General features: G+C 33.7%; 3 protein-coding genes across 4 annotated transcripts; 1 reads left to right on the forward strand and 2 right to left on the reverse strand.

Annotated features, from left to right (window-relative positions):
• Nucleotides 1-18,026: 18,026 nt before the first annotated feature.
• On the forward strand, nucleotides 18,027-22,527 carry LOC124938157 (RCC1 domain-containing protein RUG3, mitochondrial). Its single transcript, XM_047478538.1, has 6 exons — nucleotides 18,027-18,658; nucleotides 18,719-18,858; nucleotides 19,768-19,962; nucleotides 20,535-20,663; nucleotides 20,740-20,895; nucleotides 22,059-22,527. The coding sequence occupies exons 1-6, from the start codon at nucleotides 18,120-18,122 to the stop codon at nucleotides 22,247-22,249; spliced, it is 1,350 nt and encodes a 449-aa protein (XP_047334494.1). The 5' UTR covers nucleotides 18,027-18,119; the 3' UTR covers nucleotides 22,250-22,527.
• Nucleotides 22,528-30,327: 7,800 nt separating this feature from the next.
• On the reverse strand, nucleotides 30,328-36,453 carry LOC124938381 (DNA repair protein RAD51 homolog 3). Of its 2 annotated transcripts, none has more exons than XM_047478807.1 (9): nucleotides 36,278-36,453; nucleotides 35,449-35,547; nucleotides 32,582-32,704; nucleotides 32,411-32,444; nucleotides 32,271-32,341; nucleotides 31,937-32,163; nucleotides 31,015-31,146; nucleotides 30,806-30,872; nucleotides 30,328-30,707 (listed from the first exon to the last, which is right to left on the reverse strand). In XM_047478807.1, exons 1-9 carry the CDS (start codon nucleotides 36,387-36,389, stop codon nucleotides 30,532-30,534), a joined length of 1,041 nt encoding a protein of 346 aa, XP_047334763.1. In that variant the 5' UTR covers nucleotides 36,390-36,453; the 3' UTR covers nucleotides 30,328-30,531. The 2 variants fall into 2 exon arrangements, 1 of the variants encoding a protein (XP_047334763.1); XR_007099405.1 differs by having other exon boundaries at nucleotides 30,566-30,707; nucleotides 31,028-31,146.
• A 13,552-nt stretch (nucleotides 36,454-50,005) lies between these two features.
• LOC124940232 lies at nucleotides 50,006-50,813 on the reverse strand. Its single transcript, XM_047480723.1, has one exon. It carries the CDS (start codon nucleotides 50,758-50,760, stop codon nucleotides 50,170-50,172), a length of 591 nt encoding a protein of 196 aa, XP_047336679.1. The 5' UTR covers nucleotides 50,761-50,813; the 3' UTR covers nucleotides 50,006-50,169.
• Nucleotides 50,814-72,089: the final 21,276 nt, after the last annotated feature.

Consider the following 72,089-nt stretch of genomic DNA (forward strand, 5'->3'; position numbering starts at 1 on the left):
TTTCATGAACCTCCCAAACTTCTGTGCAAGCATCGCCATGGCATCCTCGGTGAACTGTTCGGCGGTTCTGATCGGTGCAGGTCCAAGAGCAACCGGTTCTGTGGATGTGATCAGTGCTCTAGTTGAGGTTGAAGCCGAAACTTCTTCTTCGGTTTTAGACCTCATTTCGAACTCATATGCCTTAAGATCTTCGAATACATCGTGTAGCTTCATCTTGTTTAGGCAGTTTGATTCTCTCATCACCATTGTCTTTATATCCCATGCACTTGGAAGAGATCTTAGTGCTTTCATGATAACCTCCTTGTTGTCATACCTCTTACCAAGAGTTGCTAGCTCATCTAGCACACTAGTGAACCGGTCACTGTATTCTTTCATTGTTTCTCCCGGTTTCATCTTGATGCTTTCAAACTTCTGAGTAGCTACCATTATCTTATTTTCCTTTGTTCTTTCATTTCCCTCAAAGATCTGAATAACCGTATCCCATGTCTCCTTTGCGGTTTTGCAGTCTCTGATCTTGCAGTACGTATTTCTTTCCACACTGATGGAGATCCGGTTTCTAGCATGGTTATCCAGGTTGTTTCTTCTTCTATCTTCAGTTGTCCATTCCTTTCTGTCCTTATCAATGATTATCGGTCCTTCGGCTATGATGAACTACATTTCGTCATCCATGGTGATTAAGTGTAGATGCATACGTGCCTTCCAGTTGGCAAAGTCATCACCTTTTAGCATAGGGGGCCTATCGAACGACATGCTTGCTTGAGTATTGAAACTAACTGCTCTGATACCAATTGTTAGGATCTAGGTCGCGGCTGGAGGACCGGGGTGGACCGGTTAGCGCGTCTCACTCAAAGGGTGGTGGTTAATCTAGTTAGAGATTAACATCGGGGTTTCAATATTACACAAACTGTCACAAACCCTTGAACTAGGTTCAAGTGCGGAAGAGGTTTGCTTTCAGGTTGAAGCAGCACACTTGTATGATAGGCAGAACCGGTTTCGGATAATGAAGGTTTGAAAATTGATGGGTCGGTTTCGGTAACCTGGTGATTCGGCTTGGATAGAGTTAAGTAGGTAGAGCGGTACGGGTCGGTTAGAAAATGGAACCGGCAGAAAGTAAATGACAAGACAGATTTTATGGATGTTCGGAGATAAAACTCCTACGTCACCCCTTCCTCTCGAAACCGCGAGAAGGATATTCACTAAGGAATACAAGTATAATCCGATCGAGACTTATTTCCTGCTCGATGATACCCTTACAATTTACACCAAAATTGTAAAATATACACTTTAACTTTAGCACTTAGGCTTTCTAGAGATAGAATAACACAGTCTTATCACTTGTAAATTAAAATGCTCACTTGTCTCTTGTATGTGCCGCATTTACTCTTCTTCAACTGCTCCTTTTATAGGTGAAATATGTCAACGGTCATATTTCACTTCCTTGAATCTGATTGGCTGAGCAAAGGTTCAGTGATTCAGTGATTCAGTGATTCAGTGTTTCAGACCCTGCGGTCATCTTTTTCAGACCTGGCGGTCAATTGTTCAGACCTGGCGGTCAATCTCACAGACTTGGCAGTCTGTTCTTCCGGTGTGTAAGACAAACCTGCTAGGTTTGTCTTTTACTCAATGTGGTGACTGTCTATTAAACAGTTTTCTGTACTTGGAAGATCTCCTTTCTGACTTATCCCGAAGTGGAAAGATCCTGTAGGACTGTCTTCTTCAGCCTGCAGACTTTCCTCAGACTTGTATGGATATGGAAGTGTTTAGTCTGTTCCTTTGGTATCATCTTCAACAGATACCCGAATTGTCTTCTTATACTGGTCGGTCATTTGACTTAACCGAATGGCTTCCGGTGTGATTGGTTTAACCGGACAGCTTCCGGTTATTCTTTTGCCTTGTGGATGATCGACTGTCTGGTGTTTCCGGTTTTAAGCTTTGGTCGATCCTTTCTTTCTGCGGTCATGTTCCGAATGTCCTGGTCGGTTTAATGACTTGACCGGTTAGTCTTCTTAGCCGGTTCATTTGTTTGACCGGTCCGGTTCCTTGTTCCTGCATGGAAGGTTTATTTATGTTAAGTTCTGTGAACCGGTCTAATTTTATCAAACAAAAGGGTATGAATGTATCGATTCTACCATATATATCTGCAAGACAACAAAAGAAAAAAAGAAAAATGGCATATGAAAACCCAAAGAAGAATGTCGAAAACCTCTCTCAAATGTTTTTACAATGAGTGGAACTTTCGAGAAACAAAAAATAAGTTTAACTCTTTTATCAAAATGTCAAAGTGTTGACAACCTTCCTCGAGGGTTATAATCATAGATAATCGTTTGTACTTATAGCCGATATTTCAAAGATTGGGGAAAAATAAATCTTATTCCTTGATAAAATAAAATAATCACAAAGGATGGAAAAGATGTTCAAAATCTATCCCCGAATACGTTTTGAATCCAAAAGGTCATGATTCATTCCAAAGAATCAAGATTCATTCCAATCTCGAAAATGAAAAGAGACAAGCAAGGATAGGAACTAGGGAAACAAAAAATATTTCTTTATTCAAAAATATGATTCATTTATCCATAAATAAAGCTCGAAACCATCGACTGGCGGATTTAAACTAGGTGTAAATGACACTTCGAAAAATAAAAGGAAAAAGGATTCTATTGAAATATTCCCTTAAAAGGCATTGAGCCGTGACCGATACTGCAAAAGCAAAATAAAAAATATCGAATATCCTAAAACCCTATATGTCGATAGGTGCGTGAGATTATTCGTACACAATCTCGTCTAAACCGTAATTGTAGTTAGGTCTCTAAATCATATTTGTTGATAGGTGTGATATATCATTTTTATACTATTCTGCTAAAAACCCTATTTGTAGTTAGGTATCATAAACCCTATTAGTCGATAGGTATGTGAGATTGTCCGTACACAATCCTGTCTAAACACTAATTGTAGTTAGGTCTTCAAAATCCAATATATTTCTAGGTGCAATAGATCGTTTTTATACGATTCTACTAAAAATTTTAATTGTAGATAAGTTTCATAAACCCTATTCGTCAATAGGTACGTGAGATTGTTTGTACACAATCCCGTCTAAACTCTAATTGTAGTTAGGTCTCCAAAAACCTATCTGTTGATAGGTGCGATATATTGTTTTTATACGATTCCTTTATAAAACTTAATTGTAGTTAGGTATCCTAAACCCTATCTGTCGAGAGGTACGTGAGATTGTTCGTACACAATCCTGTCTAAACCCTAATTTTAGTTAGGTCTCCAAAACCCTATCTATTGATATGTGTGATAGATCATTTTTATACAATTACGCTAAAAACCCTAATTATAGTTAAGTATCCTAAAACCTATTTGTTGATAGGTATATGAGATTGTTCGTACACAATCTCGTCTAAACCCTAATTGTATTTAGGTATCCAAAACCCTATTTGTTGATATGTACAATAGATCGTTTTATACGATTCCGCTAAAAACCCTAATTGTAGTTATGTATCATAAAATATATATGTCGATAGGTACGTGAGATTGTTCATATACAATCCCGTTTAAACCTTAATTGTAGTTAAGTCTCCAAAACTCTATCTATTGATAGGTGCGCTAATTGTTTGTACACGATTTCATCCGTAAACTCTGTTTGTCAATAGGGCAAGATGGCGTTCGTACACGACTCCGTAAAAAAATATTGTTTGTCAATACATAGAGACATTGTTCATAAACAACTTTGTGACTAAACCCTATCTGTTGATAGGTGCGTTAATCGTTCATATAAAAAATTTTCATGAACCTTATTTGTTAATAGGTCGAGACATTGTCTATATACAATTCCGTGAATACCCTGTCTCTCGATAGGTATCACCTCTTCCAACATCACTAAGTCCAAATATATTCAAAAAAGGAAACCCTATCTCTCGATAGGTACTCTATCACAAACCCTATCATCTGAATAGGTAACCAAACCATATCGCTTGATAGGTATTTAAGCATTGTTTGTCAACAAGCACAACGATCATTCATACATGATCCTGACCAAACTCTGTCATTCGAATAGGTCTCTCAAAACTATATCCTTCAATAGGTCCTCAACCAAAACTCTATCCCTCAATAGGTCTTCGGACAAAACCCTATTACATGATTGGTAATCAAAACCCTATCTCTTGATAAGGTACTCAAGCAAATCATATCTCTCAATAGGTACTCTATCTCAAACACTATCATCCGAATAAGTATCCAAACCTATCACTCAATAAGTATTTGAGCCTTGTTTGTTGATAAGCACAACGATTATTTGTATATAACCATGTTAAAATCCTATCTTTCGATAGGTAATCCAACAAAATCTTATTTGAAATCTTATATTCCGATAAGTACTCCAATGAAGTCTCGTTTTCTAATACATTCCTATTTCGATCACGTTCTCCAATAAAATGTTCTATTCCCAATTCGCGACACATGCTGCGAAGGAATTTCTCGGGGTTATAATTACACTATTGTCTAACAATCTAAAGAGCCAGAATTACTTGTGACAAGAAAATGTACGGTTTTTAGCCTGGTTTCATGAAGACTTTGACTACTGAAGGGCAGAGCGAGTCACACAACAGCAAAGCTAAAGTTGGAGAAGCTCTTCAGGCAAGGAATGTCGGTGAATCTACTTACTCAACTCAAGAAAACCAATGAAAATCTATCCATCTGGGAGCTACTAATTTATTTTATCGAGCACAGACAGGCTATACTAAATGAATTTTCTCAAGCTAGTATCATGGTGAATACCTCCCTAGAGCAACTCATGGGAATGGTTTGTGGTGTGGCAACTCAGCACAAGAATGCTTTTGACGACTCAGACTTACCTCTTTATGTTAAGGTTTTCAGAAAAAATCTCTTTATGCTCCTTTCCTCAATCCAAACAGGTTTGAATGGTTTTTTTGATAGGCTGAAGCAATGGATCAAGGTTTATTTTATTAAGCATATTTTTTTAAATATATTTTTTATTATATTAAGTTAATTAACTTTTTATAATTTGTATATTAAATTATAACAAAATTTTATTTAATTATAAATATTAAATTTTTATTATTTTATAATTATTATTTATTAATTAACTTTGATTAATCTATAAATTTTAATAATTATTATAAATATATTTATAAATAAAATATATTTACAAAAATTAATGTGATATCACAAAGTTAACAATGAAATACAGATAATTTAATATAATTAATTTAAATAAAGTAAGCACGAAAAAAATATATCAAACAACCTAACAAATTAATATTATTTAGACTTATTAACATTTTGTTAGGTTGTGTTTTGTTATAGTCATATATCTCAATAAAAATTAAACATTGTTTTTGTAAATCTTAAGATAAAAAAAATATGGTGTTAGTTATTCAATGAGAGATTGATAGGATCGGCGTAATCAATAGAGACGGGGTCTGGCTATTGATGACGGCTTTAGATAAATAGTTTGATAGAAATCATGTTAGGGATTTAAATCACTTTCTATTCTACACAAACCCTTGCAAACTCTTGAACAATTCAAGTGCAAAAACGTTTGCTCAGGTTTGAAGCTCAAAACCAAGGAATGAGAAGATGACGGAATATAAATAATTCAAGAGTTGTTTATGGATGTTTGGAGCAAACTCTCCTACGTCACCCCTTCTTCCAACCACCATAATGATTTACTATACGTTTCTTAGAATCAAATACAGTTGCACGAATAGCTCACTGTTGAATAGAACAAGCTTTGTTCACCTTATCGTATATTAAAGTATATCACTCATCTAAACAGTGCTTTGATTCTAACTCTCTCTCTTGATAAACACATAGTAAAGTAAGAAAGCATCTCTTTCGTATATCAGCTTGTATGTTCGCGTATGATTCTCTAAGTATCGATAGATCGATGATTCATCCATTGTCCTTGAAGATCTTTAAATAGAGAGCATGTACCAACGGTCAAATCTTTTATAATGACATGTGGCTAACTTCCATTAGAACGCCTCCATAGTACACAATAGACATTGAGCACTAGGATCGTGGCCGTAGCAATATGGTAGTTCGCCAAACATTCTTCTAGGATATCCTTGCAAGAAATAAGTAGTGGGAAGAATATTTGCTTACGTGGCATTAGATGATTGGTTGTAACTGGCTGTTGTACTGATCTTCACTAGAAAGTGGAGCAGGAGTAGTATACAACTAGTTGATCGTGGGTAGACGAATGTTAGCTTCAAGCAACTTCTTAAGCATGGCATTAGACGTTTTCACTTAGACAACCTCATTTAATGAAATTAGATGCCCCCGTCTAATAGTAGGATCCATTAGACCACCTAGTCTAATGGGATTAGACAACATGTCTAATTACGGTTCCCTTCAGACTTATCTGAAGGAGTTAGACTACACGTCTAACTCTCATCTATTAGACGGCACGTCTAACTACGTCTCTGTTAGACTGTACGTCTAACTACGTCTCTATTAGACTGCACGTCTAACTACGTATCTGTTAGACTGTACGTCTAACTACGTCTATTAGACTGCACATCTAATTACGTATCTGTTAGATTGCACGTCTAACTACGTATCGGTTATACTGCACGTCTAACTACGTCTGTTAGACTACACATCTAACTATGTCTCTATTAGACTGTACGTCTAACTACGTCTCTTTTAGACTACACGTCTTACTACGTCTCTGTTAGACTACACGTCTAACTACGTATCTGTTAGACTGCATGTCTAACTACGTATCTGTTAGATTACACGTCTAACTACGTATTTGTTAGATTGCACGTCTAACTACGTCTGTTAAACTGCACGTCTAACTCAATGCTTCTAATAGCCAATCAGTCTAATGAACCTCATTCAGACTTAGTCTAATATAACATGTTTTCAATACACCTGCACCAAAAACAATTAGACGGCTTAGTTTAAGTTTTATACACACTCATCATCAAAATTCCAATAGTCAGAATACTTTGACCCTTAGTCAAAATAATTTGACCCAACAATTTCTCGTTTTTGATGATAATGTTAAAACTTTGCATAGATAACAAGATAAGAATCCATCATATAAAAGAAAGAGTCAAACTTGTTCACCAATCTTACAGAAACACTTTCTCAAAAACCAATATTCAGAAACCAAATTTAAATAACCAAGTTCATAAACTAACATAAGATAGTTTAAGAGAAAAGAGATTACTGTTCTTCCCTTTTCACGAGTGGGTCGATTGGGTAGGTGAATCCTTGACCGCTGATTTTTTCACCAGTCAAAAGGTTGTGAAACGGAGGGAGAGAACGGCCACCACGACCACTTCCACTATTTCGCCCACCACGATCACCTCCAATACTATTTCCACCGCGATCGTCGTTGCGACCTCCGCCTCTCTTGATTGGAATGTTGCTTTCATCACCGGTTGGCTTTCGCTTTGACCTGGTGCCTGTTGAAACACCACCACCTCTTCTACCGCTATTGTCTTCGCCTTGAGTAGTGAGATACTTCTCTTACTCGGCAGCAGCCTTAACATCTTCTTCATCCTGAATCTTCCTTGCAAAGGAATCAGCATGTTCTAACCTTTCAGCATCAGCTCGGCTCATATTACCTTGAATCTCAACCATTTGATCTCGAATCAAGCTAATTCCATCCATAATTTCATTATGCATTTCAATGTTGTTTTCCCTTTCGCATTCGAGCAGCTCGATTTGCCGTTTGAAGAAGTTCTTTTCAAATTTAGAGTATGACTTATTAACGATATGAACCTCGTACATGTTCTTCTTCAGTGTCTGCTCCATCTTATTATGGGTCTGAAGAAGGTCATCAAATTCCTCCTTATTTGCTTTCTGAGTCTTCATAATCTTCACCATATTGGTTTCCATTACAGCCATATTCCTCTAAAGAGTTGCCATCAATGCTGTCATGGACTTCATAAATTTTGTACCGTCAGCAGATGATCCTTCATTAGATGAAATCTCTTGAGAATCTACTGGAGCAGTCTGAATGGGACTAATATGGGTGAAAACTTGCATGGACTGTTCGGGTCCATCCTTCTCTGACTTACTTTCAGACTTTTCATCTTCTTCATCTTCCAAAATTTCTTCACATATCTTGTGACTCTTATCGAACAAATCTCCTGAATAATGATAAGGGTTGAGAATTCAAATTTAGGGTTGAATTTGGATATTTCTGGGCTCAAAATGTTTAATAAAGACTTTGAACATTTAAGCTCAGAAGGATCTAAATTTAATAACCAACAACTGATGTTTGACCAAAAATAATCAAAGGAATCTTAAAATTGGCTAAAAAATAAAATAAAATACTTTCTGCCTTGTTTCACTCTGATCATTGTTTAAATGCGGTCAAGTATATGTTTTTATTGTATATTAGTGGTTAATAATGGGTTATTAATTAATATATATAATTGTATTTGAGTTTGTGGCCAATCTTGGCTACATGTGAGCTATAAAAATGGGAACTAGGTTAGAAATTATACAACAACAAAGTTTTTGCAATAGCGGGTCTTTTCCAGCATTTCTAATGCTTCTTCAAGCCCTCGTGACGCTTAGATATCGACGCTTGACCCGCTCCTACCGATGGAAGCTCATTCGATTGAGAAAATGGACCAAAATATGGGCCTGACTATGTATGGCGATGCTTCTGACCGAGGACGCTTGCTGATGGCTTGTTGTTGCTGTTGACTTCTACCCGATCGAGAAAGCTGACCCTTTAACTTGTTTTCTCGACGCATCCAACCATGAGCTTCTTGCTGGTCTACTGCTGTTATTCGTCCGACTGAGAGGTGACAGCTGTTTTCGAACATGTTTTCTCCACCCAACCGAGAGCCAACCCCTTTACTAATGTTGTGCGCTCGAACGAGGAATGGTATGGAATTTGACCGTGGCTACGACCGAAGAATTAAAGCCGCTGGTGATATTTTGTTGTTGACCGTGGGAGGACATCCGCTATGATCGAGGAACTGAAGCCCACTACTGAAGAAAAACGTTGCACTTGACCGAGGAATTGAAGATTCCCCTCGTTGTTACTTCTACATGTTGTCCGATAGTGGGGGATGAAGGCTACCATCGAGGATTCTGCATCCAATCGAGGAATGAAGACGTTACTGCCGACCAATGCAGTTGACCGATGGATGACATCTTCTATGATCGAGGACTTGCTACTGTTTCTGCACCCAACTGAGGAAGGATGCTAGCTTCGACCGTGGCTGCACTTGAACGAAAAATGAGCTGCAATCAAGGATCGTTGCACTTGGTTTTCGACCACGACTAAGGGGGAAATTTGACGAGATGACCCCAAAGATAGGGTTATTTGACCTGGTGGCAAATAATAACTTTATTTGCTCTCGTGGTCACTTTTATTTTATTGGACGAAATTACCCTCTTCGCGTAACGCGAAGGGACTTCGCGTTTCGCAAAGTGAATTAGGGTTTTATATAATACCCAAATTTTTTCATTTCATTCATTTCCTTTCTTTCTCTTCTCTCTTTGCTCTTGTTCGACGGCGGCGGCGAAGGCTACAACAACGGCGGAAACATTAAATATAAGAAAACTTTAATACCCTAACATTCAGATGTTCATCATACTGTTCTTATTTCTATTATCTTTATTTCAAACGATTTATGTTGTTCTTAATAAAACTCTAACCCTAAATCAATTTAATCTGTTCTTATTGTTCATATTTGTTGATATTTTTGTTCATCTTATTGTTCATATTTGTCAATGATGATATTTGTAGATCATATAGGTTCCGTTTCAGGGAAGATTCACTTCGCGTTTCGCGAAGCAGCACATCGCGTTACACGAAGCGGCGCGGTCGGCACGCGAATCGGCGCGGTCGGCACGCGAATCGGCACGGTCGGCACGCGAAGCGGCACGGTCAGCACACAAAGGCACATTGCGTTACGCGAAGCGGCACATCGCGTTACACGAAGCGGCACATCACGTTACGCGAAGCGGCACATCGCATTACGCGAACCGTCACAGAGTTGTACTTAGATTCTCTTCAATCATTTGCTTTCACTATTGATGTATTTATATAAGGCTGCTTTTTCTCCTTCTGTTGTGTAATGGAAAATTGGAATGAGTAATTGTTGTCATCACCATTTTTTATAAAAAAACAAGTTCTTTTTCAATATTTCTTTTTTCTTCTTTGGCCAATACCCCTTCTTCACTTTCTTTAGCTTTTTTGCACCTTAACATCCAAGCCAACTCTTGTCCATTTACCCAAAACATACACACTCACATATTATCTTATGGTCCCGAGAAGAGGAGATTTTATTTTTACGTAACTTATTTCAGATTTGTATATAAAATAATCGTTTAAGCAACATACCAAATGAGAATAAAGAACCACCCAATGAAATTACAAAACAACATGCAAAAACATTCACACTATACAAATCATACACACTTGCTACATAAATGAGATTGTAATGTTCGATTTGAAAAGGAATTAAGCAAAAAATAATTATTTGAAGAGTATGACATTATAAATTAAGCAAAACATGTTTATACAAATCTAAGTATAACTCTGTGCCGCTTCGTGTAACGCGATGTGCCTTTGCGTGCCGACCGTGCCCTTTCGCGTGTCGACCGTTCCGCTTCGTGAAACATGAAGCCCTTCACGAAACGTGAAGTCGCGAGAATCAAATGAATCTTCCCTGAAAATGAACCGAATTAGAGCAATATCAACTTCATCATCGATAAAATGAACAACCACTATGAACAATAAGATGAATAATAAGAAAACCTCATGGTTTAGGTTTGAAGATGAATATAATGAAAATAAAACATAAATCGATCCAATCACCTGATATTAGAACGTGTTTTCGTCATCGATTTGTATAATATGTTCGTTTAGGTTTAGGGTTTCGCTGTGATTCCGCTGCCAGCGTGCCGTCGCGAGAAGAGAAAAAAGAGAGAGAAGTGAGAGAAGAGAGTGAAGAAAGAGAAAGAAAATGACGAAATGAAAAAATTAAGTATTTATATAAAAAAAATTCCTTCACGTTACGCGAAAAGGGTAATTTCGTCAAAAAAAAATAAAAGTGACAACGAGAGCAAATAAAGTTATTATTTGCCACCAGGTCAAATAACCCTATCTTTAGGGTCATTTCGTCAAATTTCCCCAACGAAGGATTCTAGCATGCTTCAACCGCGGCCGAAAAAGACGTCAATCCAAACCCATGGCGAGCGATGGCTTAATTTTCGACCTGAGAGCCTCTCCAAGCGACCGATATTCATCGATCGCACACGGTTTGTCTTCACTTTTTTTCCCTTTTATTTAATGCACGGACATGGGTTTATTTTTCTGCTTTAGATTTTTGTTGGTTTTGACATGTTGTAATTTTACGATTTATTTGATCCTAGGTTAGCATAAATATTTTGATAAAGGACCAAGATTAATTAGTAGAGACACCCGGGGCGTTGTGATACATAATTGTTTAAAAATCAATTTCTCACACGTAATCAAATGCCAAACTCAAAAAGAATCTCTTAATCGACGTTCATATGTTAAAATTTTTTATTGATTTATAAAAATTAGGTGGCGACTCTCAAGTCGTGAGGTTTAATTGAACTAAAATCAATTTTTTTAAATAGGTCTATGATGGCTTACAATTAAAATTCAATCTCTCCCAGATTCGACAAGGGATAATAAGTTATGGAGTCATCAATACAGTCTCGTTTTCGCTTGAATTTTTGATCACGTTAAAATTAATTCCCCTCACAATTTAAAAAATCGAGCAGAATGTGAAGGTAGTATAGGTATACATCGTTTTCAAAATGTGAAGGTAGTGTTACGTATACATCATTGGATGAAGCTTATACACCTATATTTATATGCTAGGGGTAGTCAATGTGGATGACTCCCTCAATCCAACCATGAAGGATTTTACGTGATTTGTTAAATGGGAAAATCTCTAGGAAAAAATCTGGATTAACCTCTTCTTCCATTCCAAAGTCCCCCACTCTTGAAAATGAGGGACTTTAAGATGGCGCTAGAGGGTATGTCTAATTGAGAGCACCCCTTGCAATTCTACCCTTATTGGTGACACCACACTCTCTCTTAAGTCATTCCAACTTTAGAACAAAAATCCTAGAAGCCAATTCTACCAAGTCATTGTTTCGTCTCGTTCTGTCGAGCAACAAAACCACGTCACGAAGCCTTTTTCTACTATGTGACTACTATATATGTAAATACTTGTATGTATATAGATATTTCTAGGCGCTCATTTCGAAAATATTCTAGAAAAAGACTAAGTCAAGATTTAGTAAATTCTAAATAAGAAACTAAGTCAAAATTCAAGAAAAGAATAAGTATAGATTTAGAATGTTTTAGAAAAAGAAAAAAAGTCAAGAAAGACTAAGTCCAATTTTGAAAAATTCAAGAAAATCTTAAGAGAGAAAAATTAAGAAAATTTAAAAATCAAAAGAGAAAAATTAAGAAAAGACTAAGTATAGATTTAGAATGTTTTAGAAAAATAAAAAAGTCAACAAAGACTAAGTCCAACTTTTAAAAATTCAAGAAAATCTTAAAAGAGAAAAATTAAGAAAATTTAAAAATCAAAAGAGAAAAGTATAATTCAACTATATTTTATTTGTGTCTTTAATACTCAGATCACGATGTCAATGCTAGATGATAAGAGAGTTGGTCAATGGGCAAGGAAGTTCGAATATGGAAGATTGTGATGCAAAAATTATGGCCTAAACAACATCTTGTGACTTTGAAAGGCACGACCATATCACGACCTCATGACGGAAATGAGTAGAAGATGGAGTCCGATCACCAGAACATTCCACATATGTGACAAAAAATGTGCCCCATAGTTGAAGAGTTTAGAGAAATAATGCTCAAGCCCTATCCTATGCTACATCTACAACTAGTATCAAAGTCAATGTCTTTGAAAAATATGTTAAACAAGGAATTCAGTTATGTCAAGGTGGATGCATATATGATACTAAAACTTAACTTCATTGACTTCAACGAAGAGCACAATCTCGTGATCAAGAATAAAGATGAACATCCCTAATGTCTACTTGATGGTGATGACGATTCTTATTGCACGTTATTTGTTGGCTACTAGCGACGATCGACCTTCTTCGAAAGCTCTTGAAGTCACTTATACGCCAAGGGATGCACTATATGATATTTCGGGATTGGTTCTAGAAGAAACACTCATGGGTCTCATTGTCTTTTCAAGATCGGATGCCCAGACGAGGATTGCCCATGGTTCTATGCATATGGGCTCTTGAGAAGATCGAAGCGTTTTTCCCAGTTCCCACCACTACAATCTTCAACTCAGATGTTCAAAGAGAATGCCTTGAAGCGATCATAACTCATGTGGTGATCAAAGGCAACTAGCCTATCCAGAACTTGACGTCGTGGTATAGACCAAATGGTATACTATATAGAAAACAACTTGTCATCATATTGTGCAGATTGCTTCAAATAGTGTCGTACTTCACCACGTCCCTCTTTAAACAATTCGGACACAAGAGAAGTTCAGGAATTCAGAAATTCCACAACAGGAAAAAGTTGTTGTAGAGCTCATCGTTTTCCTCCTACCTGTCGATGCTCGCTCCTTCCCGACGCCGCGTAGGGAGATTCGTCCAAAGGCTAGACTATTGAAGACGCCTTAGAATCAACTCCAATATTGTCGCCTTGTTATTTGTCCGGAGTTTGCTGGAATCCGACATCGAAGAACATATGTGTTCTTTGTTCCTCCTAATTTGGACTTCCGATATCCGATAAAGGTTGGTTCTCATCTCGCCGCTACCTTGAAGGATTGGAGTTCGTCAGGACAGAAGCTCACTTACCTAATAAAGACCTTCGACAACAGTTTCGACTCACTGAAACACGGAATAGAGGAATCCAAAGATGATTCCTTTGCAGATTTGAAAATCGGAAATGGTTACCGCCTGTAACTCGTTCTCCATCAACGCTTTGGCTCTGCAATAATCACGGGAGCCTTCCTCATCATTTAGAGCTTCGGTTGCAACTTCTCTACGTCGAGGAGGTGGTCTAGAACGTCTTTGAAGAAGTGACCAGCAATTCTTCCTCCAGCGACCAATGTTTGAAGATTCCGGTGAGTTTTAGAAACTAAGAAACGAGGCTAGTCAAGACTTAGCATCTTCCTAACTAAGACTTGATCTAACCTAGACTCTAACAGCTATATTTAGGGGTGAGCAAATGGGTAAAACCAATCCATTTTGTCCGATCCGTATTAAATCCAAACTAAGTTTATCCAATCCGTAATCCAAACCATTTTACTAATTAATACGGATAGGATACGGATTGGATTGAAAATGGTTTGGATAATCCAAACTAAAAAATATTTATATATATCAGCTTGAAATTAGACAACAATTTTTTTTTTAATTTTTTTTTTAAAAAAAATCGAATTTTTTATTATTATTAAATTTGAATCTGAAAAAAACAATAAAAATAATAATATTAATAATAAAATAAAAATAAAAATAAATATCGTTGTCAAGTGATGATAAATAAAATATATATTATATTGAGATTAAATTTAATTTAAAGAAAATTAATTAAATTTTTTATTTTTATTTAGATAGTTTGGATAATTTGGATAATCCTAATCCAATCCGATTTAATTCAATCCGATCTCAATCCGATCCGATCTCAGTCCAATCCGAAATATCCAATCCAAATTAGTATTTAGAAATTTGGATTGGATTGGATTTCGGATTAAACCACCCAATGCTCACCCCTAGCTATATTAACCAAGCAACAATCAAACATTCACTCAACTTTCATCAATTAACTTTTAACATATAAATTAATTAATTAAGTGAACAAATACAAAGATCGTCGACGTCGGTGTATAGAACCGACGTCGTAAAGGAATTAGGATGACACTAGACTAAAAAAACCTACATAAAGAAGACAGAAGAACTGAAGAAACAGAGCTGGAATTGGCCTCATTGGAAAAGCCTTAAATCTTTTCAAAATCACCTTCAACTTGTTCTTGAGTTGGTTCTATCCTCTCCAAGGCTACTCTCTCTTGTCTAATTCTAAAACCTTGCAAATGGATTCTCCCTATTCAATTTAATGAGATATTCTCCATATATACCCTTAGGCAAGGGTAACATAGGAATTAGGATTTTAGGAAAACCGATAACTCAGTTAATGAGTTGAACCGACTTAATTTCCTACATAGTCGTGTCTAGGCTTAGTTTCTTCTTGTAAGTATTGGGCTACACCTTCAGCCTTTGTTTGAGCCAAATGGTCATGTGTATGTCGAGTTATCCGTTTTTGATGTCATGCATTTTCTAGTTTCGGTTTAGGACTTCTTCAACATAATAGAACACCAATTGCACACATTTGGGCGTTTTTCAAATAATCTCGCGCCTGTCGTCAACATGACATTAGAACGCGCGTTTTGAATTCTTTTTGGTGTGCTATCTGACCCGTTGACCTCCATTGACTCGTCCTTATCTCACCCAGTTCAACTCGCGGTTTTTGACATTTTACCCTTTTGAAGGCCTTCTACACAAAATTGAAAACATCAATATCATACTCAAAATTCATAGTTTTTCAAACTACTTAATCTGAATGTTTCAGGTTTCTCGAATTCCTATATTTTACGAAAAATGATGTTTGGACACACTAACAAGCCCAAACTGGTTGTTTGGTATATTTTGTCCAACATCAATATTATACTTAAAGTTCATGATTTTTTTACTGTAATTTTGAACGTATGAAAACATATGAAGCTCGAGTATTTTTGGAAATTGGCGTTTAGATACTTGAGGGTCGCTCTAAGCCAATTCCAAAAAATTACTTTTTATTTTTGCTTATCCGGCCTAAAAATCAAGTATGATTATTATGTTAGACCGGGTAGGTTTATTTTAATTTCTGGGTGTAAAAATTGAATGTATACAATATTACTACATACACAACAACATATTGCATTGAGCTTATGCTCCAATTTCCAGGTGTGTTGGCCACGAAGGTTGTATGCTTAACTGAAGTTGTTGCTCCAGACGAGCTCAATGATGATGAAGATTATCAAGATATAGTTGAAGATATGAGATTGGAGTGTGAAAAATATGGTACTTGGTGAACATTGTGATTCCCCAGCCTAATCCTAGCGGGGAAGCGAGTCTAGGAATTGGGAAGTTGTTTTTGAAATATGTTGATATTGAAAGTGCACAGAAGAAAGTTTTCACGTTACTAAGTTGTGGCAGTTTATTATCTAGAGAATAAGTTTTCTAAAGGGAAATGACACTGAGATGACGACTCCTCTAAATATGCAAGTTAGTACTATGGGAAATTCAACAATTATATGGTGAGTACTTTTGATGAGTTGCTTGGGGTCAGACTCTATTCACAAATTTGACGGTTATCGGAGGAAGAGTTCTATCTATTAAGTTGGATAGATTTTTCTATTTCAAGTTTGAAGGTTGTTAATCAAAAGGGTTACTTAACTTATCTAAAGAGTATGAAGATTACTATCGATGATTGTGGAGCTTGCTAATGAAGAATATGTTAGGTTGTTGCTTCATAGGGTTGTTGAATGTGCCACTTCATGTTAAATTATGACTTGTTCTATCGAGGCTGGAAACATATGATAATGCTAAGAATTATCTTAAATATAAATAATATAAGACAAAGTCATTCAAATATTATATACTTTAAATAAATGAAATATAATATTTTATTTAATAATGTATTATAACATGGTATAATTTTTTAATAATATTTTTTATTAAAATATTTCATATTTAATTTTTTAATATTTTTTATATAAAATTATTATTTTATTTTTAGTTTTATATTTTAATTAATTTATTATAATTTTATTATTAATATATAATATTTAAAATTAATTATATAAAATTAATTATATTATTATTAGTTATTGTAATTATTACTAAAATTTTATTTTAAATGATTCCTTAATATTATTTAAATAATTGAAATTATTTATTTATAAATAAATAAAATTTATTATTATGTTAATTATAAAATAACGTATAATATAATCATAAAATATATATATATATATATATATATATATGATATTATAATTATAAGAGAGAAAATAAGAGAGTAGAGATAATGGGAGAGAAAATATATCGCTCAGTAATGAGATTCATTCCTCCCAATTGAGAGGATTGGATGATTCCTGAGTATCCGGGAATCAAATCAATATCTTGGAATCAAAACCACCAACCAAACATCTCATTTCATTCACTTTCTCATTCCTGAGTACAAAAACCACGTACCAAGCATGCCCTTAAGGTTGAAGAAGAAGATCAAACGAGTGAAGTTTGATCGTGATCGAACAAGTAAAGTTCGAAAAAGAAGATCAAACGAGTGAAGTTGGAATGTGATCGAACGAGTAAAGTTCAAAGTGAAAGATCAAACGATTTGAAATTTGATCGTGATCGAACGAGTGAAATTCAAAATGGAAGATCAAACGAGTGAAGTTCGATATAAAAGTTCAAACGAAAGAAGTTTGATCGTGAGAAGAAAGGTGAAGACATAACCGTAATTCTATAACAAAAGAGGATCTATGACACAAGTTGATACATGTCTAGCCGTGAGTTCCTTTAATGAAAATGAAGAGGATGTAATCTTGAATTTTAAGGATAAAATGAGAAGTTATTGAAGAATTTAAACTAAATGTTCTTACATTTTAGTTTAAGAGAGAGTGTTAGAAATAATATATGTTTGGGCTTATTTATTTAGAGTTTATGTCTCTAGTGGACTTAATTGTTTTCAAGTATATAGAGATTATGTAACATAAAGGTTTCTTGGACATTGGACAACTACTCTAAGTAATATTTGTGAGCAGCTTCCCAAAGATGTAGGTAAGTATTGTTTGCCGAATGTTAAATCTTTTATTTTCTTTAGTTTCAAATATTTTTATAATTTTAAATTATATTATTACCGTGATTTCTAACCGGGATAACTTATTCCAAGAAGACCAATGCTCTGAAAATAAACCGACCGTCTGTTTGTTTCTGTAAACTAATACTAACGTTGTTGATCTCTTGAATATATGAAACCTTGTTATACTGTAGTGGCATAGCTTAGCAGATCAGAGCGGCTAGTTACTTCCTGTGATTTTGCATCAATGGTGATTCTGCATTGCTCCCGTCGTTTCTTCCGTTTTCCGAGGTGGCCCAATGTATTGTCATCCCGCTTCTGTACTTTTTCCACCAAAAGTAGCGACGGCAAATCATCATTTCTCTGGGAGACCGACTCCAGTGATGCTACACCGGTACAACTCTTCTCTTGGGGCCGGGGCGCCTCCGGTCAGCTCGGCGGCGGGATTGAAGAGGTCCGTCTATACCCTGCTCCTTCTGCTTCTCTCCTCCTCCCTCGCACCTTCCGCCTTTGCCCCTCAATTCCTGGCCGCCTTCCTCCTGCCGTATCTGACGCCACCCTTTGCGAGACAGAGATAGGAATATCTTGTGGACTTTTCCATTCTGCATTATTAATTGATGGAAAGTTCTGGATTTGGGGGAAAGGAGATGGTGGACGACTTGGCCTTGGTCACGAAAACCCCCAATTTGTTCCCGTTGTAAACCCCAATTTGGATTGCGTCAAAAGCCTCAATCTTGGTGGACTTCATTCTGTTGCTTTAAATTCCCTTGGTCAAGTCTTCACATGGTTAGTACATGAGTCTCCAAACCATGAATTAATTAGATCATAATTATGCTGTATTTGCAGGGGTTATGGAGGTTTTGGGGCTCTTGGCCATTCAGTTTACCACAGAGAGTTGTATCCTAGAATGGTGGAAGGCTCCTGGGATTCAGAAATATGTCATATCGCTACAAGTGGGACTCATACTGCAGCCATAACAAAATCAGGTTTCACCACTTAATTATTAGCTAATAATCCAATTTGAGCTCTGATGAGGCCTTTGTTTATAACAAATTTCCTTCTACATATTCTGTAAATAAATGATCATTTTGTGATTGTGAAAGCCAGTCCACGTCCTACCAATTAAAGACAATAAAGTACAACCAATAGACTTATTTTTTAGTTGCTATGATCTTTTGGGAACGTGCTGAATGAATCCGATTATGTGCATTTTTCTGGGCTTAGCCCCTCCTCCCTACCCCTTTCGACGCAGTAATGAGAGCTGCAGAGGTTGCTTTACCTTTACCTCGAAGTTAATAATAAAAGAAGAGGTTTCAGGTGTTAGCTTCAAGTTCCCTGGAATGGTAGTGTTATATCTAGTTTCTGTTTTCTTATTTATCCCTGAGGATCTGTAGCAATTGTGTACAATCATATCATTTTGGATTTGAAATAGATTTATAGATACTATTGGTTGAGGTTGAAGTATTCTATTTCTAGTTTTTCTTCTGCTAATTGCTCCGATATAGAATTTTGATTGTTGTAAAGTAATTGAGGGAGTATGCTCTTATTAAGTTAACTAGTTTTCATGTCTTATGTTGAAGTTGATTTGAAAGAAGTATTATCCTCTTGTATTGGCATAGCATTGAATGATGCACACAGTTCTGGTTCCTAATAACAAAATGTGGCAAAGCCACCATTTTGTGAGTCTATTTGTTATCACTTTTTATGATTCAGATTATCACGAGGAAAATCTACATTTGTAATGTTTGCCAAAAATTGTGACAAAAATGTCAGTTTCCAAATAAGTTCAATTGAAATGAAAGTAAATGGATTAATTATCATTTTATTCTAATATTCCCGTAATGTTGCTTTTCCTGGCTGATAATTGTGGTGTTTTTCATCTTGTTTTGAATAAGGTGAGCTTTACACATGGGGAAGAGAAGAAGGGGATGGGAGACTGGGTCTTGGTCCTGGTCGTGGCCCAGATCAAACTGGAGGCTTAAGTGTTCCTTCAAAAGTAAAAGCATTGCCTGTGCCCGTTGCTGCAGTTTCTTGTGGAGGGTTTTTTACAATGGCACTTACTAAGGAGGGACAACTTTGGAGTTGGGGTGGTGAGATTACTTAGCTTCTTGGTTTCATACCTTTTTCCTTCTTTACTAATGCTATACCAAAACAACGCACCAAATCAAATGATAGTGTGGTGCTGTCATATAATGTGAGACTCGACTTTCATTTCGATTTGACATGAAAGATCGATGATGGCAATTTTATGTCATTTCAATTTGAGATTAAAAGCTGTTTATGACAATTTCACGTCGTTTTAATTTGATTAGAAGATTTGGACGAAAAGTTCATGCCATTTCGATTGATAACATTTCAAATCGAAATGATGTGACCTCAAATGGTTCTCTACAAATTGCAATGACGTGTATTGCTATTTGCTGTTAACAATCTTTCATCCAAACTTAATATTGAGGTGTATTACAGTTTTCGATAACTTTCATTAGGTAGTTCAATGTTGCCTCTTCCTAAACTAGAAATATCAAGAAAATGATGATTAAACTCTCGTGTTCTTTTTTATGTCAAATTTTCTTTAGTGTTACATTACGCTTTTATTTATTTCCTTGATTGTTAACTAATGTACACAGCTTAACCTATTAATGTTTCCCCTTTTGTAATTCAGCCAACTCTAATTATGAGCTTGGAAGAGGCGATAAGACGTCCGGTTGGAAACCAAAACTAGTTTCGAGTGTTGAAGATGTTCGCATTACTCAGATAGCATGTGGTGGATATCACTCTCTTGCTTTGACCGGTAAAATTGATAGAAGAACCTTAAATTTTATTGAGAAGCATTGCTTAGTAATTTTACTAGGAATGTGTAATTTCAGATGAAGGTAAAGTACTTTCCTGGGGTTATTGTGGGCATGGACAATTGGGACATTCTACACTTGAGAATCAAAGAACTCCTGCAATTATTGAGGCTTTAGCCGACATGAAAGTTGTTTACATAGCTACTGGTGGTTCAACGTCAGCAGCGGTTACTGGTAAGACAAATTCTCACACTTGTTTTTTAAATGACTTAGGTGGTCACTTAAGATGAATTGTTCTATGATTACTTAATTAGTTCATTTGATTTGATAGTATATATATCAAGTATAATTTTAAACAAGTGTAGAGTTTTATGGAGCACACATTACTCAATGATGAACATTTAATATCCTAGATAGTAGGATGTCTAATTTTACTCTTAAAATCAAAATCATTTAAAATTTACAACACTTCAATTCAAAGTTTATATTCTGCACTAACAAAGTAAAAAATTACAAGTAATTTTTTGCTTGGTATAATATTTTATGATGATATGGATCATGTCCAAGTTATAGTGTAATTTTTGTTGTTTCATTATGTATAGATATTATTTTTTAATCATGATCCATTATAGTATAATTTTTTTTGGTATATAGTTCTTTTTTCTTCTGTAGATTGAATTATTTATTAATCATGAAAAATATTATTTTGTAAATCACTGTTATAAATAATAACCAGTATCCAGTTAGTGTTAATATTCTTGCAAACTGCTTTCATAAATTTACAATCTAATCCTATATTTATTAAAATATTTTTTCTTATTTAGTTTCACAAAGATATGTGGGTCTCAATAATTGGTACTGTTGTAATTTTTTCACTTAAAATTTCAAGAGGTGCCAAAGATCTCACTTAAAGAACCAAATGTCTCAAGTTCAATTCTCATTAAAAAGGGGCATAAATGTGGGGTCACATGCTAGCACCCCTGCAATAAATCCAGGTCACAAAAATTTCTAATAATTGAAATATGTAGTATATATTTGTTTTTATTTAGAACTTGTAATATCTCAATTTAAAGTGTTTAGTTTTTGAATTTATCAAACAATCTATTTGCATAGCTGTTTGGAGCATTATATGTTCAAGATGTGGGACTAACCTCTTCTGTAAATGAAATTTATTTATACTGTAATGCTTAGTTAAATTGTCAAAACATGGGGATTTTCTGGTTTTGAAATGGCTTAATTTCTTCTTATGCATAATGAATGACATTAGTTGATATCACTGCCAGTGCCAACTAGTTACTTTCTGAATTAATAATAGTCAAAAGATGATGGCTTTGATAATAGTAGTGTATATGTGCATTATTAATTGTGAAAATGGTATTATTTGATTGCTATTATAGATACTGGAAAACTATACATGTGGGGAAATACAAGGGATTCACAAATAGGCATTCCTGGGGTGCCTGAGTTACAACAACTTCCTATTGAAGTGAAATTTCCAGAAGAAGAAGATAATTTGGGAAGTTATAATGTGCTTTCAGTTTCCATTGGCGCATCACACACAATGTGTTTGGTTGCGAGGAACATGTAGACTAGTAGTGTTTGCTTCCTTCTCTTGTCATGCGTTAATTCCTCTGCACCACTTTTGTGGAAGTCTGGAGATCGATCCGAGAGTATATCTTTCCCTGCCCTGAATTTTCCATTTTTGCATTCCCTGGCTGGTTCAGAGGATGTTTGATTCAACACTTGAAACCGTTTTGCTCTCACAAAGTGGAGGTGTGACTGATAATTTATGTAATTTATTATCAAATATAGGGCATGAATTATGTCACATAATATTTCAGTCATAATTAGTGGAATCTTACACCATTTTTTAGTGGTTTTCTTTTTTTACTTCATAACTTTACATATTCATTAATGTCTCAAAGAATATGTTGTTTAGTTGTTATTTTTTTGAATTAAATGAAAACTAACATTACACTTTAGAATTATGTCTTCCACTTAAACTTAAAATGTTTTTCGATTAAATTAAACTCGTGACATTTTTTTGTCTCTTAAGCGAGTTTTACCACTAAAAGTTTACACAAAATTATAAGAGTTTACCTAATTAAAAATAAGTTTATTTATATAAACTAGGAAGATTTTCGTGCGATGTACACGGATAAAAATATATTTTTACATTCCGCGTTCATCAAATTTAGTGTTGAATTTAAAATATAAAGTGTTATTAATCTAGTTGGTTAAAAAGTTATACTTGTTTGGTTAGGTTGCGAGTTCAAAACATACCTATAGAATTTTTAATTTTATTTTTAACCGTTTTAAGTTTATGGGTGGGTCAACCTACAATTCGACCCAAATGTCTCTTTACTCTCATATATATATTCAAATTAAGCACGGCTCTCGACCCGACAATCCGGACACTTTCAAAATTAAACATCATTTTATATATATATAGAGAGAGAGAGAAATGATTAGGTGAGGGAATGACTTGGCATAATCTTATTCGCTGAAAAAATCAAATAATTTCTCTATTTTCTCTCTTTCCTCCCACTTTTACATTTTTCAACTAATGAAAGTGATGCTAAGTCATTCTCTCACCAAATTCCCTCTCTCTATCGCTCCTTATATATATATATATATATATATATATATAATAATATTATTTAACTCAAATATCACACAACTACTCAAAATCAATAGTTATATATATGTTACTTTATTTTATTTGTATTATCATAACTTTAGTGTTGATTTTTAAATTTAAACATTTTTCTTCTTATTACTTTTCTTTCACTTTCATAATATTTATTATTATTTTTCTTACTCGTGACAATCTCCTCTTTATATTACCGACTTAAAAATAACACTCACAATTATTGACAAAGATTATTACATGAATAATGATTTATTTATTTATTTATTTTTATAAAAAATAGCCATTCATCAACAAGAAAGGAGAAAATCCAAGAATGATAAAATTGACCAATGTTACCGGTCTAAGCGACTTTGTCAAGTTCACCGATTTGACTTGCAAATTGACTTCAATTTTTCTCTTGACTTATCTCTTAACTCGATTTGTCTGAGTTTACCCACGAGTTTGACAAATTTTGTTGGAACAATAAAATTGTTGGAATTTTAAACTAATTCATAAATTTCATTGATGAATGGAAATGAGAATTTTGATAAATAAAATCAAATGAAATTCAAATGAAATTCACATTAAATTCAAACGTGAATTAAAGTGAAATTTGATCCAAATAATTAAATTATTATAATTAATTTGTTAATTATGTAATTAACATTTAATGGCTTGAGGAACAATTATCAAAATAAATATATTTCATTTTGTTAATTGTCATTGTAACCTTCATGATATTATTGCTATCAATTTATTAGCAATTTAGAAAATCGTGTAACGTGTATTTTCTAATGAAGAGAAAATACAAAGGGCAATGAAGAGGCAATCAAGGTTTGCCGTTGGATAAAAAATTAATGGTTGATTTTATTTTTATGAAAGTTTAACTTTTCAACCATATAAAACCCCTCATCTCTAATCTAAAAAAATTTTAATCGTCTTATATTTTTCTCACTCTAGAATTCCAAAAGCCCTCTTCTTATTTTGTGAATGTTCTTCGAGTTTTTCGCTCGATATTTTCCGTTGAAACCCGGTGATAGTTCAGGTACACTGATCAAGTTCGACGAGTAGTGATTTCAGTGTAGAATCACTACTGGATTAGTTGTACCCTGGGAGACAGCCATCTACGATAAGCTCCAACACAAACGGGAAACGATGGAACTGTTTTAAGGGAAGTGTGTCTAACACATGCCTCGAATCAACATTTTATCTAGTGATTTTGTTCTTTGTAATATTGTATTTATTTAATTTGTTTATAACATCATTTATATATATATTTCTGTTATTTTTCAAGACAAGATTTCTAACAATCTTAAAACAGTTTCGTGTGCTAAGTTATTTTGTAGTTTTTGCCGTCGAAAATCTTTGTCTTTGATGTTTCAGAAATACGAGTCGCGATGTTGCAAAGGAGATGATGGCTTATTTCGATAAGATAAAGTTGTTCATCTAAAGGAATAAAAGAATCTACAAATAAAGATAAGTCTTTATTGTATATATATATATAATGTTAATTATTATTAATATTATTTATATGAAAGCTTACATTTATAAGCTAATATTCTAAAGAAAAATGATGTATATTTATTATACAAACGTTTTCTAGAAAATAAATTAGAAAACAATAATTTATTTTATTTTTAAATAAATATTTGTTGGTTATTAAAATTATTAATAATAAGGAATAAAAATAAGAAAGTAACTAATATGTTAGCTTTCAATTTTCAGAAAATTAATGGTGTTAAAATTAATTATAATTGAAACATATGGTTTCAGTTTTAAAATAATTAATTATTATATATATACATTCTTAAATTAATTAAGTTTGATAATTAAAAGAATGTGATATTAAGATTAATAACTAAGAAGAGATAATATATTTATTTATATAAGTATATATATTGTCTTATATATTTACCGTTTGATTATGATACTAAGTTATCAATTTTGTTTAACAGAGTTTAAGTCAAAAATAAGAGAAAAATAAGTTTCTCTAAAGAGAAGACAAAAGGTCGTAAACAGTAATACAACAATAAAAGGGCGCATTAGCACAGTGGTTCAAAGTTCAGACGCAAGGGTGTGAGGAGGCAAAAGGTCCCTAGTTCGAATCCCATTTAGTCAATGATTTCTTTGATGAAACCATTCAAATTTCTTTTATAGAAATTATTAGGGTTTAGGGTTTAAATCATTCCAATTTCGTGTAGAAATTATGAGATGAATGGATAGTTAATAATTTCTTGATACAAATCAAAATCAGACTAGTTAAAATGACTTTAGTCATTGATGTTGAAACCATTCCAATTTCTTGTGTAGAAATTATGAGATGAATGGATAGTCAATAATGATTTCTTATATAAAAAAAAATTATTTGTCTAAATGACATTAATTATGAATATTGAAATCATTATAATTTATTATGTAGAAATTACGAAATAAATTGAGTGTAGAAATTTTAATTTCTTAAGATTAAATAAGTTGTTTGTGTTAGAACTTATTCTAATCATGCATTGAAAGAGATAGTTATGTAAGTCGAAATATTTTCGCAAGAATTATCTCGGTGAGAATGATCCACCTAGATTTTTTTTGAGCATTGCCGCTTCACGTGGATTATTGTTCATAACACGATAATGTAATTACTTCGATTAAGACATGAGGTACATTTGTAGTTATGTTTTATTTGATTATATTGTTAAGTGGTTATTTATATATATCATGCATATTAGCTAATAATATGATGATTCATGTTCATTCATAATAAGTATGATTATCTAAAAATTTATATACATATATAAATAAAGATTTATTTTCTATCTATTTTATTTTAATAGATAATTTGAAATTTGTCACAAATTATGTGTTTTTTGATGGACAAAGATTTCTTATAAAAATGTTAAAGGTCATCTAATTAATTAAAAAACGAATAATTGATGACATGAATACTTATTTATATAATTAGTTAGTTTTGCATTTGATTAAAGATAAATAGTCAACATTCTAATTAAGTGTAATAATTAATATTCTAATTAATTATTATGTATTTTTTAAACGGTATTTTTAATGATAAATGAAGTTGTATATATATTTGTTTAATAATATATATGACATATTATTTATCTGATTACGTTTATATATGTTATTGACTATACATATATTATAGTTGTTTTGTCATCGTGGTGACTAAAATGAAAGAAGCAATAATATATAATATCATATATATGGATATATTAATTTTGGTTTAACATAATATATTTGATATACATTGTTCAATTGCATCATTAAGACTTACTTAATTTGATAATTTTGAAATCAAATAATTATAAGCAAAGTCTTGTTTGATTTGAGAATAATGTGGCAAATGTGCCGATATTACGGGATGCAAACGTGCAACCGAAAATAAATGTTTAAGCGACTTCGGTCAAAGATGCTTGAAACATTATGATTTCTTTTGTAGAAATCATGTGATATGGTGAATATTTATTTGATTAAATATTCTAATTTCTTTTATAGAAATTAAGTGTTGAAATAAATATTTTAATTGATTAAATATTTTTAATTTCTTATGTAGAGATTATGTGAAGAATGATTTATATATGAATAAATATTCTAATCTCTTGTATAAAAATTATATTTTATTCAATTAAATATTTATGATATAGTTATCTTATTCATTGTATGATAAGTATAACAAAAGAAATCTGTAAAAGAACTGTGTGACAATTTCTTGATTAGAAAATAATTAATTTAAGTAATACAAATGTGTGTGATTTAAAAAGGATACCAACACGAATGTGGGGGCAAATACTTTTATTGATTATAACACAAAAATAATTGTGTATATTATGATAAAAAAAAGATAATTTATTGTTAGAGAAATATGTTCTCTATAAAAGATAAAGTTGCGCAACTTTATAAAAAGAAAGAAAATAACAAGAAAATGTCTTGTTTATATTTGTTGAGTTGGTGCTCAAATCGATATTTAAAATTTGAGGATTTTGAAATCAAGAAACGTGTCATATTTTGACATTACTTTCATAAATTTTTTGAAGAATCAATGTCTTCAAAAGAATTTTATGAAATAAATGAAAAGGAAAGTTTATAAAGTCTTGATATTACTCATAACAAATTTTATAATAATGATATGAAAATTTGATCATACTTTTATTAAAAAGTAGATGTGACAATTATATATATCATGAAGACAATGAAAATTATTTCATTACGTATCTTTTGTACGATATTTTTATCGTTGAAAATTACGATAAAAATGATCAAATTCATTAAGGATTTGAATTGCACTACACGAAATATCATGTTGTTATCAAATGATATATTGATATTATTAAATGAAAGATTTTACGTCTAAAAGTGAATATGTTTACACTTAGAAGTGCAATCTACGTATGGAAATCTTCTAAGAAACTTATGATGGATATATTAAACGTTATAATCTATATTTTTGACTTATGTCGAAAAATAAAATATTTTTATGAAAAATATATAATCGTTTACACGAAGGCAGAATAGTTCAAAGACATTTTGTCTACTAGTTAGCCAAATAAACAATATTTTCATAAAAAATTAAATGATAAGCATGTACGAATGACTATGCTTCTTATTAGAAGATGTTCCAAGGTTAACTAAGAATGTACCAACAGAAATTTCTAATTATTGTGATAGTAATTTGAAATTGGACAAGCTTAGAGTCAATGACAAGTCTAGACAAACACGTCTTAGACATAATGTCATTAGACTATACTCTCTAATGAAGTTATCAAATTTGACTATGTAAGTCAAAGATAACATTGTGGATCCACTAATCAGATTATTGAATAGAGAGATAGTTTGAAGTCTTTTGAGACATCAGCCTACTATAAGTTGGTATGAAGGAAAACTCAACCTATGTAGACTGGAGATCCCAAGAACTAGGTTCAATGGGACAACATAATTGTACTAATTTGGAAAGTTATTGTTGAGGATTAATCCTATAATGAAACAATATATATTTTGACGAGGATAAGCATATCGCTTTTAATGATTCTTTGTCAGAAAAGAGATCACCTATGTGAGGGAGAAGTGGGGCCGCTTCGAAAGAATTGCACGGTTCAATTCTAGACCCTCTCACAGAACCAGGCACGTGTTCCATGGCCAAAATGGACACAACCGTGAGAGCTTGACATGTATCAGGGAGAATTCTATGTGAAAGTGTGTAATCGTTTACACAAATGGCAGAATAGTTCAAGGACATCGAGTCTACTAATCGGCTAGTAAAGTTATATACTTTCATAAGAGAAGGTTCAAAGGGTTACACCTACCTATCCTATGTAGAATTCAACTGTTGAACCTTTCACCGGGTTAATCTTTCAATTTCCATTAATGTGGGGGATTGTTGGAATTTTAAACTAATTCATAAATTCCATTGATGAATGGAAATGAGAATTTTGATAAATAAAATCAAATGAAATTCAAATGAAATTCACATTAAATTCAAACGTGAATTAAAGTGAAATTTGATCCAAATAATTAAATTATTATAATTAATTTGTTAATTATGTAATTAACATTTAATGGCTTGAAGAACAATTATCAAATTAAATATATTTAATTTTGTTAATTGTCATTGTAACCTTCATGATATTATTGCTATCAATTTATTAGCAATTTAGAAAATCATGTAACGTGTATTTTCTAATGAAGAGAAAATACAAAGGGCAATGAAGAGGCAATCAAGGTTTGCCGTTGGATCAAAAATTAATGGTTGATTTTATTTTTATGAAAGTTTAACTTTTCAACCATATAAAATCCCTCATCTCTAATCTCAAAAAATTTTAATCGTCTTATATTTTTCTCACTCTAAAATTCCAAAAGCCCTCTTCTTATTTTGTGAATGTTCTTCGAGTTTTTCGCTCGATATTTTCTGTTGAAACCCGGTGATAGTTCAGGTATACTGATCAAGTTCGACGAGTAGTGATTTCAGTGCAGAATCACTACTGGATTCGTTGTACCATGGGAGACAACCATCTACGATAAGATCCAGCACAAACGGGAGACGATAGAACTGTTTTAAGGGAAGTGTGTCTAACACATGCCTCGAATCAACATTTTATCTGGTGATTTCGTTCTTTGTAATATTGTATTTATTTAATTTGTTTATAACATCATTTATATATATATATATATATATATATATATATATATATATATATTTCTGTTATTATATATATATATATATATATATATATATATATATATATATATATATTTCTGTTATTTTTCATGACAAGATTTCTAACAAAAAAATCTTATGGCATCTTTAGTTATCTACACTTTATTCAAAATATTTTAATAAAAAATATTTCTTTTTGACAATTTAAGAAAGATGAGGATGGTTACCCTCAATCTAAGCTTTAAACTATTTTTTTTACGTGACATTGAAAGTCCAATGTAATTGTAACATATAATAATCGACATTTCGAAATTTATTTCGACACTCAATAGTTGTCTTATAATTCATCCTCCATTGAATCTGATGAGTAACCATATTGGGAGACGTGACTACAGTAAATTTTGATCGTCAAGTTTATTGAACCCTTTTACATAATTTTGATTGTAATTTATTATTTTTATTATTGAATTTTTTCTATTATTGAACTGTATACATTAAATATATTATTAATAAACAATAAAAAATTTTTTACCGATTGTTTCAATTTGTTTGTAACTTGGAGGTCAAATAACAATAAAGTGAGTAAGAAAAGCGTAATTTCTGTATACTAATTAAATAAGAAATAATTAAATTTATTTAATTCGAATAATTCTAACTCAACTCAAATTAAACCAAACTCAACTCAAATTATATTTTAATTTATTCAAATTAATATTTTGAGTTTAGGTTAAGGTTTGAATAGGTATCATTCCAGAATTATTGTACATGAATTTTTCACATTATTTTCTATTGAATATATCGGATCCTATCTAGTCAGAACATTGTGATAAATATGTGATATATATTAAAATGATAATATTTAAGAATTAAAAAATGCACAACAAATGAGGTAATCATTATAGAAAAACACTGTATTATTAATTACAGATGATTGCAAATCCAGATTCAAAAAGAAAAACTGAAACTGTATATTAACTACTAACCAAACGAAGATTATGCAAAATTATCTTTTTTTCACGAGCCAATAAGGTCAAATGACTAGAGCAAGATGTGAATATTTCCATGTAAATATGAAAACTTACATCATTTTCACTCTTTTAGTGGTTGATGTTGAATCCCGGATACCTTTCCCATTAACAGAATATGGGGCAGTAGCAGATGGAAGAGATGGGGACTTGTCAATACATGCATACCGTTGTTCGCCATTCCAATATAATATAACTCGGTTTGTGCAGGCGTGAGACCAACTATCTCCTGTTGTTTACCAAATGTAAAGAGCACGATGTGAAATCATTGGATTTTTCTTATATAAATTGAAGAATTCAGAGTATCTAATAGAAAATTGTTATTACCTAGTGCAAGAGTTAAACGGAATGAACCTTCTGTATGCTTAGTCGTGACCTGGTTTAGGAGAACAACCTGCATTTTACCGTTAGAATAGGACAAGAATAGAAAAGAAATTCAGATGTGAGAAATGAAATAACTAAATGGTGGCAATTGCATGCATTTTCTGGATATCTTGAGTAACTAAAGTTTCATCAAATAGTATGAAGATTCTTACTGCTAGACTGTACTTTTTTGCAAGTTGCATTAACTTCAAGGCCATTCCGCAGAGTAATCTTGTTCTAAGTGCCATATCTTCAAAATCTTGGCGGAAATGAAATGTCACGCTATCAATTATGATAACCTTGACCTGTCAATACAATATGAGAGTAAAAAATCAGTGATAACTGATAAGAACAAGAGAAAGAGGAGACATGTATTTGCAAAGACCCTGGGAAATCTATGGATAGCTAGGGTACCTAATAGACTATCATCACGATGCTTGCCTAAATCATGTACTTCGACAAGAAAAATCATGAAAGGAAAATGGGAGGAAGAAACTGACAGCAAATATGGTAACCTCTTATTCTTGCCACCATATCTCAAAAACTAACTCAAATCTACTTTCTTCCATAGTAGAAGTAGATATGATATTTTTTATAGATAGGCAATCTATTTACTTAGTTAAATTATTTAAACTTGTATTTATTATCTCTTGGCTTATTTATTCCCTGTAGATGGAGAACTTCCTATTTAGTAGGAAGTGATGGTTATCTAGCCTAATCCCTAACAATTATTCAAAAAATTGATAGGTGTAACCCAAATAAAAATATACTCCATTACTTTTATATAAACAATAACATGTTGGAATAGTTAGTCATGAGGAAAAAAGCATAACCCCGAGTCATATCTTGCTTGTTTAAAATGTAAGAAGACTCAAGTTCAAATATTTGCTACATATTGTTATTAGTGCAATTATTTACAATATAACAAGCCTAAACACATCAGCTTGTCAGCTTAATTTTCGAGTAACCCTAATCTTGATCTGCACTTATTTAAAAGAAAGTCTCGAGATGGACCCCTATATTAGCTGGACCTCAAACCACCTATAACTCGCCTAAATTTAAAGACTTATTTATGAAGCACTCTTTTTTACTCACATCATTATGCTCTGAGATGAACTTGTCCATATAATTTACCACAGCAATTTGCTCAGCATAGCTGCATGTGCGAAAGTAGAATATATTTTCGAGGAAATCCTTAGGTTGTAATCTAGTTTTCGAAGCTTGATTTTTTTTCCTGCTGAAGTCATTAGGTTGTAACATGTCCAAAAGACACCCATCAACAATTTGTAGAGCCCGTTCTACCATAAAGCTGCCTTCAGTGTCTAGTCAAAATTCCAAGTGAAAATATAAAATAAAAATCAGTTGTTCAAGCTTGAAGTCAATAAATGAAAGAAAATATGCAATGGGCACATAAAAAACTATATTGTACCTATATATACAGCTTTGCCTCCTAGGCCTCCATAACAAACTGGAATTTGTACATTCACTGCAAGTTGGATCCTATGAGATTCTTATAGGTTAGAGGTATAAGTTATAGAATCAAAAGAAAATAATGGAGACAATGCTTACCCTAACTGTGTTTTACCAATGCCTGGCACACCACCTAATAGGGTTAATGGAATTGTCAAAGATGTTTGTTAACCATTCAATTCATAAATTGAGAGATAAAGAGATTGTCAATGATCCAATATTGTTTCAATCATTCAATGGTAATAATCATTTGTAGAAATGTTAACATACCGATTTCCGTGACCTCTTTGCAAGTTATTCCTCCGCCTAATATGTTGTCTAACTCAGCACAGGAAGTAGTTATTTGTCTAGATAATTCCTCCTCATGGAGCATGTCCCAAGCAGTTTGTGCACCTACATGAATGGGAAGAGAAAACTATCTCAATTAAGACGAGATCTTGTAGGCGAGAGTGATCATTGTCCCATCATTCTTCGAGGAGAATATAAAAAGAAGCTCCTTTTAGATTTTTCAACTTCTGGATGAAAATCCCTAGATTTGATTCTATCCTTTATGATTGTAGAAAAGGTGAGGTTCAGGGTATGAAGATGTTCTCAAAGCTCAATCAACTCAAGAAGAAGACAGGAAATAATTCAGCAAAATCTCCATCAATGGAACAAATGAGGCTATAGAGAAATCGAAGAATATTTGAAAAGTGATGTTGAAGCCATGTATCTCAATCTCTCAAAATGAAAAGGAAGCACTTATCCTTTACAAAGAGTTGAGTACCATGGAAAAAAGCTTTATAAAAAAAATCAAGGCAGTTTTGAACTTACTCTAGATGAAGAGAATAAGAAATTTATTTTCAGCAAAGTCAAAGCTCGAAATATTAGGATTAACACATTTACACTGAAAAATGAAAGAGGAGATCTGATTGAAGGAAAGAGGCAATTCTCAAGAAAGCAATTGAATTCTATAAAAAAAATTGATTGGCAGTCCTTCTGAGGAAATTAAAAAGGTGGTTTTCTCAATTAAAGGAGATATTAGCCCTGGTCATCATGGATATAATGCTACGTTTTAAAAAACAATTGGAGCCATGTTGGGAAGAGTGTTGAGGGAGTTCAAGTGTTCTTTTGTAATGTCACTATCCACCCTCTCATTCTGATACGAGACGAGTTTGCGATTTGTTTTCCAAATTAATCCTCCAAATATCAGTTAATTCTGCTATGAAACGGCTACTGTAAATAAGGCATAATGGAGCCAAAGAGGGATAGCTTTTTGATTAGTGAAATTCTATTTTCTCTCCTCCATTATTCTTCTCTAGTCTCATTGAAGAATTTTTTTCTTCTATTCTCTAGGATCGTGTGTTAAGAGCTCTCTTCTTTTCTCATCTCAAACTCTATTCTCTTTCATTCACAACAGCCCTGGCTTAGTTTGTAATATGTTAATTCAAGGTTTTAGATCTAGGTCTAATATAATAGTTATCAGTGGTATCAGAGCTCAATTCCTCTCGCCTGTGGTATTGAATATGTGAGGAAGAAGAAAAGTAAGAAATTGTGCAATAATTGACACAGCTAAAGAAAATAGCGGACAGAAGTCAGATCGAGGCGATTGCGTATCAGATGACCTGCGAGAAGACAACGATCACTCCATCTCAACCTTCCTCAATAATGATGCCGACAACATCACGAATCTCCTTGTGAAATCGCGCTTCACCAATACAGGAAATCGCGGCTCCCAACTGACCTAGGCACTGTTGCATTCTAGACTTTAATCGAAGCTAGGTCAAGAAAGTAAATTATCGGAGTGTGGTTTCAGGCAGAATTGGTTTGTGGGTTTGTCCATAATTTCGATTGAAGTGCAAATTTAGACAACATAGCAAGGTACTCTGATTTAGTAATTCCGAAAGAATCTAAAGTTAGAATCACTATCAGTGACATATATTCCGACTTCAGAATTCTTTTACGGATGTGAAACTGATTAGGTGAAAAAATCTCTGTTTGGTTGTGCTTAAAGCTGGGTGATTATTTTACTTAGAGATAGAAGTTTTGTTTGTTGTGTGTGTGGAATTGAAGTTGTACGCTGAAGTTGATCAGTATTGACTAGAAAGAAAAGATTTTTGTTTGGGCATGAAGATTTAGTGATGATTGAGAATCGATGTTTGATTAGTTTCTGAAAGGAAGAAGGCAATTTTGCTTAATGAAACATATATAAAGATATGAGTAATTTGAAAGTTTGTTTGAGTTGATTGTTGCTTAAATAATAGGAGAGAGTATTCTATTAGTGGAATTTGTAATTGACCAGGTTGTTTGAATTGTGTATGCACGATTGAGCAGTCATTGTGGAATTTTGATGAGTAAAGAATATTGTGCTTGTATGGTGAAATTCAATCTGGTGCAGAATCTGTTGCACTGAAGTGGATTGGAAAATGGATATTGAAGTAAACAAAATTGATACAAGAAAGGTTTACGTCTAGCGGTCAATTCCATTATTAAGTGGTTGCTATAAATAAGGCTTGAGGGTGCCATAATTAATTAGAAAAATTGATTAGTGATAACTACACTCTCCTTAAAGACTATCTCTCAACTCTAGTTGATTCTCTCATCTCAAGACTTTTAGTAGCTCTTATTGTTTTAAGAGTTCAATTCTTTGTCATCTCAAATTATAGTCTCATCGTTCAATATTGTATTCCTTGATTTCAAGATTTTAATCGTAATTCTAAATACAAACTGTATCACTGGTATTTGAGCGATCTCCTCACACATATGCTCACTGCGGAGTTCTAGTGCCGAGAGAAATCCAGCAATTTTGTGAACCAAATCCCATTCTTCATGTCACTTTTGTGAACTAATTTTTAAACTCATGTTATCATTTTCATTATCACCTTGAGTTTGAAGATGGATGTTAAGATATCAATATCTTTCTTAATTGTAATTTCCTAAGTTTCTGTATCATATTTGAATGTATATGAAAGAGACATGAATCCATATCATTTTTCTTATTCTCCTTCACATCTTTAGATGTTCACACAGAGGAAGTTGAATATATAATTAACCATACACTAGAAGCAAATATGACCCTCATGGTTATTCAAAAGGCAAGACAAGTTTTCTCAGGAAAAATATAATAGAAGCAATTGAGTTGAAAAGAGTTTGTGTACCTGTGACAATAGCATGATTCTGATAAGAACCATATTTTCCACTACAATCAGACACAACCTTCAAGATTTGAAGAGCTTCATCCTCCGGAATGTTTAGATCTATTTGAAGAAGGACAGTCTTGTATTAGCACATAAATATGACTAGTCCATTAAATACAATAGTACATGATTCAGTATCCAAGTGTTAGATACAGTCTTCTAATCAACATTTGTGAAATCTAAACATCTGAACTTAACTTTAAGTTTCTAGTTATAGAAGTTTATACAAATACATGTTAAAAGATATTTCCACAAAAGCTAGCTTAGTGATCAACTCTAAGTCAACTGAGTCACCAGATGATGAGCTGAAGCAAGCCAAAGAAAACTGATACCGTGAAGTTAAGAAATTGAAATAACTCTGTAGCAGACAGATAAAACATCAGACTTTTAATTTCCCCCCCACTTTATAGTTCAATCTCCATCCTCTAGGTTAGAAGTTTAACTTATATATAAGCTATAATGGAGACGTTGAAACTATTCATAAATTTATAAAATAGAGAGGCAGATGACAATTGCTTCAACCCAGTTCCTTTTTCTTCACATTATCAAATTCAATTATCTAGATGCTCTTTTTTTGGAAAAAATTATCAGAAGTTGGCATATCGAGAAATTAAACATGAGATTGTAACTGTTGAAAAAGAATATAGGAAGAAAATCCAACTTGTGCAACAAAGTCTTCTGTGTGAAATGAGCGTTGATTGATTAAGCGACGATTTCATCTCCAATTTTAAGCTATAACACTTAAGAATCGCATAACAGGAATCCAAGTTGCATGAAGAAGATCCAATACCTCGAGCTAGGTCGGAGGGAGTGACTGAGGAAAGTGAAGAGATAGAAGAGTAGCCGGCGGAGATGAGCTTCCCTCTTTGTGATGCTGAGATTGGAAGACTCGACACTTCCATCTCGCCCCCTCCCGCGCTTTCTCTTGTAGCCGACTACGAGAAATATAAATAAATCAAACGGATCGACCTGAGGACTTAGAAAATACGAGATGCCTTCACTATTTGAATTAGGGATTTTTTTCATAGTAAAAAGAAAACAAGGAATTTTTTATCTTTTTTGAAAAAAAAAATTCATTAACCTATCAAAAATTGAACTCAAGAATTATGTCAACAAAATAAGAAAATTATGTGTTAATAACATGTCATATTTACAATAATTAAAATTCTAATAATGAAGGACAAACAATTTTATAATTTTTTAGGGTAACTCTAAATATTCGTAACGATAAAAATGAAATAGAGAAAGTCGAACGAAATCAACCAAATAGTTTCGGAAGAATCTCTACAAGATATTTTGAGCGGCATTGAATTTTGTCCTTGACTGAAGGTTAGTAAGCAAGGCCGGAAAATATCATGTTAAGTAATTACTGACCGTCTACATATATAGGGGTGTAAACGAGTCGAGCCGAGTACCATACTACTCGAACTCGATCGAGTATCAAAATTTATACTCGAACTCGGCTCGATTACAATTTGAGCTACTCGAGCTCGAACTCGAAAACTCAAAAATTAAATTTTATTAATTAAAATTATATTATTACTAAATAATATCTCAAACATAATATATATTTCTCAAATTACACATATATAATCACAACATTATTTAAGAATAAGAAATATAAATATTATTACATATTTTAAAAATGAGAAATGATTAGGTGAGGGAATTTGGTGAGGGAATTTGGTGAGGGAATGACGTGGCATAATTTTATTCGCTGAAAAAATCAAATAATTTCTTTCTTTTCTCTCTTTCCTCTTACTTTTACCTTTTCCAACCAATGAAGGTGATGCCACGTCATTCCCTCACCAAATTCCCTTATTAAATTCCCTTACTCTATCACTCCTCTTTAAAAATAATCATTCAATCACAAAATCTCATTTAGAAATTACAAACGAAATTAAATATTTAAAAGACGATCATCACAAATATTACAAGTTTGACAATATGATGCACTAGTGATCTTTAAATTTTACAAGATTCGAAATATAAAATAGTGAAAACAATGAACAAGCTACTTTAGGTGGTCTACGGGCGGCTGCTCAATCGATTAGTTATTCAATACCATTAGCGAACATTGTCTTATCAATATCTCTACGTGCGATTCGTTGGGACATGGGCTTTTTACCTAATTCCTCTGCTTTTCTAGGAAAGAGGTTGAATCTGTTGAATAGATATCTTCATTTTTTTATTCATCATTCGGGTCTTTGAACGAAACTATCTAGAAAAAAGAAAAAGACCTTCTAAATTAGCAGTAGAAAGATGGAGTCTCATTCAAAATGTACAAGACTTAAGAAAATAATAATAATAGAAACTGTTTACCCTGATTCGTCATTATGGCTTGAAGCGGGTGTAAAAGATCCACTTCGTTAATAGTAGAATTCAAAAACTAGATATTTCAAAGTCTTTTGATGGAGAAATAATCTGAAATATAGACAAAGGAGAAGAAAGAGACGGGTTTAACCGTTTGAAAATGAAAGGAGAAAAGAGAGATGGGTTTAGCCATTTGGAAATAGAAGGAGAAGAGAGAGATGCGTTTGACTATTGGGGATGGAAGAATGAGAAAATGGGAATAGAAGGAGAAGATAGAGAAAAGTTTGATTGTTTGGGAATGAAAGGAGGAGAGATTAATGGTTTAAGAAGGGAAGTCGTGGAGCTTTTTTTGTTTGTATATTTATATAATATATATATATATATATTATATATATAAATATATAACGAGCTACTCGCGAGCTACTCGAACAACAAATATAAATCTCGATGTCACGTGATGAAATTTGACCCGTGGGGCACTAGGCTAGATCGACTCAGATTCTAGCTAGTAAGCCTTTTTAGACAATGCAAGAAAAACTTAGAGAGAAAGAGTTTGAGAATAAGAATTGTATTGATAGAATACTTGGTAATTATAGTGTAATACCTTTTGAGGTATTTATAGGACTTATTATAATTACAACATTAATGACGCACTAATTTAGCACATTCTTTAGTTGTCAATTAATGATGCATTAATTTAGCACATGACTTTTAACTGCCAATTAGTGACGCACTAATATAGCATATGTTTTTTAACTATCAATTAATGATGCACTAATATAACACTTTCCTTCAACTAGAATATTCCTTGGATTGGGCCTACTTAGGCAATTGGGCCTCCCTTGGTCTAGGAACATTAGTGCACTGTGAGGCCAATATTTTAATGAGCCTCGACATCCCCTTAAATGGGTCTTGACACTAATGGTCAGTAACATTCTCCCCCATCTAAGTTATGGCCGTCCTCGGCTCGATCTTGGACCAGTTCTATTTAATCTTCTACCTGAATTGCCGCAAGACATCGGGTAAACCTTCCCCACGCCGCTCGATTTTAAACGGTCCCTCGTATCTACGCACAAGCCCCATGAGCAAATATTGTAGAGACTTACACTGTTGTAGGAGTAATTTCCCCATTCCTCGGTCCCCCTCCTTGAACCCTACTATACGCCTCTTTAGATCTGCCCATTTCTTCATCTTCTTGGTGTCTTCGTCAAAAGATGTTTGAGCAAGATTTGCTTCCTCTACTATGGATTTGGCGAGAGTGAAGGTGGACTGACTTTGACCAACGTAACATGTGGTCAAATTTTGTGGAGTAGATGGTTATGTGGTGTCTTTAACCTTGAGCCCCTCGAAGGCCTCCACACATGCTATCTGGACTTCCTTGGGTACTTCCTCTTTTCCCTTAGACTCGTCCCCATCATCCATCCTAGAAAAATGGCAAATGTCTCATTCCCATGTTTGCGACCTCAGTTGAACCGCATTGTCGAGAGCATTCCCATTCCCTCTAATTCTTTTCTTGTTGGTATCACACTAATCTTCCTGTGATCTAAAATGATTAAGGAGTCAGAATAAGGCATTATACAAGCACGTACCTGATCGAACCATTGTAGTCCCAATACTACATCGTAGTCATCCATAGGGACTAACGTAAACGAGATTGTTCCCTTCTAGTCTCCGATCCTGGTGTTCACTCCCTTAGCCTCCCCGGCCACCGACTTAGTTGTTGTATTCACTGTTAGGAATGGAGTCAACAATAGTAGTGGTTGACCATGTATTATTAACTACGGAAACCGTCGATTGATATTAACTTTGTTAGAAGTTAATATATGTTTCTATTCTTCGCAAGTCGTCATAAACTCTTGACCAAAGTCAAGTGTAGAACTGTTTGTTTAGACGTGAAGCGATAGAAAAAAAGTTGGAAGATTCGGAAATAAAAGAACACAAGACACAAATTTTGTTTATGGATGTTCGGAGCAACTCTCTTACGTCACCCCTTCTTCTCAACCTCGAGAAGGATTCCACTAGAAGATTTGATTTGAATAACACCTCTAAAAAAATCTAGTCAGAAACCAGGTCTTAAACACTGCCTGTTTCTGAACTTCTAGCTCACACAACACTTGTTGAATAGATACTATCTACTCAACTTAAAAAGAGCTCACAATTACAGAAAAGTGATACAATATTTTTCGGTATGAACAATCTCTCACAAAAGATGCTAAGGTAAAAGCATGAATATGTATTTGTAGAGAGAGATTATTTAATTTTCAGGAGAACCCAGATAGTCAAGTCTTGTTTTTTTGTTTTTCCTTTGATCTTATTTTATATCCAAGGCACATCAACGGTCATGTTGCTCAATGGAAATGTTTCCTCCTTCCATTGGATGTGTGTCAGGATACTACATCAGAGAATAATCTTGAGATCGTGGTGTACATGCAATTTGAATAATAGCGCATACGTGGCAGTCATTCATTTGTTGAGATATCCAGCCGGACGGATGCTTCTTCAGGACTCTGACCGCTCGGTCGCTTTCAAGAAATCCAGCCGGACGCACTATTCATTTCGGTCAGCCGGATGCGCCTATGTGGAAATTTCGGTATGCCGGATGTATAGTTCATTTCGATCAGCCGGATGCGCCTACGTGGCAATTTCGGTATGCCGGATACACTATTCATTTCGGTCAGCCGGATTCGTCTACGTGGCAATTTCGGTATGCTAGATGCACTGTTCATTTTTGGTTTTTAATGTTTAAATAAGTATAAGAAATTTACTAATAGCCTCCTTATACATATTAAAATCAAATGCAACCAAAACATTAACAATAGCTATCTATTTTAACCAATTCAAGAACTAGAGTTTTAATTTTTGGAAATTTCGATTTTTGTATAAACATTCGTCAAACCGATTAGAATTGATCCAAAACTACTCCTAACATATTTTAAAAGATGTTATGAAACTTTTTAGATTTTGTTCTTGAGCTAGAATTCAAGAACAAAAACCCGATTTTAAAAAATTTTAAAATAGAACTAGTCTGAAGTGTGAGCATTGTGTCACTTAACAAAAGAAAATGAAACTAAGTCTTGTAGATGTGTGATCGACTTAGGAAAAAGGTTATGTGACCAACAATCTCAAGTGTGAGCATTGTGTACCCATGATTTAATTATGAAACTAAGTTTTGTAGTTGTGTGATCAACTTAGAAAAACAAGTTACGTGACCAATAGTCTTAAGTGTGAGCATTGTGCCACTTCACAAAAGAAAATAAAACTAATTTTGTATGTGATTAAATTAGGAAAAAGGTTATGTGACCATCAGTCTTAAGTGTGAGTATTGTGTACGCATAACAGAAAAAATCAAACTAAGTTTTGGATTTGTGTGATTAACATAAAAAAATGAGTTACGTGAACAATAGTCTTAGTGTGAGTATTGTGCCAATTAACAAAAGAAAATGAAGCTAAGTTTTGAATTAGTATGGTCAACTTAGAAAAATGAGTTACGTGATCAATAATCTCAAGTGTGAGCATTGTGCGCACAAAACTTAAAAACCAAACCAAGTTTTGAATTAATTTGATCAACTTTGAAAAACAAGTTATATGACCAATAGTCTTAAATGTGAGAATAATGTATATCCATCTTAAAAACTTATGACCAATAGTCTTAAATGTGAGCATTGTGTATATCCAGCTTAAAAACTAACATAAGTCTTGATGTGATCAAGGCAACAAGTTCGTGCGACGGAATGCAATATGTTATTGTTGGAAGAACCCCCAATCACAAATGTCAAGACAACCACGCACAATGTAAGAATGAAAAGTCATTACACGTGTGTAAGCACTAAAAATTTACATACCCAATTTATAAAACTAAAATAATTATTTTTGTTTATTTTCGAATAATTAAAATCAAAACAATTAACCCCAAGCCAAAACCTAATTAAAACAATTAATTAGACTAATTATTGTGATAATTAAGATATAATTAATTAAGGAAAATGACCAAAACAAAAAATAAAATTATTTAGGATGAATGTTGTACTCATTTTATTCTAAAATAATTTTAGAAAAAAAATCACGGGATTAAAATAAATAATTTAGGATGAAATGAGATACTCATTTTATCCCCCAAAATTATTTATTTTATACAAAAATAAAATAAAATATATTGGCAAAATATTTTTCATATTTATTTTAATATTTTGTGTATTTTAAAAGATTAAAATTAAAGTGAAAGGGTGAAAGAAAAAATCAATTTCAAACAAGCTCTTAACATTTTAATTAAAAAATAATTTTGCAATCCGAGTGTAGTCGAAATCCGAAAAGAAACCTATAGACGAAACCGCATACATCGTATAGCCCGTTGCAGCCAAAAGAGCGTGCGACTGAGAAGCACCAGATCAGTTGACGCCCGTTGGCTAGAACGCTAACGAAGTGCCTAGTCGCTGACGAAACGCCAACGACACTTCGCCAAACAACCAAGGTTTATTCATCCCTATTCTGGCCAGTTGAGCCAAGAACAACCAAAAAACCATTGAGTGTTTTTGACTAATTCGATCCACTTCGATGAATCAACCGACTTCAAGAGGCTATAATAGCCTCCTTGAGTAAATCCGAAGCCAATAAATGAACTCTCAAGCTTCAAATAAAAAAACCAGAAATCCGCCATTAAAGCTTCAAGCTATTGGATTTTTCGAAATTTCTGCATAAGGTCTTAAAGCTTAGATTTGGGCATTCTCAAAGCTTCCCTAAGGTCTAAGGAGTGTTCTTCAATCCTTAATATGCTTCTAATCACTCTTTATTTCATACTTCAAGTTTGAATTTGAAATTTTATATTTCAATTTTCACAAGCTTGTATGTTGTCTAGTTGTTGGATTTTTGATTGGAAATCAATTCTAGGATCATTTTTGAGCTTTCTGTGAAAGTTAGAACCGATCAATCGGTCTTAAAAAGAAAAATCCAAATTTGAATTTGAAAAATCAAAAAATTAGGTTTTTTGTTATTTAGCTAATCTTTAAGAACAACTACCAAGAAAGTTTCCCAACATGGATGTAATGATGTTCAACAATTATTTGGATAATGTTTGATCCATCCCATTCATGTTTGATCGAAATCAAAATTTTCAAAACAATTGAAAATTTTAGTTTGTGGATTGGTCCAAACGAATAGTCAGTGTTCTTGTTTTGGTGTCAATCAAGTATATGGAGTATAAAGGGAAACTATTGGCTAGATCCTTACACTTCAAAACAACTTTAAGACCAAAAACCCAATTTTTGGCTACAAACTATTTTAAATAAATTGATCATCACCCAGGTCGATTGATACATTAGGGTGATGTTCTAAATGTTCCTTGGAGCTTAGTGAAGCTACCCAGGCCCTTGAATTGAAGAATCTAAGCCTCCATTAAAATTTCAAAACTTGCAATTTTGATGTTCTTGAGGACCAAGAGATCTGACCGAAGATCTTAGATTCGGACCAAATAGTCCGACCGAGAAACTTAACCTAGGACCGATAGGTCCGACCAAGGCTTGTTATCCAGGACCGAGAGGTCCAACCGATGTTCTTCAACTAAGACCGAGAGGTCCGACTGAGGATTTTTACATCCGACCGAGAGGTCAAACCTAGGATTGAGAACTCCTGAACCTAGGATCAATAAGGTCAAACTTAGAACCGAGAGGTCAAACTTAGGATTAAGGATTCTCGACCCTGACCAAGAATTCCCAAACTTAGGACCGAGGAATCTCAACATCGACCGAGAATTACCAAACCTAGGATCGATTAAAGTTATCCCAAGACCTATGGTTTTTACACCCCGAGTGATATTCCTAGACGAGAGTCCTTAACACCTCGATCAAGGCTTCTTAGCCTAGACCAATGGGTCCGACCGATGAAATCGAACCTAAGTCCTAGGACACCGGTCCTAAGGTTTGTTTGGTTCCCTTTTCAAAATTGCAAATTATTTTTGTAATTTTGGAACCTCAAACTATTTTCTAAAAATCCTGAAAAATTAGAAAATGTTTTCAGAATATTTTTGGGATATTTCCACAAAAAATATTTTGATAAAGGTTTGTTTGGGATTTATGTTTAAACCATGATACTTTTAAATGACTGATGTTCTTCAGGTACTTTCATCCCTAAGTTATTATCAGCAATATGTACCAAAGTTTAAATAATTGTTTTTAAAAATTTTTAAATAACGCATAAACCTTATGCATGCTTATGACCAGAATAATAATTGGTTAAAAATAAAACGTTATACAACCGATTTTTCAAAAGTCAAATTTATAAGTAGAGATCGTTTCGAAACGGGTACAGAGGATGAAGCACGTAAGTTCTTTCTTGAGTATCACCAAACTACAACTAAAATAAACTCTGGCTAATACATGTGTATACGTATGCAATTTTTATTGATTTTCAAAAATCAATTGATGACTCTGTTTTAAATAAATAATCTTCTAAAATAATTATTTATAATTAATTTAAACAACAGATTTAAAAAAAAAAAATCAAATTATAGTTTGATTATTTCGAATCCCCAGATTATTTAAAATTGAACCCCAAATTAATTATTTTTAATTGGTTTTAAAAGCAGTCAGGGATCATTTAAAAGTCTTTTAAAATTAATTTTTTATTTTAAAAATAAGATTCCTAACACGCAAAACGAGGTTACAATTTCTCAAACTTCAAACTTTTCCATAAAAACCGACAAAGGGTTTTTCCAGGGGTTATAGTTTTCTAGAGACTCTATTAAGGATTAAATGTTTAACTCGAAAATATAAACTTGTCTTTTGAAACGTTTGTATCACGTTTTCAATTTAATAGGCTTGTCTTGAAAGATACAACACCTAAGAAACACATATGTTTTATCCTATTAAATACCCTATGGCGATGAGTCGTTTGATAGGACATAAGAATTGTAGAGTAGAGGTGGGGGAAAATTATCAATTGAGTTGATATTCTCTGGTTGATGGCGGCGGTTTTACCACCTACACTATTGACGAATGATACTCTCTTATTATTCCCCCTAGAACAAAAATCCTGGATACTATCACCAAAACTGTTGTTTTCAGACAACCAAAACCTCGTCACTACAACCCTTACACGACTACTATATATATATTTTTTGTATGCATGTATAGTCTAAGTGAACATCTCAAATATGTTTCCTTCTATTCAAAACAAGCACTTTTTTGTAAATGTTTGAATTTCCAATCCAGACGATGTGCATGCTTACAAATATCGAGTTGATTCCTTGGATCGATAGTTTCCATAAAAACAAGTGGAACCATGGGATTTACGGATTAACCGCCATAATGAGGTTAACAAACTTTAAGATAAATCACACATTCTTTATGAAAATACAAAGGAGGTGGAACCATACATGATGAGTTTATTATCTGTAGAAGAATTCCAAGCTATCCTAATGATGGACAATGACAACATTTTGCATTTAAAACCACATGTAGAATCAATGTCCTTGAGGAAGCTCTTTCAAGAGAAATACAGATATACTAAGACAACATCTTAGATAATCCTAAAAAAAATGTCACTGACTTCTAGAAATGGAGAAGTCCCCTTAACTATGGATCCTCCCTAAATACAATGACAGTCATGTTGGCTCATTTCTTCATGTCGCAAGCGGATGACAAGCCATCCTCCAAAATCCTGGAGGTAGCATACCAAATGAGTAGGGGAAACAAAGACCCCTCATGTATCATTTTGGCTGAAAGGCTGATGGGTTTGAACGATTGGTTCTTAGCCTCTACCGTGAGCAGAAGAGGTTCACCTCTAATTCTGTACATGTAGCTTCTTGACAAACTAGGATGCTTGCCGCTAGTATTCCTAAAGACATCTTGTCCCCTCCTCTTCAATACCGAATAATGAGGAAGGTGTCTCCTAGACCCCTCGTAGAGAATGGCGATGAAGTTAGGGAATTGCTCTTGTGGTATCCCATCAAGAAAATGGTATACATGATGGGCGATGAACTCTTGATCGTACTTATGAGCTTAGAATGGGTTACTTCCTACTACACTCATAACCTCTATAAAAGTTTGCTCGTCACATTATGCCCCCTTATGTAGGAAATTCCATCGGTATAGATAGACCAATCAATCACAAGGCATATGTGGGATATCTTGAGAAATGGCACAATTCCTGTCAAATGGGTATTCTGAATGAGCGAAAGAACTAACTGATTTCCATTCTAAAAGATTATGAGAAGGTGAAGAAAAATTTAGAGAAGGAAGATTCTAGTGTGGGAACATGCTACAGTTGGACTTAAAGTATGTGACCTCCGTCAACACTTTTTCCTTGTAGACACTCTCTTTAAAATATCAACAAGAGAGCTATGTCTATAACAAACTTAACGAGTATGTTTTATATAACAATTCTATGTTTTCTTTTTGAATCACAAAGGAGATGTTCACTCTCTAGGATTCATCTTATGTACATATGCATTGAATTTTACTTTGTTACAACTGAAAACTCTCATCTCTTTCTCTTCGTAACCTTCCACGACTACGACAGCCGACACGACCCCTGGAAAGAAAGACAAAAAAACGGACGTTTTTTATGTCATTATGACTGAAATGAGAATTTTTTTGGAACATAATTATTTTTCTTGATGCTCATTATATAATTTTTTGACCAAATAGGTTTTTGTTTTAATCTTTCACTTTTCCTTAATGCATCATTCCTAAAATTTGTTACTAGAAAATTTTCATTATCATTTTCAGAAGATAAATTTCGATTAATGTCAATGTCTTGGTCATTTAATTCTATTTCGGTGGATGAACTAGAATTATTAGACAAATTATCAGTTTCAACACAATTTTCTAAGATAATAGGATTAGGACAACATGTTTTAGACTCATTAAGAAATTTTGATATAAGATCACGTTGTTACTATTATATATTCCTTCCTTAGGAGGAATGTTTTCATTAAAAGGAAAAATGTTTTCAAAATGTTTTACATTCCTGTATGTAAAATTTTTGTTTTTGTCAATATCAAACAACTTGAATGATTTTGGTCCAACTTGAATGATTTTGGTCCAACTTAATATCTCACAAAAAATGATTTTATTTCTCGAATATCAAACTTAGATTTGCGAGGATTGTTATTTGAATTGTAACAAATATACCCAAAAGTTTTGATATCCTCTTAAATTGGATTTTGTTTTTAAGAATTTGATATTGAGTTTTCCATTTTAAAATTTGAGATGGCAACCTATTAATTAAATTTATTTTTATAAGCATAGAAAAAGTGTAAAATTTGATTGGTAAATTAAATTGAAACATAAGGAATTTTGCAACTTTTAACAAATGTCTATACTTTTCTTTCTACTAACCATTTTGTGAGGTGTGTAGAGGGATGATCTTTCATGAAAAATACCTAATGAATTGAATAAATTTAAACATCCTAGATTAACAAATTCAGTACAATTATCAGTTCTAATTGTTTTGATCTTAATATCATATTGAGTTTTAGTCATTTCAAAAAATTCAAGTAATATATTCTAAACTAATTCCTTATTTTCAATAAATAAAAAAGTCCAAGTACATTTGCTAAATCATCAACAAGAGTTAACATAAAAGGACAGTGTATATATGACTCTTGTCTATATGGGCCCCAAACATTAACATAAATTAATTCGGAAAAAAAATATAATACTCGTTGAACTGTTTTGAAAAAATAATTTGTGCATTTTGGATTTATTGCATACTTCACAGTGATATAAACTAGAAATATAATCCAGTACAAATTTTATTATACATATTATTGAAACTAATATTGTAAATATTACAAAATCTAAAAATTGAGAGAATTCAAAAAATATTCAACACCTATTTTTTTTTCTTTTTAATTTTAAGGTCTTGTATTTTGCAACAAGTAGAATCAAATATATATTGTATTTTATTTGATTTTAATCATTTTAAAATTGATATTAAATTGTATTTGAATTCAGGTAAAAATACATGTTGTAAGATAATTTTATTTGTTAATTTCACTCAACCAATGAAGTTAATAGATACTCTAGTCTTATTTAAAAGATAAACAAAAATTAAATCTTTTAATATTTTATAATCAAATATTTTTTTTAATTAAGGAGAACTAGAATGACACCCCACAGTCATGCCCCGCTTCAACTCAAAATGCTTGCAGTTGGAATCAAACATTTTTCTTTTTGAAAACAATCATGTTTCTTGCACTTGTATCTATAATCCATATCTGATTCTTTTAAAAATTTTGGTTAAACTTTGAACAATTATGTATATTAGAAAATAAATTAAAACAGGACTTACCAGCACAATTTTTTTTTCTAGAAGATGCTTCATAAGAGGTTGACTGTTTCATTTTATTCAACATAATGTTCAACATCTGTATAGCTCCATCCGAGTATCCTTTTGTGAAATATTCTTCTTTTGATCTTCACAATCCATATTAATAGGAGTGAATGTCATGTTTATAGAGTTCTTCCATTTGAATCCTTATTACCCTTCCACCAATTCGAATACCCGATAAGTTTGAAACATCCTTCTCTGAGATGCCCAGTACCCTCGCAGTTTAGACAGTAAAGATTAGCTTTTGAAATTGAATTTCTTCCCTTAAATTTTTTATCATTCTATATCTTTCATTTTTCATATCCTGCTCCTAACTCAATAGACATAGCAACATGATCCATATTTTCTTGTCCGACATTACTAATTTGTCTTTGTTTTTAACAGACAAAAGTGAAGCATAAGCTCTATCAATATTTAATAGAAGTTTAGAAACTAGAATTAAATTTCTCACATAATCAAAAGTAAAACTAAATCTTGTCAAAAATTGCCCTATCTTATTTTGACATCTTCTTTTTCAATAATATTTGAAATCTTACAACATTTGTTTACACTTACTCTACAATTACATCTTGGAATTAGATTAAGGGCACGTAACTCATCTCATAATATGTTCATCTTAGCGTACTATGCCTTTAGTTCTCCAACATTCGACTTCATGATCTTTTTTATCCCAAAAAAGAATCGATTCAATACATTTCTTATGTGCCCATAGGTGCTATATTGGATTTGAATAACTGATTTTAGTTTATAATTGAAGCGAAGACGACTCATTTTTTTAACTTAGTATATTTTCTTGATACACTCTCATAGTTCAAGAGTCGTCTCGGTATGCATAAAGTCCTCTTTAATTTCAGGAATTAAATATTTAAGCACCAAAGACCAACTACAAAATCTTCTTTAATCCATCTAGTATAATCAATATCATCTTCATGATAAACGATTGAACCATTCTTGTTTCAATTTTTCTGTTAATGTTAATGCTATCCTCATACTCTGACTCCAGCTATAATAGTTTTTCCATAGAACAGTGATGTAACAATCGACCTACCAGGGTTATCATGATATGATACGTGCAAAGGATCATCCACGCCTTGCACAATTCTTTATTTGTTCTTTTCGGTCTTCTTTCAATTACTTCTACGATCATTTGTGTTCGCCGAAATCTCTTCACCTCTAGTTAAATCGTTTTTTCTCTAATACCATGTAAAATTTTGAAGAGATTTTAGTATAAGATGAAACATAACTAAGATAGAGATAAATTAATTTTCAGATGAATAAAATACCTATGAACTTGACAATAGAGAATTAGAAAATGTCTCAAATCCTAAGGGACTGCCTCCCTTTTATATATGTCAAAATATTACATTGATCCTTATAGTTTTAGCTAATATATAAACTAAATATTTAACTAATGTATTTGTTTATAACTTATAAACAAATATTTACAATAAATTGTATAAATTATATTCAAACATAATTTAATTACAGACTCAATGAACATAGACATATCCATGTAAACATAAATCAAACAATTTTTTTTAATTAAAGAGAACGCATGACACCTCACTGCCATGACTCATGTTTCAACTCAAAACGCTTTCAGTTGTAATCGAACCCGTGACATTTTGATCTATTAGCCGACTCTTATCACTGATCTATCTTGGTGGATTTTAAATCATACATTTGAAAATGCATATAAGTGATGACTTGTTGGACTAATCAAAGATTGGAAAGAATCAACCTTGTAACTATGTGAATTGCGTTTGAAAGAGGTAAATGTTTCAAGAAACGTCAAATTAAAGGCATATTTGGATTGTGAATAGACACAATATTTGCAAGACCAGAAACATAGAAAGAAAGAAAGAATGGGTTTATAGTATGTTTGAAAGAAAAAAATAAATTGTTTGAATTACATAAAGTTGTGACTTAGATGTCCATTTTAAAGAGTCTAAACCAGTACATGTTGTCTAGAAGAAACATGTAATTAAGTAGTAGATATAAATGAATACATGTGTTTTGGTTTTGTTTAAACATTTTATTAACTCACTTTGTGGAAGAGGAGACATTAATAAGGTCTTGAAGACGCCTTTCCAATTCAACCAGACGGCTCGACCAATCGCTTCTTATGTTCAACGTCCGAACGCTGCTGAAATCCTCACCCTCATCTTCATCACTATCCGTCTCACTAATTTCATCGAGTTTCTCTTTCTTTAACATCTTTTTCTTTTCGATTTTCTGAAAAGAAGCCTTTTCTATAGCTAACAGGATATCAGATCCTCTTAATTCTCCACTCTCTTGTCCTCGTCGTTGCTGCTGCCGCCGCGATTTCCGTTCCGCTGTATTTGACGTACGGTTATTTGTTCTTAGCAGACCGGAATTTTTTTCCGGCGGTGTTTTCGATGATTCCAGAGCACTGAGGACGGCGTAGCCCAGGCCACCTCCGATTTCTTTTTGGTTACCATCCATCTGTTGAGCGAGATGCTGAGAGACAAATACAGGTCTGAGCGGCGACCATTTGGCGATAAATCGGCCACCGAGGAACTTGAAAGAAGTAGTACTATTGCTTAGACAGGGGGCCGCCGCCGCCGTGATCGTCACCGGCGACTGCATTGGAGCGGAGCCCCGGTACCACATGAAGGGCTTGTGGTTGTTGAGTAATTGGAGATTCGGAATGGAGATTAATATGTGTCTTTACAAATTATAATTAAAAATCGTCGACCACAATAATTTAGGTCCGACCGACCTAGCCCAGGTTTCTAAAGTCTACATTTGTCTATGAAGTCATTTCATATATTAAAATTAACCCTTTTAGTTCAAATATCATTTATGCATACATTACATAAAACTTGTAATTATTTTTTTGAAAACGGTGTCATTTCATTAGAAAAAAAATTCAAAGTAAAGGAATAAAACTTATAATCTTGGGGGTAATTATTCACTAAGTTGTTTTGGTTATTTAACTATATTAATTTGGCTCTAACAAAATGATTTAGACATTATCAAGATCTAATATTTAAATTATAGTTTTAAAATCCGGCCCAGTCATCAACCAAGTAAAAAATATTAATTGTGTTAACTGGTTTAATGGGTGAGTTTCATAATATAATAATACAAAAATAGAAGAAAAAATCATCAAATTGTTTATACAATAATAGTCAAATAAATATAAAAAAGACTAAACTAGATTATGCGAGAGACAATGCTCAAATCAAACTGCAACTTCCGATTTTTTATGATAGCTATGCTTTTATCTAGAGAAAAAGCTAGGTTTAAATTATGTTTTACAATGTCATCTTAACTCGATTTTTTAGTCTGGTAAATCGGAACGAATTAGTTTAGGTAGGAGATGGAACTTGAGGTGAATGAAAGAGTTTGTCATTCTCAATGTTTAAAATAAGAAATCAATAATTTACCCAAATTGAACTAGAAATAGGTAAATCAGATTAAAACCAAAAAATGGGGAGAGGGGAACTAAGAGAGTGATAAATGAAAAAAAATAAGTAATTTTTTTTATAAAAATAGGATAAACCCGCTGGGTTAACCTGGGCTGCCGAATTTCCAGTCCAACCGACGGGTTGGCCGAGTTTAACTGGGTTGATTTCATTTCACCTTTTTTTTCATCAACCCAGTCCGATTTGACGCTCGATTCACTGGTTACCGGTCCGACCAGCCGGCCAGGCCGAGTTTCAAAACTGTTTGAATAAGTTTGACAAAATTAAAATTATTATATTGGTATACTTTTGTTAATGAAAGAAAATAATAATAATTAAACATACTTTGTTAAAAAATAAAATATATTGGTACTAATAATAAATTATCACATTTTAAAATAATAAATAAATATAACCATTTATAAACAATAATAGCTAGATAAAAAATATATATGTTTTGCAAGATATTCTTTATATTATTAATGCAGAATATTTTATCACAAAATCCTTAAATAAACTAAAAAATGGTAAGGCTCTAAATGATCTTAATTTAATCTATCTATTGTGTTTGTGAAAATAAATACTTCAAAATTTAGTCCAATTTAAAAAAAAAAATAAACATTAGATTGTCAAAAAAGTTATTTGAAATGTTCATATAATTTCACAATAATTAAAATAACCTGAGTGACAAGAACCGTTGTCTAATATACCAATACTCAACTCAAAACATTTTTTTTTATTTATAATAATAATATATTTAATAAATTTGTGTGTGTAGACAATTGTACATCACCTTGAAGAAAGCTTTTCATTCATACTTGATATATGCAAGAATGATAAATTGTACAACAAAATTAATTTTTACTATACATAAATAAATAAGAGTTTTTCGGCCTATATATATACCAATAAAAATTTACCAGCACATTACTTTTTTTTTTAGAAAAACGATTTATTATTATTTTATTAAAAATTCTCAAAAAGGAAAAAAGGCAAATGAGTTTCTGTATTTTCCTAGACAAGTCTGGAAAAATATAGTTCGAAAAAGTCTAAAAGAAAATGAATTACACAACACACAAACAATTGAGGCGTTTATCTAACTAAAAAAATTTATGTTCTCGTGACTTCTTTAATGTGATTTTCCAGTTTCATCTTAGTGTCCAGTTTTGCTCAGTCATTGATACTTGTCTCAACGTTTGTAGATTTGTGCTGCTGTCAAATACAATGTCTTCCCATGTCTCCTTTTCACTTCTTATTCTCGAGTGCAACCTTGCGTTCCTTTCTCGCCAAATGTGGTAGACTATTGTACCAAAGTCGCTTTTCAAAACACTTGACTTGAAGTTTTTCCCCTTTGCTTTGAATATGGCTTCCTTTTTTATCTCTTTCCATAAGTGATCATTTGTTTCTTCATTTCCTTCACATAGTAGACAACTTGTATCCAGGATCTCCATATACTACTTTACCCGATCTCTTGTGTTTAGACTTTCCCTAAATGCAAGCCAAAGGATAAATTGGTGTCTCGGGATGACTTTTGATGGCCAGACCACATCAGCCAAATCTACTATTTACTCCTTCTTCAGGATGGTATTCCACACTTTGCTTGAAATCATCTTCCCGTTTTTCTCGATTTTCCATCGTTGTACGTCTGTTCTTTCATTGAATTAGATGTTGCTGATATGTTTAAGAATGCATTGTCCCACCGATATTCGTCTAAGGAGCGAATTCCATAGCCCATCCTTAATGTCTCTAATCTTTGCGGCTTGGCAGTCTCGCCTGATCCTCACGTTTCTGAATTTCTTTTTATTGATTAACGGTTGATCCTCATACCAGGGATCATGCCAAAATAATGTGTTCCTGTCGTCTCCCCAACTAATGTCAAATAGTCATGCAATGTTGTTTCTTAATTTAAGGATTTTTATTAACGACCATCCCATACCTTCGCTTATTTTTGTTGTCCAAACGTTTAATTCGTGTTATATAAATTGGGTGTAGACCCACTTGATCTAGAGTGATTCTTGTTTGCTCTCGATGGCCCATAGGTGTTTACACGTCAACGCTTTATTCCATTCAACATAGTTCTTGAGACCTATAACGCCTTCTTCCTTTGGTTTGCAAAGTACGGTCTACTTAACCTTCTTCCCTCCTCTCCCGATGCTTTCCCAAATAAAGTTTCTCATTAGCGCGTCAATTTCTTTCATTAACATCTTTGGGAGCACGAGTTGCTACGACTGTAACCGATGATTCTCATTACCACGCTTTTGATCAGTTCAATTCTTCCAACGTATGTAAGTTTCTTTGCTACCCATCCAAAAATTGAGTTCTTCACTTTCTCGATCAGTGGTCTGTAGTGCGAGATTTGGATTTGTTTTGTCGTGATGGTATGCCTAAGTATCTTACTGGGAAGCTTCCTTCTGCGATGCTCATGATGTTGTAGATGGTTGCTTTCGTTTCCTCTTTTACTCCTCCGTAAAATGTCAAGCTCTTGTTCTCGTTGATAGTCAAACTTGTAACCTCAGAAAACCAACACATAAGTTAGTGTCGGTAAAAGTGGAGTCGGCAAAGGTCTATGCTGACGGATAATTTTTTGTCGGTATGGGTCAATATATGTCGGCAAACATATCTACTAACATAAATTTGTGCCGGAAATGAGTTAATATATATCGGCAAGGAGTTGTACTGACACATAAATTTGTGCCGAAAATGAGTTAATATACGCCCTACCTGGACTCCTAATCCTCTTAGGAAGAGTAATCTTCTTTTTCTCACTTATTAAATATTTAGAGATCTAGGTGACCTTCCTTAAGAGAGACAAAGAGTTATCCTGACACATAAATTTGTGCCGAAAATGAGTTAATATACTCGGCAAAGAGTTTTACTTAAACATAAATTTGTGACAGAAATGAGTCAATATGCGTCGGCAAACAATTTTATTGACACGTAAATTTATGCCGATAAATATTAAATATGTGCAAATAAATATATTTTAGACGTTTTTTATTATTAATTATTTTTAATATATTATAATAAATACATAAACCCAATATTTAAAATTAAAACTATAAATTTTAATTATCAAACTATTATATTTTTTTTACATAATATTCAATAAACTACCATGATTTATCAAACTATTATTCAAAATTCAATTTCAAATAAATATAATAATTAATTTATGTACAAATATAAAAGTAAGATATTTAATTTTTAAAGACCGTTTTGAGAAAATTCTACCATTAAAGAAATTATTCAAACCACATTTTTCTTCTATTTTACCAATACAATGATCTTGTAAACAAAATCCAGAATATTTAACTATGACCTGCGTGAGTATAAGTGAATTGCTTGACTAAATTTGGTAAACTGAATAGATAATCATGTGCTTATGTACTCGAAGCTCAAATGTGTTCCAAATATTGCTTCCTACAACATATTAACAATTTTTGCTTTACAATTTAGGATCAGAAAGTAAGACATGAATAAAAAATAACTTATATGTTAAAAACAAAAATATTAAATTGAAATCTAACTAATATTTTGATGTCCAAGGAAAATTAGTTTATCTAAGGATAAGTTAAAATAACACTAAAAAGAAACTAGAGATTCAAATGTACAAATGTGACTAATGAACTATGTTCAGCTTAGTTATTTGTTGATCAAGTTGTGAAAACGAAAAATAACTTACATGATAAAGTGAGAAATTTTATATTTTTTCAACCAATCAGATTGCGTCATATCATTAATTCATCCTTTCCCTTTTCCAAATTCTCTCCCAATCATTTCTCCAACAAAAATATTATAATGCAATCTATTTTGATATCCAAACAAAAATAGTTCACTCAACAAGTATATATTTATAATTTAGCTTGCTTAAAGAATAATTTAAATGACACTAAAAGAAACTAGGGACTCAAATGTGCAGATGTGCCTAATGAACTATGTTTAGCATAGTCATTTGTTGATCAAGCCAGTGAAATCAAAAAATGACCTTCCCCACAAGGCCACTCCTAATGGTGATACGAAGAACTTTAAAATTCTCTATCAGGTTTTCTGACCCTCAATGTCTTGTGCTGGACACCTTTTACGAAAACAAAATAATAAAACTGTAAATAAGATAAACTAATTATTACATAGAAACTTACACTCTGGATCATGTCTAACTAAAATATATTTAAATAATAATCTTCAAATAAGATATTAACTTGTAAGAATAAGGGATGACAAGTATAAACTATATTTTAATCAACAACAGGATTTTGATTTTGATTGTTACAAAAATTAATGTCAGGGATAGTTAGCAATAATATGTTACATAGTGTGATAACGAAAATGAAATCTAGCAAAAGTTTGTCACATGGAAAATATGATGACAATATCATATACAAAAAATTGCAATGTAAATAATGAAATTCCTCTGTTTATAATAGTTTATATAATGGATTTGATCCTATCTGTTTTTTTGCTATTTAAGATCATAATTTTATGTTTTTGGACGTTAATATATGAAATAAGTATTTTAATTTAAAAAATGATAAAACTATTAGTGATATATATGAAAGATGTAACTAAGCAAAGAAAAGAACTTAATGATTTCATCTCCTAATTCAACCTGTGATTCGGAAAAAGGAAAAGTAACAATGTCATTCATATTTGTATAGAATTAAGGGACAATCAACAAGAAAACATAAGAGGAGGTCTATCACCTTGGAGTATCATATCAATTTGAAATCTTTTGGTATGAAATATCTCCAATTTGGTGGACATATATCAATCAATTCGAGCTAAAAAAATTTAATTAATATATTTGTCAAAGAATTACATACTTTCAATTGCCTCTTCTAAGTTGTACACCTGAACATTAATGGGAAACTCTTAAAAACTATCACACTATGTAGACATATATAGCCATATCAGCCATATCGATAAAAATGAGGAAGAAAACTCTATGAGCCTACCGACATAGATGAAGAGGATCAAATATCTCTTCATAAAAGTAAAAATATTGTAGGGTATTTGTTAATAAGTTCAAATATTACACTTATAAAAGAAGGACAAACACTCTTGCTAGTCTTTGTCACTAGCAATACAATGTAACACATTATATAGGTAAACATATGAGACAAGATTTTCGGTTCAATAATTTTCCTTTTTTATTCTCAAACATCTTTCTCAAAAACCAAATCTCATAAAACATAAAAGAGTTTTGAATTAGAATGAATATATGGTGAAAACTATCACCCTAAGAATGAAAGTGGAATAATAGAAACCGTAGTGGAGTGCAGAACAATAGTATAAAAGTAAGAAAGAATGATATAACGACACAAGAATCATACCCAGGTTAGGACAAAACAATGTCTTACATCATGCTTTCGGAGAATCAATTCAATGGAGTTATAATAGAGATTAAAACTCTAACTCTCTTTGTTTGTTCTAGGTTTTAGTCTCTCGCCCCTCTTCTCGTTTACAATGTATATGTATATATGCTTTTAGAATTCATTATTATGGTAAATATCATGTGATATCTTTGATATCTCCACCATGATATGATCTCGTGGCGATTTAGTTGACATTTCCATAATAGTACAATTTGATTGACATCTTGACCATTATGTGATTTCATTCCTTTTTGAATATAACAAATAATCGTACATATCTTCCTTCATCTTTTTGTACCTAACATTGAGGCACACCAAATTAGGCTTTAAAATCCTAGGACCAATTTCACAAATTCTCCACATTGCCTCTATGTCTATTGTCAAATTAATGAGCATCATCACCAAGAACACTCTATAACCGATCCTTCAACATCTCTGGATACATTCTAACCTTTGTGACATTAATGAAGTCACAATATTTCCGAAACTTGATTCTCGTCACCACATTCGTGGCCATATCTATGAGATTTTCATTTACATGAACCTTCTGCACAGCTACCGCTCCCATCGCTATGACATCTCGAATGTAGTATAGTCGAATGTCGATGTGCTATGTGCGCTCATGAAACATCGAGTTCTTGGACAAGTGTATGGCGCTTTGGTTATCGCAAAACAACACCACATTATCGTGCTTCATCCCAAATTCACCCAAGAGACCTGTTGGGTCAAATTATTTTGACTAAAATAAACTAGAGAATAAATTTTATTTTATGATCACCTGATTTTAATGATCTTTGTTAAAACTTATCTGTGAATAAGTCTAAGTTGTCTAATTGTTTTATGCAGGTGCATATATAAGCCTATGCTACTTTAGACGTGGTCTAAAGCAGACTTTATTAGACGTCAAGCGTAGTTAGACGTGGTAGTCTAACTCCTTTAGACGAGGTCTAAAGGAATACGTAGTTAGAGGAGGACGTCTAAATCCTTTAGACGAGGACGTCTAAATCCTTTAGGCGAGGTATAAAGGGATGTGTAGTTAAACAAGGACGTCTAACTCCTTTAGACGAGGTCAAAAGGAATGTGTAGTTAGACGTGGTAGTCTAACTTCTTTAGACGAGGTCTAAACGAATGCGTAGTTAGACGAGGTCTAAAGGGATGCGTAGTTAGACGAGGACGTCTAACTCTTTTAGACGAGGTCTAAAGGGATACGTAGTTAGACGAGGATGTCTAACTCCTTTAGACGAGGTCTAAAGGAATGCATAGTTAGACAAGGTCGTCTAACTCTTTTAGACGAGGTCTAAAGGAATGCGTAGTTAGACGAGGTCGTCTAACTCCTTTAGACGAGGTCTAATGGAATGTGTAGTTAGACGAGGTCGTCTAACTCCTTTAGACCTCGTCTAAAGGGATTCGTAATTTGACGAGAACGTCTAACTCCTTTAGACGAGGTCTAAAGCAGCACGTCTAATGCCTTGCTTTAATAGTCGTCTGAAGAAAGTATATATCTAACCACGATCAACTAGATGTCTACTACTCCTTCTCCATTCACTTCTGTGTAGTCTGACAAGCCAGCTAATTATATCAAATGAATGAATTCCACGTACGCAAATATCCTTCCAACTGCCTGTCAAGTACAAGACAATATAAGAGGATATTCGGCTCACTACCAGTTCGGTACGACCAATATCCATTTTCTAAGAGTCTGTTGTATTCTAGTACTATGGGTGGCCTTCCAACGGACACTTTCCACGTGTCTATTAAGAAGATTCGACCGTTAGTGTCCTTCTACTACAAATAGATGCTCAAGGACACCATAAGAACTCTCGGAACTCCATCACACTAACTCTTGATTACCTGATTCACAATCTTACTCTTTCTCTTACAGAATTCTTACATCCTTCAAGTTCAAGAGAGAAATTGAATTACTATCTAGCTGTGAGAATATTGTAAGTTGAATAGAGGTTGTTTTGTTCAATAGAGAGTTAGATAGCTTAGTAAGTTGTATTTGATTCAAATTATTTAGTGGATATCCTTCCGGTTGTGGAAGAAGGAGCGACGTAGGAGTTTTATCTCCGAACATCCATAAAACTCCCTATGTTCTTTAGTTTCTATCATTTATATTCGGTTGTTCAAAGCTTCAAATCCGACGAACACTTCCGCATTTGAATCCGTTTCAAGAGTTTGGAGGATTTGTGAAGAATAGAAACAGATACTAATCCCTCACAGTATTATTATCAAAGAATTTATCATACGCTGTTAACAATAGTCAGACCCTAGTATCTATCGGTAGCACCAATCTAAACAAGTGATATCAGAGCCTCGTTTTCTATTCTCAAGCACTAATAAGAACCTGAAACATGTATGTCGTCAACCATATTCCTCCGCTCTCGAAAGAAAACTACGACTATTGGATAATGAGAATGCAAGTTCATTTGGCTGCCCTCGATTGCGACATGTGGCATGTCATCACTAATGATCCTATAAAGATTAAGAAGCCAAGATGTAAATAGACGACTAAAGATAAGATGATGAACAACCTAGACAATGTCGCCAAAGATATTATATACAAGTTGATTGACATGAATATATTTAGTGAGATCAAGTCATGCTCCTTCACTAAAAAAATTTGGGAGAAGCTGATTTAAATATATGGCGGTAATGATCAAATAAAGAAGAACCAAAAAGAGAAGAAAGTTCTCATGAGCATTGATAGCAAGTCCAAGTGGGTCGATAGCGATTCAGATGACTCATCTTGCGGTAGCGATAATAAAGTCTTCACATGCTTGATGGAAGACGACCAATCTAAGGTTTTCGACTTCTCTTCGAAAGAGTTTACTAGAGATGATTTAACTGTTGCACTCAATGATATGGTCATTGAGTATAAGAAGTTATCATACTCATTTAATGAAATAAAATCAAAATATGATACCAATAACTCTCTTTCATCTCAAGTTTTTGAACCAAAAGTTTCTGAAAACAAAGTTACTGAGCTCTCATATAAGAATGAGATGCTCAAATAAAAGATTCAAACTCTTTCATCTGAAAACCAACGTTTAACATGTATAGTCAGTTCTTGGACAAGGTCTGGAGATGCCGTCAGACAACAGATTTATATGCTGATGCATGCCGGATGCAAATCCGGTTTAGGATTTTATAATGCCAACTCAGACAAGTCCTGTAAGAAGTTAAACTCAGAAACATACAAGTTTAAGCCAATAAATTTTGTCAAAGGGAGTTTAACGAATAAAGAAACTGATCCAAGCTGTGAGAATCTAACTTTAAAGGATGAGATTATTTATGTTCCGACAACTGTAAGTTCGCTGAAACCTAGGAAGGAAGCAGCTAGCAAGTCTGGAAAATCAAAACCTGACAATAAGTCAAGGAATTTTAAACAAAAACCATCCTCTAAAGTTAAGGGATCAACTGCTAACAGGAATACGTCTGTCAAGCCTAAATCATATGCACTTATCACAACACAAAAAGGGAAATCCATCAAAATTGCTTAAATATGGATTCCTAAGGGACTGATTGATCGAGGACCCAAGTGAATATGGGTACCAAAAGATTTTAAATATGTTCTTGTAATGGTACATCAGATTAACTGCTTGGAGGATTCAGTTTGGTATCTGGACAGTTGATGTTCCAGGTACATGACTGGAGATAGACGACTTCTAACTGAAATAACAAACTGCTTAGGGCCTAAGATCACTTTTGGGGATAACAGAAAGGGTAAGACCATGGGTAAGGGTAAGAGCATCCATGGTAATCTAACCATCAACAACGTGCTTCTTGTTGAAAACTTGTGGTATAACCTGATAAGTATTAGCCAATTATGTGATAACGGATTTTCTGTCAATTTTCAAACGCATGCATGCTGGTTAAGGATCGGCAGGGTAGGAAACTCTTATAAAATGAACTGGAAAAATAAGATATCTAATCCCATATGTATGATTTCCAAACATGATCAAAACTAGCTATGGCATAATAGGTTAAATCATCTTAATTTTAAAACCATTAACAATATTTGTTCGCATAATTTGGTTTTTGGTTTACCTAATTTGAAGTTTTCAAAGGAAAAGGTTTGTCCTGCTTGCCATTTAGGAAATCAGATCAAATCATCGTTCAAAAGTAAAGGAAAATCTCAGTTCAACCGGTGCTTGGAACTTTTACATATGGATCATTTCGGTCCAATTCCTGTAAAGAGCTTATGAGGAATGAGATTCACCCTAGTCATTATTCATGATTTTTCAAGATTTACGTGGGTTATGTTTTTGCAATCTAAGGATCAGACGACCGAGAATTTGATTAAGATCCTTAGAAGACTTCAAAACCAAAAATCTTTAAACATTATCTCAATTAGAAGTGATCAGGGAACCGAGTTCACCAACAGACGCCTAACTTCCTATCTCGAAGAGTCTTGTATTAGACACGAGTTTTTTAGTGCTAGAACCTCACAGCAAAATGGTAATTCTGAGAGAAGAGTCAGAAACACTAAAGGAAGCAGTGAGATCTATGCTTGCCGACTTAGGTTTTTCTCAAAAGTTTTGGGAAGAAGCCATAAACACAACATTCTATACTCAAAATCGGTCAATAATTAATAAACACTTTGACAAAACATCCTATGAACTGTTTTATGGAAGAATTCCTATATTTTCTTACTTTCAAATCTTCGGGTGTAAGTGTTTCATTCATAACAATGGGAAAGATTATTTGATCGTTTTTTATGTTAAAGCAGATGCTGAAATAATGTTAGGCTACTCTTCAGTTAGTAAGGCTTTTAGAGTGTACAATAATCGAACAAAAACTGTTGAGGAATCCTTTCATGTTGTTTGTGATGAATCTATTCAAAACAATTCTATCGATTCCATTGACATTGCTAACAGCTTAGAAGCGACAAGTCTTGAATCTTATAGTGAAGATGAAGTTTTTGTCAAAAGGAATTATTCAAGTGGCTGATTCGGTTGAGAATCAACCAGACGTCCAAACTTCTAGTCAACAGAGTGTTAATAGTTTGGACGTCGCGGGGCCATCTGATCAAACATCTAATCCTTTAGAATCAAACATCATATAGAACAGAAATCATCCACCAGAATTGATAATTGGCAATCTTAACTCTCCTCGTAGGACAAGACGTCAATTATTGGATGACATGGCAAACTCTGCCTTTATTTCTCAAATTGAGCCAAAAAAAATCGATGAGGTAGTGCTTGATTCAGATTGGATCAATACAATGCAGGAGGAGCTAAACCAATTTGTTGGGTTAAGATTTTTAATGTTTAAACAAATTTTGATAATTTAGCTTAAATAATCAAAAAAGGAGAAATTGTTGGGTTAAGATTTTTAATTGATTTAAAATAACTTAACAATTTTCATTTAATGATTGATGAAATGGTTTTTGATAATAAATATGGATAAAACTAAGTTCAATAATTGTTAGTCATATCAAATATATAAATATATATTTATATATCAACATCTTAAGTGGTGTAGTGGTAAATACACATGTCTGTCAAGGTTCGAATCTCACTAGGTTCAGAATTAATAATTAGAGTTTTATTAATTTGCAGGCACAACTCAAAGTCAACGCGCGCGAGCGTCTAATGCATCTAAGAGGCAGTAAGACGGGGGCATCTAAGCGGAGTTAGACGGGAGCATCTAATGCGTCTAAAAGGCTATTAGATGGGGGTGTTTAAGTAGATGGACGTCTAAGATCTAAGATGAGATGAATGACCAAGATGAGTTGTCTAAGCAGATGGACGTCTAAGATGATCAGATGATCAGATGAATGTCTCATATGAGCAGATGGCTTCTAAACAATGTAGATGGTCCTTAACACAGCTGTCACTGGCAGCAGAGCTCAACAAATGAACAACCTTCACGTACCCTATTATTCAAATTGTCTGTACTGCATTGTACTACCACGATCTCAAGAATATATTCATGTTGTACTACCCAGTACCCCATGGATAGTACATCCAACGGAAAGAGGATACGTGTCCAAGAGGATGATTCGATCGTTGAAGCTTTTCAAGAATAAATTACTGCCTAAAGACAACGGATGAATTGATGGCTGAAAATATAAAACAAAGGCTGAAACTCTCTCTCTCATTAAATCACCAGATTTCTACAAGCTTAATTTATTGAATCAACTTACTCTTTCTCTAGATATTTTATTATTAAGTATATTTTGTAAATCACTACGTGAAGTTGAGAGATAAGTTACTATACTATTTGATAGTCATTAACAGTGTATTGTAAGTTGAACAAAGGTTGTTTTGTTCAACATAGATTTAGCTAGATTAGTGAGTTGTATTCGATTAAGAGTATTTAGTAGATATCCTTCCGGCTGTGGAAGAAGGGGTGACGTAGGAGGGTTTGCTCCGAACATCCATAAACAACTCCCTGTATTCTTTACTTTCTACCTCTTTCATCCGATTGTTCAAAGCTTCAAATTTGGCGAACACTTCCGCACTTGAATACTTTTCAAGAGTTTTAAGGATTTACGAAGAATAGAAACAGATTTTAACTTCTAACAGAGTTAAAATCGAACTGAAGTGTATAAGTTGTTATCAATAGTCACACCCTAGTCTCTATTGGTAACACCGATCCTATAAATTGGTATTAGAGCCTTGTTTTCTATTCTCAAGCTTTTATATGAATCTGAATCATGTATATGGATGTCATCAACAAGGTTCCCATGTTCTCAGAAGAGAACTATGCCGTGTGGAAGGCAAGAGTCTACGCTCATCTAGTTGCAATAGATGATGATATGTGGTTTGTCATTACCGAATGTCCGATAAAGATTGTGAAGGCTAGATCTGAGTGGACCAGTGAAGATAAGAGAAAGAACTACCTCGACAACGTAATAAAAGACATCCTCTACAAGACATTGGATGACAACATGTTAAACAAGATCATCACATTCCCCACTATTAAAGATATTTGGGAGAAGCTGACTCAACTGTGTGAGGGAAACGAGAAAACTAAAGAAAACAAACTCATGGTTGCCAGACAAAAGTTCAATAATTTCAAGATGCGTCCTGGAGAGACGATGACTGAGTTCGATGAAAGATTCAGTAAGGTTATCACTTCTCTATCCACTTTGGGCAAGACTTACAACAACAGACATGTTGCGATCAAAGACATGCGTGCTCTGCCTAGAGAGTGGGATATTAAAATGATGTAGATGAGGGAGTCTAAAGACCTCAATAAGATGGAGCTCTTTGACTTGCTTGCCGATCTGAAGGCCTATGAGTTCGAGTTGAACTCTAGGAATGAAGAGGAGCACCCCACATCCACCATCATAACAAAGGCATTGGTGACCGCTAAGGAGCCATCTACTGCCACTAATATGAAGGTTGCTGCTAAGCAGATTAGCAACGATGACATGGCTCTTTTCATGAAGAAAATCTGAAAATTCATGAAGAAGAGACACTTCAAGGCGGAAAGAAGTAAGCCAAAGCAAGATGAGAAAAAGAAAGATGAGAAAAAGAAAGATAAGAACAAGAAAGAGCTGAAGACTCTCATGGCGGATGAAAGCAAAGCCAAGTGGACTGAAAGTGACTCAGATGATTCATCATCCAACGATAGTGATGATGAAGAGGTCAGTTGCTTCATGGAAAGAGAAAAAGAAAAATCTGAGGAATCTAAGGTATGTGATTTCTCTTCAAAAGAGTTTACACGAGATGAATTAGTGGTTGCACTCAATGACATGGTCATTGAGTACAAGAAATTGTCAAACTCTTTTGATGAACTAAATTTGGAAAACAAATATGACAGTTCTTCTTTATCTCAAAACAATGATTCTGAAGTTTTTGAAAACAAAATGGCTAAGCTCTCATCTGATAATGAGAAGCTCAGGGAAAAGGTTCAAAATCTGTTTTCTGAAAACCAACGTTTGACATATGTGGTCAGTTTCTGGACGAAGTCTGGAGTTGCAGTCTAACAGCAGATAAGTGTATTGAGGCCTATCAAATGCAAATCCGGTTTAGGATTTGACAATGATATCCCAGATCAGTCATCTAAGAAGTTAAACTCAGCAACTGATAAGTTTAAGCCAATAAACTTTGTCAAAGGGAGTTTAACTGAGAATGGAACTGATCTAAGTTGTGATGTGATAACCTTAAAGGATGAGATTATTTATGTTCCGCCAACTAAAAGATGGTTGAAACCTAGGAAGGAAAGAGCCAGCAAGTTTGGGATATCAAAACCTGATAGGAAGTCAAGGAGTTTTAGACAAAAACTAGCCTATAAGGTTAACAGTTCAGCTGCTAGCAGGAAGACGTCTGCTAAGCCTAAATCATACGCACCGATCACAACGCAACATGGGAAATCTATAAAAAATAATAAAAGTATGGATTCCCAAGGAACTAATAAGCCATGGACCCAAAAAAATGGGTACTAGATTCGTTATTGTCTTTGAATACATGTAAAACAGAAAAATAGTTTGGAAGAGTCAAATGACATCTGGACAGCCGGCTGCTCGGACATAGCATATGATAATCGACAGCTTGAAGTGGCTGACATCTTCTCAAATCCATTTCTCGAGTCTAAGTTTTCTTACCTTAGAAATATTTTTAAGATTGTTAGATTACGATAATACCTAGATTATGTTTAAATCATGAACTCGCCTAGTTTTGATAATTTAGCTTAAATAATCAAAAAATGAGAATTTGTTGGGTTATGACTTTTACTGTTTAAACTGGTTTTGATAATTTAGCTTAAATAATAAAAAAAATGAAATTGTTGGGTTAAGATTTTTAATGTTTAAACTGATTTTGACAATTTAACTTAAATAATCAAAAAGGGAGAAATTGTTGAGTTAAGATTTTTAATTGATTTAAAATAACTTAACAATTTTGATTTGATGATTGATAAAATGGTTTTTGATAATAAATGAATAAAACTAAGTTCAATAATTGTTAGTCATATCAAATATATAAATATATATTTATATATCAACATCTTAAATGGTGTAGTGGTAAAAACATTTGTCTGTCACATAGGTGACCTAGGTTCGAATCTCCCTAGGTTTAGAATTAATAATTAAAGTTTTATTAATTTTCAGACACAACTCAAAGTCAACACATAGTTAAACGGGGGCGTCTAATGCGTCTAAGAGGCTGTTAAACGGAGGCGTCTAATACGTCTAAGAGGCTATTAGACAGGGGCGTCTAATGCGTCTAAGAGGCTGTTAGATGGGGGCGTCTAACGCGTTTAAAAGGCTATTAGATGGACGTCTCAGATGAGCAGATGTCTTCTAAGCAAAGTAGATGGTCCTTTAGACAGCTGACACTGGCAGAAAAGCTCAACAAATGAACAACCACCACGTACGCTATTATTCAAATTGCATGTACTACACTGTACTACCATGATCTCATGAATATATTCCTGTTGTACTATCCAGTACCTCATGGATAGTACATCCAACGGAAAGAGGACACGTGTCCAAGAGGAGGATTTGACCGTTGAAGCTTTTCAAGAACAAATTGCTGCCTAAAGAAAACAGACGAATTGCTGGCTGAAAATATAAGACAGAAGCTGAAAATCACTCTCTCTCATTGAATCACCAAATTTCTACAAGCTTGATTTCTTGAATCAACTTACTCTCTCTAAATATTTTATTTTCAAGTGTATTTTGTAAATCACTACGTGAAGTTGAGAGATAAGTTACTAGACTATTTGATAGTCATTAACAGTGTGTTGTAAATTGAACAAATGTTGTTTTGTTCAACAGAGATTTAACTAGATCAGTGAGTTGTATTCGATTAAGAGTATTTAGTGGATATCCTTCCGGCTGTGGAAGAAAGGGTGACGTAGGAGAGTTTGCTCCGAACATCCATAAACAACTCCATGTGTTCTCTACTTTCTACCTCTTTCATCCGATTGTTCAAAGCTTCAAATCTAACGAACACTTTCGCACTTCAATCCGTTTCAAGTGTTTGAAGGATTTTCAAAAAATAGAAACAGATTTTAACTTCTAACCGAATTAAAATCGAACTAAAGTATATAAGGTGTTATCAATAGTCAGACCCTAGTCTCTATTAGTAACACTAATCCTATCACAATTTGAGAGAAAAAAAGTGTGACATCTAACTCTAATGTCGACTGATGAATCGGTCATTAGAACAAGATGAGTTTTTCGAAACAAGCTCAGAGAAGATGTCTTAGTTGTGAGAAACAAAGCCCGTTTGGTAGCCCAAGGATATAGACAGGAGGAAGGAATCGACTTTGAGGAGTCATTTGCACCTGTAGCTAGACTTGAGGCAATAAGAATCTTCTTAGCTTATGAATCTTTTAAGAATTTTAAAGTTTTTCAAATGGATGTGAAAAGTGCATTTTTAAATGGTACTTTAAATGAAGATGTATAAGTTGAACAACCTCCTGGTTTTCTAGATCACTGTTGGGTCAAATTATTTTGAATGAGGATCAAATCATTTTGACTAATGGAATTTTGATGATGAGTTTGTATAAAACTTGAATAAGAAGGAAACTAAGTCGTCTAATTATTTTTGTGTAGGTGCATCAAAAACGTGCTAAATTAGACTTAGTATGAATGAGGTTCATTAAACTTACTAGCTATTAGACGCATTGAGTTAGACGTGCAGTCTAACAGGCGTAGTTATACGTGCAGTCTAACAGATACGTAGTTAGACGTGCAATTTAATAGATACATAGTTAGACGTGCAGTCTAACAGATACGTAGTTAGTCGTACAGTCTAACAAATACGTAGTTAGATGTGCAGTCTAACAGATGCGTAGTTAGACGTGCATTCTAACAGATGCGTAGTTAGACGTGCAGTCTAACAGATGCGTACTTAGACGTGCAGTCTAACAAATGCGTAGTTAGACGTGCAGTCTAACAGATGCGTAGTTAGACGTGCAGTCTAACAGATGCATAGTTAGACATGCAGTCTAACAGATGCGTAGTTAGACATGCAGTCTAACAGATGCGTAGTTAGACGTGCAGTCTAACAGATGCGTAGTTAGACGTGCAGTCTAACAGATAAAATCAAAGTATTGTCTAGCTGAGTGATATTCTTCAATATATTATAAGTTGAACAGAGTCTGTTCTGTTCACTAGTGAGCTAGCTTTGCAACTGTATTTGATTCTAAGTAAATTATAGTGAATCCTTCCGGTGGTTTGAAGAAGGGGTGACGTAGGAGAGTTTTGCTCCGAACATCCATAAACATCTCTGTGTGTCATTTACATTCTTTCATCTTCTCTTTCATCGGTTCTTAGTTTCAAACCTGAGAAAACGTTTCCGCACTTGAATCGTTCAAGAGTTTGTAAGGGTTTGTGAAGAATAGAAAGTGATTTAAATCCCTAACAGGATTTCTATCAAACCGTTTTTGCACGAAGTTGTCATCAATAGCTAAACCTCTGTCGCTATTGATGCCACTGATCCTTTCAATTGGTATCAGAGCCCTATTTCTATTCTCAAGCTTTCACTAAGAATGTCGACCATAACCAAAGATTCTAGTGCTACCGCAATCCCCAAATTCTCAAGAGAAAACTATATCGTGTGGAAGAAGAGAGTTCGTGCTCACCTCTCTCCTCTTCATGACGATATGTGGAGTGTTATCACAGATGGTCCCATCAAGATTGATAAGTAGGAATTCGAATGGACCAGTGAAGACAAGAGGAAGAAAATCCTCAACAACATGACATTAGAAGTTTTGTACAGATCTCTTGATGAAAGTATGTTCAACTACATCATCGAGTGTGGTACTGCCAAGGAGATCTGGGACAAACTTACCCAACTGTGTGAGGGTAATGAGCAAAAAAAGGAGAACAAGATTATGGTTGCCACTCAACAGTTCGATAGTTTCAAAATGCGTCCCAGAGAAACGATGAATGAGTTCGACACAAGGTTCAACCAAATTGTCTCCACTCTATCTATTCTTGGCAAGACCTATAGCAACAAGGAGCTTGCTATCAAGGTCATGCGTGCTCTTCCGAGGGAATGAGACATAAAGACAATGGCTATTAGTGAATCCAAAGACCTCAACAAGATCTCGCTCTTCGATCTGTTTGCTGATCTCAAGGCCTATGAGTTCGAGCTAAACTCCAGGATTGAAAAAGATTAATCCACATCCATTATCATTTCCAAAGCGTTGGTGATTGCTGAAGAGTCACATGCTGCTCCTGATGTGCAGACAGCTGCCCAGCAGCTCAGCAGCGATGCCATGTCTCTCTTCATGAAGAAGTTTGCCGACTTCATGAAGAAGAGCAACTTTAACTCAAACTCTTCAAATTCTAATGATAATAATAAATCCAAATCTAATATTAAGTGTTATAATTGTGGCATTCTAGGTCTTTACCAATCGGAATGTCGGAAGCCGGAGCGTGATGAAAAGAAAAAGGACGAAGAAAAGGAGTTGAAGGCCCTTATGGCAGGAGACGGGAAGAATAGACGAAACTATAGTGACTCTTACTTCTCATCCAGCGACAGTGATGAAGACGAGGTTGTTGGCTTCATGGCAAGAGAAGAAGAAGAAACTCAGGAAACTGAGGTATTTAATATCACTCCTCTGAAAAATTTTCAAGAGAACAACTGGTAGCTGCACTAGATGACATGGTCATAGAGTACAGAAAGTTATCATAATCCTTAAATGAAATAAAAAAAAATCTTCATCTAAAGTATCTCAACCTATTTTGTCTCAAACTCAAGAATTAAAAACTTTTGAAAAACACAATATCGAGATCTTATCTAAGAATGAGATGTTAAAAGAACAGATTCAAACTCTTTCTTCTGAAAACAAAAGATTAAACTCTGTTGTTAGTGCTTGGACAAGGTCTAGAGAAGCTGTCAAATATCACATTAGTTTGTTGAAACCTACTGGATCTAGATCCGGTTTAGGATTTGATGGCGATGACCCAAACCAGTCCTGCAAGAAGTCAAACTCAGCAACTGACAAGCTTAAGCCAATAAGTTTTGTCAAAGGGAATTTAACTGATATTGAATCTGATCCAATTCACGAAGACATAGCTTTGAAGAACGAAATAACTTATATTCCGCCAACTGTTAGTTGGCTGAAAAATAAGTTAGATGCAGCCAACAAGTCTGGAAACCTAAAACCTGACTCAAAGTCAAGGAGTTTTAAAAGAAAATTATCTTCAAAAGCTAAGGGATCAGTGGCTAGAAGGAAGGCATCTGCTAAGTCAAAATCATACGCACTAATTACAACACAAAATGGGAAATCCATCAAAATTACTCAAATATGGATTTCTAAGGGACTGATTGATCGAGGACCCAATTGAATATGGGTACCAAAGTTTGTAAATATTTTCTTGTGTAGGTGATACAGGAAAGTTGTAGGCAGGAAGCATGGAGCATACTCTTCTGAGTATACATTTTAGGAGATCAACAATGGCCTTTGCTATTCTAGAGGACTAAGTCTTTTATGTTTCAAAAATATTTTTGGTCTTAAGGACCTCAAAACATTTATTTATTCATTGTGTACATGCACAAAATGAGAGGGAAATTTTATTATGAAAATAAAGATACACGCAGACAAAATTCTTTAATCGGTATATTAGACGAGGTCGTCTAAAAGAAAAAGCATGTAATTAGACGTATTTTTACTTACACTCTATGCATCTAAGCCTTTGTGTCTTGGTTAATAACCTGCGCGGTTAGACGTCTACGTCTAATAGACGTTTAGATGTTTATAAGACAAGAGCAATTGGATGCTCACGTCTAACCAAACACACGTCTAATACGTGTTGTTCATGTGTAATTAGATGTCTATGTCTAATAGACGTTAGACGTTTATAAGACACGTGATTAGATGCTTGCATCTAATAGACCCATGCGTCTAATAGACGTTTAGATCTCATAGATTGGAGAAGTAAGAAAAATGTCTAACTACGTGTGTATTAGACTGATCAAGGACAGCTGTCCCACGTGTTGTGATATCTAATTTTCCCGCTCAAAAATAAAATAGTCATCTCCGAATAATATGAAGACACATGTCTTTCAAGTTAAGAGAGAATGACTAATATACCTCCAAAATTAATGATGACTGTTTGGAAAGGACGTCTAATATTAATTGATGAGTCCTATCCTTAGGAAAAGTGACGGTTAATCCATTCGACTCATGGAAATCTATATAAGGACATTCTGCATGAGATTGAAAAGCTTTTTCTCTCTCAAATTCCTCAAGAACCCTAGATTTCTTCGATCTTCTCTCTAAAAACCCTTATTCATCATGTGTTTGTTCGTCTTCTTTAAAAAATGGGCAACAAAAGAATCACTCTAGGTCATTGTACTTTGTAGGTGGATTTTCCTTCTGTCTATACGTTCGATCAGCAAGATGTAGTCGATATGTTCAGATCTCTAGAATACTCCGGTCTCGGAAAGTATCTCGGCGGGCCATTCATATTTTACGAGAAGGAAGTCCGGGAGTTCATTAAATCGACGACTATGGTTGGCGATTCTATCACTGCAACGGTAAATAATACAGAAATTTCCTTCAACGAAGCGTCCTATGCGGAGTTCTTCGAACTTCCATCGGAGGGCCACACGTTCAACCTAAATCTCCCATCAGAAATCAAGGCGGAAATAAAGACTACTTTCTTAGTCGATGGTTCAGAAATCAGATTTAACGGGAGTAAGAAGGTTCTTAAACCCCATTTTATCCTGTTAAATGATGTTGTTGCTAAAGCTCTTTAAGGGAGGGCGAGATCGTTTCATCTTTATAGTCAAGACCGTTTTGACTATATGACGACCATTGCCAAAGGTATTCAAGTCAACTGGGCCTCAACGTTGTTCCTGAACCTGTGTGCGACGATTGATCCCAAGAATAGAGAAAGTGTGAGCTTTTCTGCTTAACTTAGCCGAATGTTGGAACACTTAGGGGTTCCTATGGGGGATTCTGAGTCAATCAACTCTTCTTGGGTGTTCAACGTCTTCACTGTTGCCAACACTCTTGTTCGAATGAAGAACACCAAGGAGTCCTTATCTGGAGCATCAAGCCAATAGTCGGGTGGAAGATCTGTCATTCGTTCAAAATAACCGGAGGCTTCTATTTTGTCGACAAGAGCCAAAAGAACAAGAACCGTGAATGAATCAGAGGCTAGTTCTACTAGTTAGAAAAGCTCTTCGAAGAAGGAATCTGGAATAGTTGATTCCAAAGTTAAGAAAGGTCCCTCCGCACT

This window comes from Impatiens glandulifera, chromosome 5 (genome assembly GCF_907164915.1).
Source record: "Impatiens glandulifera chromosome 5, dImpGla2.1, whole genome shotgun sequence".
NCBI classification, from domain to species: domain Eukaryota; kingdom Viridiplantae; phylum Streptophyta; class Magnoliopsida; order Ericales; family Balsaminaceae; genus Impatiens; species Impatiens glandulifera.

What these genes read in the sequence shown, in the direction of transcription:
- LOC124938157 (XM_047478538.1), top strand. Translation starts at nt 18,120, where the DNA reads ATGGTGATTCTGCATTGCTCCCGTCGTTTCTTCCGTTTTCCGAGGTGG. An exon ending in TGCAGCCATAACAAAATCAG is followed by an intron (nt 18,859 to 19,767) that starts GTTTCACCACTT and finishes GTTTTGAATAAG; the next exon opens with GTGAGCTTTACACATGGGGA. An exon ending in AACGTCAGCAGCGGTTACTG is followed by an intron (nt 20,896 to 22,058) that starts GTAAGACAAATT and finishes TTGCTATTATAG; the next exon opens with ATACTGGAAAACTATACATG.
- LOC124938381 (XM_047478807.1), bottom strand. Translation starts at nt 36,389, where the DNA reads ATGGAAGTGTCGAGTCTTCCAATCTCAGCATCACAAAGAGGGAAGCTC. An exon ending in GAATCATGCTATTGTCACAG is followed by an intron (nt 32,705 to 35,448) that starts GTACACAAACTC and finishes CCATTCATGTAG; the next exon opens with GTGCACAAACTGCTTGGGAC. An exon ending in CCGTTTAACTCTTGCACTAG is followed by an intron (nt 30,708 to 30,805) that starts GTAATAACAATT and finishes GGTAAACAACAG; the next exon opens with GAGATAGTTGGTCTCACGCC.
- LOC124940232 (XM_047480723.1), bottom strand. Translation starts at nt 50,760, where the DNA reads ATGTGGTACCGGGGCTCCGCTCCAATGCAGTCGCCGGTGACGATCACG.